Source organism: Phocoena sinus, chromosome X, assembly GCF_008692025.1.
Source record: "Phocoena sinus isolate mPhoSin1 chromosome X, mPhoSin1.pri, whole genome shotgun sequence".
Taxonomy (NCBI): Eukaryota; Metazoa; Chordata; class Mammalia; order Artiodactyla; family Phocoenidae; genus Phocoena; species Phocoena sinus.
Window position 1 is genome coordinate 90,711,143 of NC_045784.1, and position 72,089 is coordinate 90,783,231.

At 44.5% G+C, this 72,089-nt stretch overlaps 1 protein-coding gene across 3 annotated transcripts; it reads right to left on the minus strand.

Moving 5' to 3' along the window:
• Window positions 1-8,204: 8,204 nt before the first annotated feature.
• On the minus strand, window positions 8,205-47,036 carry LOC116747315. Of its 3 annotated transcripts, XR_004347986.1 has the most exons (9): window positions 46,632-47,036; window positions 41,646-41,732; window positions 30,714-41,264; window positions 28,990-29,216; window positions 21,790-21,904; window positions 17,334-17,387; window positions 17,124-17,243; window positions 9,717-9,933; window positions 8,205-8,419 (listed from the first exon to the last, which is right to left on the minus strand). XR_004347986.1 is itself a non-coding variant. In XM_032619165.1 (6 exons), the coding sequence occupies exons 1-6, from the start codon at window positions 46,913-46,915 to the stop codon at window positions 8,705-8,707; spliced, it is 855 nt and encodes a 284-aa protein (XP_032475056.1). In that variant the 5' UTR covers window positions 46,916-47,028; the 3' UTR covers window positions 8,205-8,704. The 3 variants fall into 3 exon arrangements, 1 of the variants encoding a protein (XP_032475056.1); XR_004347985.1 differs by having other exon boundaries at window positions 17,124-17,387; XM_032619165.1 differs by lacking the exons at window positions 17,334-17,387; window positions 21,790-21,904; window positions 28,990-29,216; window positions 30,714-41,264 and adding an exon at window positions 46,328-46,434 and having other exon boundaries at window positions 8,205-8,744; window positions 46,632-47,028.
• Window positions 47,037-72,089: the final 25,053 nt, after the last annotated feature.

The window sequence follows — 72,089 nt, forward strand, 5'->3', positions numbered from 1 at the left end:
CATCTATACAAAGTTGATGTCCCATGCCTTGCCTTTTGATACCCACAAAACTAGGAACTGTACCCTGGGACCTCTACTGTTACTGCGGCAGGAGATGCGAAAGTTTCTGAGCCCATGCTCACTAAGAGAAACCGGAAACCACAGAAGCAGCAGCATAGACTCCACCTGCCTGCTCCTACCAACTCTCATGGGGGTTTATTATCTGCTTGGCAGAGGCTAAGTTATGTGTGCAATCCAGACCTTAAGGGCGGGAGTTCAGGAAATGCAGACTTGGCTTGCAACGTCGATCAAGCCTTACCTGCTGTGATTGGGATTGTAACGGAGTCAAGTGAGCTAATCTACGATATTTGCCACAGGATATAAAACTGGAAGTGGGGAAGCCAATTAGGAGGCTATTGGAGTGGTCCACCTGAGAGACGATGGGGACTTGGACCAGAGTGACAAAAGCAAGGGTGTTAGAAAGTGGTTGGATTTATATTTTACTCAGAAAATAGGACTTGTCTATAAATTATGGCAGGGTTGAGGGAAAGACATAAAAGTGTGAAGATTAATACTTCCTTTCACTCCTGGCCCAGACATCCAGTCTTCTTTGCAAACCCTCAAGCCTGGTTCAGGAGCCCCTCTTATGTATATCACTGCACCATGTGTTTTGGAATTCCTTGGCTCATCATCTATATTTCTACTAAAGAGTCATTTCCCTAGGGGCAGACCGTGTGTGTGGCTCTGCATGGCACAGTACCTGGCATATGGTGCTTTCTCAATAAATACTGTTATCATGAGGAATGGAGGAATACCGCATCACCTTGAGTTCACCAGCTCAGTGACCAGGGGAATTTTTCTGTATTAAGGGGCCCTATGACTCGTTGCTTATTTCCAGTGTTGCCAGATGGGGCTACATCTTCCAGTGTGCATTGTGAACACATTTGGGTAGTCAGAAACTGGAATGCAACCCCAAGGGAGGGGCAGGGGACTGAGGCTTACTCAAGTCAACACACATTATGTTCCGCTAAATTTCCCCTTTGCTCTCCATGGGAGTGATTGCCCTAAGCACACTTATCCCTCATTACAGTAAATCAGAAACACAAAAACATTCTGCATTTTGCCCTGTGCTCCATTGTGAACAAGGCTGTATCCACATGAATATCTGAGACAAAGCTGCTGACAGAAAGGTATAAATGCTGAAGCTGCTCTAGGAGGTACTTGAGAGTTTTAACTGAAAAGTAAAGGGGAAACATTAGTTAGTTTGAAATGGACTAAGAGCTTTGAACAAAGTTATAGTTGAAACCACTTACATTCTGTGATGACAACGGAACACAAAGTCCAGCCATTAGAAGTGATAAGGTAAGGGGATAAGGTGGTTCCATGTCACTCGGGTTTGACACCCCTACTGGGTGAGCCAGAAACTGCTTCAGGTCTCCCAAAGAAAAACTATGATGAACAATCAGTTGCTTCATACCTTGCCACTTGTAAATTAAGAGGGTAAAGTAGTACTTCTAAAGTGAATTTATTGTGATTCATTGAGCTTAGTAATTTGTATATTCCTTGGGGTTCTAACGGCTTCCTGGAGCCTGTGTGGGAAAGGGCCTTTTCTCATCTCCAGGACTCCAGGAGCTTCTAGCTGGGGCAGACACATTTGGGACATATCTTAGGCACTGGCTCCCCCTGGAGTGCAAGGCTTGGAGAACCATTGTAGACACCTCCCTCTGCCCCTGGTCAGGGTCACACAGCTCATCTCAGCAGCTATGGATAATAAGGTCAGGCTTCTGCCATGACCCATGTTTCTTCTTCTAGTCAGGTTCAGTGATCCATATTTTTCCTTCTCGTTCGTCGTCTTAAGTGGCCAGAAAATAAATGGCCACGTAACTCTAGAAGAAGAAGAGTTTCCATGTTTTGAGCACTGATTGTATGATTGGCCATAATAATTTAGGTGCTGTCCATGAATTAACTCATTGTAGCCTCTAAAGAAGTCCTATTATTATCTTACTCTAGAGAAGAAGAAAGTGAGGCATAGAGAAGCTATGTAAGTTGCTTAAGATTCCACGGCTAGTGAGTGACACAGGTGAAATTCAAGCCCAGGCAGTCTGGCTTCAGAGTCTAAGCTCTGACTTCTACGATATCATCTCCCCTCCTGGCTGGAAAATGGGAAGAATAATACCTACCTTACAGAGCTGAAGTGAGGATTAAATTATTATTATTAGTCCTCTGGAGGAGGTTGGCCATTTTCTGATCAGTGAGATGGGTTAGAGAGTACATTTTGTCAATTAAGATCCACACATAATCCTCAAGGTGAAATAAGCATTTCCATTTATTTTTAATAAATTCAAAGTGAAGTTGTGTATAAGCAAGGTGCCATAACAATGCATTTCAGTGGAAGGAAGCTCTCTTCATATGTTTGCATTAACTGGAACACAAGAAGGGTCACTCTGACTTCATTTCCATAGCTGACTCCTAAATAGGATCTGCAGGTCCACAGAGAAGCTTTTCCAGACCTAATAGCTCCTGGAATAGGTTCATGCACTTGAAATTCTTCCTTAGCCCAGTCAAGGTGACACATAAGGTTAACCTTCATAATTCCTATGGAGAATACTCACCCCTGTCATAGCCCATGAGATGACATACTTATAGGGTGACGACCTTCCATGTATGACTAAGACAATTTGAACAGCTCCTAGGTGTCAGGGTGCTCTAAGAAATAGATTTGGTAGCAAATGTATTTTATTAATGAAGGATGAAATGGATAACGTTTATAAAATAGTCTTTCATGGTAAGTCTGAGAAAAAGGTATTCTAAAGACCAGCGTCCGGAGGCCCATCCCCTTGTCTTTATTTCTTCTGCTCCTGCCCAAGGTCAAGATTCATTATCTCTAACTTGGATCCTTAACATAGCCTTCATTCTTTCTGATGTCCTGCACTCTCATTATGATGCATCTAGGAGTGAATTTCTGTTTTCTATCCTGATGAGAATTCAATGAGCTTCTAGTATCTGTGGATTGGTGCATTTCATCTGCTCGGGAAAATGTTTGGCCATCATCTTCTTTCCCATTTCTCACTCCTGTCCTTCTAGGATTTAAATTAAATGTATATTAGACTTCTTCACTCTATTCATTGTGTCTCTTATCCTACATTTCTCTTCATAAAACTCACTTCTCCAGGCAGAATTCTGCATGATTTCTTTTGATCTATCTTCTAATTCAATAATTCTCTCTTAGGTTTATTTCTCTTCATCGCATCTATCATCATCTAATGATTATGTTTAGCGTTGTGTTGAACGCATCCATTGAACCCTCAATCGGTATATTTTTTTAGTCCTAGATGTCCTATTTGATTCTTTTTCAAATTGGCTATGCCACATTTTAGGATTCTCTGTTCCCTGAGAATATTTTAAAGCTTATTTCTTAATTTTTTGAACTATACTAGGCCATAGTGATTATAGTCTGTGTCTCATAATTCTGATATCTGAAATATTTGTGAACTTGTTTTCATTGTCTATTTTTTGGGGGGCTGTCACCTACAATGTATTTTTTTTGCTCATGTGTCCACTTATCTTTGACTGTGTGCCAATATATTGTTGAAAAATTATATATCAGACTGATTTCAGGCATGGGAAGACAGAACCTTCCTGCAGAGAGCATTTTCACCTGCTTCTGCTAAATGCCTGGGGTCACTACCTGTCCAAGACCAGTTTAATCCAAGTTCAGGGCTTGAAGTTCCTCAGATCACTCTGGTGATGGATACCTAGACTGCAAGTCCATGCCAGGGCTTGTTGCTTCTGGTTCACCATTATCCCAAAGGGGTAGCCACTGCTTTTCAGCTTAGAGTGGCTGGAGGGCTTATCAGATCTACTCAATGGGGGTGAGGACTTCAACTTTTGGTCTCTTTTCCCATCAGGCCGCCCAAACCACAGCTCAGTGTCACAATTCTTTCTTCTGGATCCAGCTAATGCCCTCAGGCAAAAGTGGCTTTGAGTGCTGGGCTTTCCTATTTGGTTTCTGCTTTCTTCTAGATTTTAGCCTCAGAGTTTCTTAGCGCTTAATGAAGATAATTTCTTTTCACATTTCACCCAGTATTTTTTAGTGGTCCTCATTGCGATGGTGAGTGCAAATGACTTAGCCTGCCATTACTCGGAGCAGAAGTGCGCACCACCCTCCTAACTTCTCTCCTTGTCCCCAGTCTCTCTTTCTTCCAGTTCCTCCTCCAGAAAGTAACTGAAAGTTTCTTCCTGATGGTGTCATTTTCCTGCACAAAGCCTCCAAAAGCTTCCTGTTGAATGTAAGATAGAAATCAAATTCCTTAGTTTGGACAATCAGATCTAAAACTCTCTTTCTGAGAAACAACTGTATAGCACAGGGAACTCTACTCAGTACTCTGTGGTGACCTAAATGCAAAGGAAATCTAAAAAAGATGGGATATGTGTATACATATAACCGATTCATGTTGCCGTAAAGCAGAAACTAAGACAACATTGTAAAGCAACTATACTTCAATAAAAATTAACTTAAAAAAACGAAGAGATGGAAATGAAAAATGGAGTATGTGGAATAGGTTATGGAGAGAAAGGTTGTAGATGAAAAGTTCTCTGCCAGTCAATCAGAAGACTTTGAACTTTTTAAAGTAAGAAAATGATGTGATTTTATTTGGGTTTACACATGGCACTTTGTGGGCAGTATGGAAATTGGGTAGGTGTCCTAAAGAGAATGTTTGCATTCCCCCCAAATTTATGTGTTGAAATCCTAATCCCCAAGATAACGGTATTAGAAGGTGGGGTCTCTGGGAGGTGCCAAGGTCAAAAGGGTGGAACCCTCATGAATGAGATTAGTGCCTTATTTAAGAGGGTCCAGAGAGATACTTTGCCCCTTCCACCATGTGAGGACATCATGAAAAGTTGCCATCTAAGATCCAGGAAGTGGCCTTCACCAGACACCAAATCTGCTGGTGCCTTGATCTTGGACTAACCAGCGTCTAGGACTGTGAAAAATAAATGTTTGCTGTTTATAAGTAAAAAAAAAAAAAATACAGTAAAACTCTCCCTCTTAGCTTCCGTTATTCACCGAGGAGGTATTTTCTGTGCACTGAATGCGTGGCCCTCATTAGGCCAGGTGCCACCTATTCTTTTGCTTCTTATCTATTTGGCCTCTTGCCTTACCTCCCAATCCACCTCATACTCTAGACAAACGGGAATATTCGCAGTCATGTGTCAGAGCTGGGTCAGAACACAGATGGGCTAACTCCTAGGTCAGTGACCTGTCCTCTACACCCTGATCCCATATTCATGTTTAATTCCATTCAATGTGGATATTTATGTACATTCTAATAAATGAACTAGACAAAAACTCAACAACTACAAATTGTACTAGCTTTTTCATATTCCTTGCTGCCTTTGGGGCTCTTTGTCATGTGAGTGTGTGACGTAAGCTTTGGAAATAAATTCATTTTTGCCATCAAGGTTTTGGCCATCTCCATAGTCACAAGGACGCCTAGGAAATAAAAAAAAAACTTCAGGCTTGCTTTTCCTCTCAGTTGAGACACTGATTGCAGAATTTGATTCCAGGCATAGGAATAACCTGCTTCCAAACAAAACAATTCCCACATGCCAGTGGCTGAGATAACAGTCAAAGCTGACTTTCACTGGAAAAACACACTTTTCTGGAAGTGGGACAACCTGGAGATAGGGTTCTAGTTTTGCATTTTGCCACTGTGTAACCTTGGGCCCATCCACCCTCCTCTAGGCTTCAGTCCCCACCCCTCCCCGCCCATATACAATTCAGATGCTTGGACAAACGGATCTGAAATGGCCTTTTCATTTTTGACAAGCAAGTATTGTCTCTACGAGGATGCCTTAGTGACCAGAGACAAGGGGTGCAGGATTAAGAGCAGTAGGGCTGGCTCACCTGACCCACTGCTGTTGTGATAGTTAGTTATAGAGAGATCCCCCACATAAGTAAGTGGGTTAGTTCCATGCGGATCCGGCACATAAGTGAGAAGAAAGCACTTACTGCAATAGAAGGAAAAAGAGGGGGAAAGGAGAGGGGAAACGAAGGTGTGAAGATGCTCTGCTGGTGAAGAGAAGGAAGGAAAATGAGAGACATTTTAAAAATGTGTGATTCTAAAATGTAAAAAAAAAAAAAACCAAAGAAAAAGAAAGGGGGTGCTGGAGAAGGGGTCAAGGTGGGGTAAAGAGTTAAATTTTTAGCTGTACAAAACACTCAGCCACCCCAGGAAGTTCCATGCAACTAATGCTTTGCAACATGCTGGGCACAAGCAGTCCCAACTCTTTTCACCAAATACTGAAGGAAAGGCGAAGGGGGAGAATGTTTGTTTGAATATTCTAGTTGACCAAGAGTGAACCTGAAATCCATTTTGATTTCAACACTTTTACATGGCATGCCTCACGAGGTCCAGCGCTGGTGAATATGACTGAGGTTTATCTGCTCATTGCCCATCTGGCTTATGTGCTCTGAAGAAGCCTCTTTCTGACCTTGCTTCATCAAGTTACCTGAGATGGGAAGGACGAAGGGTAGTGAATGAGTGGAAGCATTTCCTCTTTCTCTGAGATATTTCTATTCTACGTGGCAATGTTCAGGGTAGCGGAAAGAATAGAAAACCTCTAGCAAAAATGTAAGGCTATTTTCCCCCACATGCTGGGGCAGAATGCTGGAGTGTTAGAGTGGCCTGCTCTCCAGGGACTCACTGCCTTGAAGATCCGATACACTGACCATTGCCTTCTTTTCCCCTTCAATGCTGTCAGCCAAGAACCCTCACTTCAACTGTGCATCCCTTAGCTATGGGAGGGGCGCTCCTGGAGCCCAATTTCTGTCCTGATGATGGGCCAGAGCCGTGTCACAAAACGCACTGGTTGCACCTCCTCTATGCCTTCCAGAGGACAGGCACTCTGGTTCACTGGAGGCCCGAGGGTCTGGGAATGACCACCAGTCAACTATGTCCTGATTCCTCAAAGGTGTCCAGTACTTTCAAACTGCAGATTGAGCCTGGGTGGTCAAATTACTTCTTTCACCACAAAAAGCAAACTGTTGGGCATACGCTGTTTCAAGTGAATAGCACATTTTGCGTTTTTGCAGAGGGGAGGCACAGGGCGGGGTGCCCCACGCCGCCGACCCCCGGCCCAGCTCTCCAGCTGCCAGGGAGCTGCAGCTGCGGCTGACCCAGGGATGACTGCAGACGCCAGAAGGAGCAGAGGGCTGGGCGGCACACAGGCTGTGCTAGGAGGCGGGAACGCGCATCTCTTTCAAAGGCTCCGGGCGCCTGCCGGATTGGCTAAGCTCGCTTGCCGTAGGGTGGACGGAGCCAGTTGTGCGATGGGCCTCGGCCCGCCAAGCGGCAGCAGGAAGTGCTTCAGACCGCGCGCTGTCGGCAGCGGATGGGTGAGTGGTCGGGTTGGTACGTGGAGTGAAGCTGCTGGGCTGCTGCTCTTCTTGCCGCTGCCAGGCTCAGGGCCGCTGGTCGACCCCCACCCTCCGCGCTCCCCTTGGCCTCGACGTTCTCACCTTGACCTCAGACTTCTGGCCTCCAGAACGGTGAGAGAATAAATTTCGTTTGTTTTCAGCCACCTGCTTTGTGGTAATTTGTTACGGTAACCCTAGGAAACTAACACATCCCTCCCAGAGGTCTTTGTGTCTCAGGGCCCTGAGAATTCTAGTGTCTTCCTCAGTCCAGATCTTACCATCCTGTTCAGTTTACCTGCAATAGTACCAAGTCAGTGAATTAAGGCTGGTCCTACTGTGGGTGTAGTTAAACGTTTTCCCCATTGCTCTAAAGCAGCGGTTCTGAAACTTTAGTGTTCTTCAGTAGCACTTGGAGGACTTCTAAAAACTTGATGGCTAGCAGCCTACCTTCAGAATATCCAATTCAGTAGGTCTGGAGCAGGGTCTGAGAATTTGCATTTCAAACACGTTCCCAGCTGATGCTGCTGCTGCTCCATGGCAGGCCACTAGCACCATCTGGTCTCCAGGCAAGCTAGGTCATCCATCAGTTTCTTTCAGTAACATATACCAGAGGCTGGGCCACAATCTCTATTGCCACACAAGTTGTTTATAATCTTTTAATTTATTTTAGGCTCCTATAAAGGGATGTTAAACAGGCTTACCAAATAGTTGAAAGAAAGCCCTTTCAATGACAGTAAGGTGGGCCGAAATAAATAGAACCAAGATACACTGGAGTCAGTGTTATTTATGACAAAAAACTCAACTCTGCAGCTTATTCATGTGAAGCTTTTATTTTCAATGTGAACAATACAGTCAAATTTATCTGTCAAAGGTAAGAATAACGTCAGATGTCAGTTAATATCATTTTGGGATGTTGAACTTTGAAACAACATTTGTATTGTGGGCTAATGAAAACTAGAATATCCGTGAAGAACAAATTCTTCTTTTCTTTCGCTGTCCACTTCTTTTTATGCCTTCCAACTGTAGGGTGGGATAAGAGTCAATTATCAATTGTACACCAATAACATGAACCAGGGACTTCCTGAATAGGAGTCAATACTATGAACATCTGTTGGCTCTCCAAGGAGAAAACAAAACGTTTTCTTCTTGTAACGCAGACCCTTGGTTGTCGGGGTTCACATCATTTCATCACAGCAACCTCATCTCTCTCTTGCCCACCACTATAAATGCTAGTTTTTGTTCTTGAAAGGCCACTCTGTGATTTAAATGTCTTTCCACCTTAAGAGCCTATGCTCCTTACACAAATCATAAATCCCTTATATTCCCAGACCTCCGGTTTCCGTATCTGTAAAATGAGAAATAGGCTGTTATCAAACATCCGCAGGTGTAAAAATTAAGAAACGGAGAAAGAAAGAGTGTGATACTGCGAGAGAGAGAGAGAGAGAGATGAGATAGAGAAAGAAAGATGAATGGGTAGAGGAAAGAGAAACTAAGAATGAATTACCAACTCAGTGATAGCCAATAATCTTACTATGGCTAATTTTCTTTACTTTTGAATAAAAAATCTAAATTGAAGTAATATTTGTGAATTACTCATGAAATGCAGTCTTATTTGAAATCCTTAACTTTTTACTACTTTGTAAGCAGTCATCTTCTCAAAGGCATTGTTATTCCAAGAGACTCCATTTCTGTGGCCAGGTGATGAAGGTACAGCTATTGCACAGCTTGGTTGCTTTAGCTGCTTCTCCTCATGGCCACTCTCTAAAAATATAGGTCTCTATATTTTAGACCTCTAAAAAAATATAGGTCTCTATTTCCAGGTGTGATAAATTTCCCATCTGTAGTACACTTAAAGCTACAGGACAAAGGACTTGTGGCTGTAAATGAAATACATTCCAAAACACACTTCCTTCTATACCATCTGGAATACAAGTACATTATTAACATTGTTTGCCCAAAAGTAAATTTCAACAATTTTTTCTTATTTACTTTACACAAAAAATTAAAAACATGATAGCTAGCTAGTGGGAAGCAGCTGCATAGTACAGGGAGATCAGCTCGGACCTCTGTGACCACCTAGAGTGGTGGGATAGGGAGGGTGGGAGCGAGATGCAAGAGGGAAGAGAAATGGGGATATAGGTATACTAGAGCTGATTCACTTTGTTATAAAGCAGAAACTAACACACCACTGTAAGGCAATTATACTCCAATAAAGATGTTAAAAAGATAAAAAGTAGATTAAGGATGTAAACAAAACAAAGCATAAAGCTGTTAGTAACAGGTATATGTCAGGAATGCTTGCACTATACAATAATACCTGCATTCTCCAGAGCTGCCCTCTGCTGAGACCATATCCAGCTTAGGTTCTTCTTCTGGTTCCTCATTTCCATCCTCTTTCTCTTCATCAGCGTTTTCATACAGATGTTCACTCTCTTTAGTGTCGAATGATACGGACTTTGGCATCACAAGGTGGTGGACAACATTTCCCGATTTAAAATCAGCAGCAGAATCTAGTTCTCTGCCCTCGAGAGGATCTGGAGAAGAGAAATATGTCAGAAAATAAATAAAGAAATAAAAAGAATAGCTGGCCATGCTCGTACTGGTTGATACAACACTTCCATGGCCCTCGCACTTCTGTTGCTTGACAGTTTTCACAACATGTTCCCCCTCTTTCCAGCAGATCTCACACACTGCAACTGATTATTTCTGGCCCTTTGGAGAAGGGATCGAAATCGTCTGATCCTGAGAGCATGTTTGTATGTTTCTGCCAGAACGTCACTGGAAAATGTTCACCCCATTTAAAGACAAATTCTACCGCGAAGCTCATTGATTCCTCAACCACTGAAAAGTGCCCCTGTGCCGTTTCATCATTTTCTCAGGTCGTCCTACTGAGAATCTTTGCATTTTTAGAAGCCCGTCAGCCAAAAGTGAGGTATGCCATTTGTTTGCCCCTCGGGTGGTAGAAGGCAGCATACTTTTTCTCAAGATCCTAAAGGTCTTTAGAGAACTGGGCTTCAACTTGTGCATATCGTGCCTGACGGTTTTTGAGAGCTTTGACCCACTGCCTAACTGCCAGAGGCCAGCACTGAGCGCGGCCTGCCTTTGAGGCTGATGCCACCCTCAGCCTGATACTTGCTCCGCCATACTTCCTCACCTGCCTCTCCCAGGTCTTCTTGCCCCTGAAGAGGTGCGGCATCCTCTAAAGGATCCAAGGGCCGTCCGCAGTGGCACCTCTTCATCACACGGCCGGCGCGGGGCCCGACCAGGAAACGGTGGTTGTAGTGCCTGGGCTGCAGAAGGCAATTGACCACATCCCGGAGCAGGGACTTAAACTGCGCCGCGGGGGCCCCGTGGCCCGCGACCACTCCCGCGCCCTCCTGCCCATTCTCGTCCTCCTCTTCTGTCTCTTCGTCCTCCTCAACCTCCTCCACAGCTTCGTCCCCCTCTTCTGACTGGTACTCATCCTCCTCCTGGTCTTCGATGTCTAATTCAAACTCTCCCTCGTCCTCGTCCTCCTCCTCCACCATCTCTACATCCCAGTCTTCTTCCACTGTGGCCTGGGTGGCCTTCTGCCCACCATCCTTCTCGTCAAAGGCTCTGTAGAGCCTCAGGGAGGCCAGCAGGGCCGCGGCCCGCTCGACTCCATCCATCCCTCCCGAAGGGGATGCACAGACCCCGAGGGGACTGGGGTCGCCACCCACCCCGCCACCAGCTCCGTCCTGGCCACCTGGGATTAGCCCGTGCTCCTCTGTGGCAGACATGGCAGGAGGGACGCGCCAGACACGGATTGGGCTGCAGTGACGACCGCGGGGAAGATGGCGACCGCCGGGATGAGTGTCGCTGAGGGAGGGGACGCTGTGGGCAGCGGGGCCTCCGGGACGGGGTGGGGGCTGCAGAGAAGCCGGCTGCACAGGAGACAGGATTCGGCGAAGATACCTCTGGCAGCCCCGCTACGGGAAGGGTAGACGGCCTGCCCGCGGTGCGCCCCAGCGAGACTGGGACGAAGACGGTGCGCCCAGGGCCACAGGGCGGGAAAGAGCCTGACTGGCTGGCAACGGGAGGCGGACTTTAGAAGGGTCAACGAAGGGCCACTTCCTCCAGCGCGGGCTCAAGCTCATTTGCCAGCAGCCAAGGATTGACAGCACCACCGTCCAATGAGTGATCAAGGTCGTCAGCTTCCCTGGAGGCCTTAAAGGCCCAGCTCACCCTGAGCCTCTGTGAGCGCACAGGAATCCCTTCCTTTTCATTCCACCACTGCAAGTGCAAAACCACAATGTTCCTAAAGGGCGGCGCTCTGGGGTATGGGAACCTGCATGTGTTCCCCAACTGCCAACCTGGGGCAGCTCACGCTAATAGAGACACACTTAGTTCAAAAACGAGAGAGAGAGAAGGTGTATAGATCAAATCTCAGCAACGCTTAAAACCTCCCACAAGGGAGAGCAAGAGAATTTGGAGGTTTTAATGCTGTTAAGGCTACTTAGAAAAGGACATACAAATTCGATATGATTGCAGTGAGAATGGAGAGTGGAAGAAGCAGTAAAGACAGGAGCTGGACAGTGTTTCATCAGGGCTCCCCAATTCACTTGCAGCCTCCAAGAAATGAAGACAGAGAGAGAGGGAAGAGAGAGAGACAAACACAGAGAGAGAGACACACACAGAGAGAGGGATACTTGTTTTAAAGACTGGGCTGAGCACCTGCTCTGCACTGGATTGTGTACAACCCCTGCCTCCCAAATTCATACGATGAAGCCCATCCCCCACCCGCCCCCGCCCCCAGGAGTTGGTATTTGGAGACTGGGTCTTTGGTAGGTCATTCAGTTTTGGTAAGGTCAGGAGGCTGGGGTCCACACATTGGGATTACTGCCCTTACAGGAAGAGACCATAGATGGTGCTCTCCGCCCACCACCCCAACGTGAAGCCACAGGAAGAAGGCGGCTATTTTCAAGCCAAAAGGAGGGCCCTCACCAAGAACTCCACCATGCTGGCACCCTGACCTTGGGCTTCCTAGCCTCCAGAACTGTAGGAAATAAATAAATGTCTTGTTTAAGCCGCCCAGCCTATGGCATTTTATTAGGGCAGCCTGAGCAGACTAATACAGCATGGCAGACATTAACAGGACAGGCTTCCTAGAATCATTTCTCGCTCAACAGTCCGAGACTTTTTGTTGTACTCAGCCCCACTTAGCCAAGTGGTCAAGGGTAACGAATGCTGGAAACGAGGAAGTAATCGACAACTATTTTATGCTAATCCCATTTACTACTGTCGCTGGGCACAGAAGCAAGACTGGATGTTAGCTGTAACTTCACGTTCAGGAGAACATAAGCTATGTCCCTTACTTCCAGTAAGCACACCGCCTTGGGATCCAGGACACCTAATTTGACAGACCCTAACGTATCACAGATGGGAAGCACACATTCTGCAGAGCGCTCCCGGGAAGGTTGGCGAGAAGAGCTGTTGTTGCCACCCTGAGTCAGTATGGACTCCTACCCCAAGTTGGGTTCAAAGGTCAATCAAGACTGGTGACAACACCCCCACACACACTACCGAGACGCGATGCAAAGTGTATTCCTTACATGAGGAGGCTTCTGGGGGGAGAGCAGGGCAGCCTTTTCAAGCTGCTCCAAAAAAGACTTCAGAGAGTCAGGAAAGGAAGAAATTGCTTTGGGAGTTCTACTGTGATTAGTGGATGGGGCCAGCATGACAGTGCCCTTGTGCTGGCAGTAGCTAGTGTAGTTTGACGCCCACTCCTCCTGCCCTCCACCCTACAACCGTGCCAAAGGAGAGAGTGGAGTGTAGGGCGTTGGGGAAGAGGGAGGGTTGACGTTTAAAAGCCCTCAGCAGTCAAACATCACAGGATGCAGTCAGACCCTATACTACAATTCACCTCTGGTGTGTGACTGGCGACTGAAATGTGCCATTTTCGTGTAATGGAATTTGAACTTGTAGAAGTAAGCCACTCTGGAACTCTTAGTCCTGCAGCCTCAGGCCGGGTAGGGAGGCATAAGGTCTACTGAAGGCCGTTCAGGAGCCCAGCGTGGTGTACCCTGAGAAGTAAAATGCATGCCTCGGTCACCATCAATAAGGCCCGGAACTCCAAAGCCGGTAAGGAGGGTCTTGGCAAAGCCCTGCATAGTGGCTTTAGTATATGTAGAGACACGTGTGACCTGGATTTATAATTCGGGAGTCTGTGGGCCAAGAGATTCCCAGGGCTCTTTACCCCAAAGGGGACAGTTTTACACAAGGAAACGTCGTTGCTGCCATGGGCCAGACCAGACAGCCAGACCGACGACAATGGCCTGATTGTCTATGAAAATGTGCAGATGGTGCTAACTGTTGGCCAGAGTATCCAGCGCTAAGGTGACTGCCTGAAGTTCACTCACTGGTGCTGTCTTTTCGTTGAACAGTTTTATCTATGGTTATTGTATTGACTACTGACAAGGAAAGACTTTTCCTGACATTTTCCTATTTATTTTCTGCATGTCAGTCTTTTTTTGTTCCTTCACTCCTCAATTACTGTATTTTCTGTTATTAATTTCATTTTTATAGTGTACAAAGTGATCCTTAACACTCCTTTTTCTTTACTTTTTTAGTTTTTTTTTTTAGTGCTGAGCTTTTTGTGGGGGCAGTGTTGGTGGTTACACTGGGAGTTACAATTAGTATCTTAGCTTTACAATAATCAAGTTTGTATTAATATGGAGATAGTTCCAATAGTATTCAAAAACTCTGCTTTTCCCTAGCTCTGCCACATTTCTTTATTTAATTATGGTGACACATGGCATGTTTGTATATTTGGTGCTCATTAACAGAGATTTATAGTTAATGCTTTATACATTTGTATTTTAAATCATATATGAGAACAAAAAGAGGAGATACAAACCAAAAGTGCAGCAATACTGGCTTTTGCGTTTACCTGTGTAGTTACCTTGGCCTTTGTGGTTTATTTCTTCGTATTGCTTCAAATACGTGCCCAGCATTGTTTCAATTCAGCCTGAAGGACTCCTTTTAGTACTTTCTATAGGGCAAGCTTACTAGCTATGTACTCTCTCAGTTTTTATTTGTCTTGGAATGTCTTTAACTACCCTTCATTTCCCCCACATATAGAACTCTTGGTTGAAAGGGTATTTTTGTTTATTTGTTCTACGCTTCTAATATGTCATTCCAATGCCAACTGTCCTCTATGGTTTCTGTAGAGAAATGGGCACAAATATTACTGAGGATTACTTGTATATGGGGAGTGGTTTCTATTGCTGTTTTCAAGGTTCACTCTTTGTCTTTGACTTTTGATAATTTGATCATGATGTGCCTAGGTGGGGATCTCTGATTTTATCCTGCTTGGAGTTTGTAGAACTTATTGGGTGTGTAGATTCATGTCTTTCCTCCGATTTTGGAGGTTTTCTGGCATCATTTCTTCAAAGATTTCCTGCCCCTTTCTCTCTCTCCTCCGCCTCTGCAACTGTCATTATGTGTACATTGATAAGCTTGCTGATGCACGTGAGTCTCATAGGCTTTGCTCATTATTCTTCATTCTTTGTTTTTCCTGCTCCTCTTTTCCTTTTCAGAGACTGGATATTTCAACTAACCTTTTAAATTCACTGATTCTTTTTCTCCTGGTCAAATTTGCTGTTGGACATCTTTTATTAATTTCTCATTTCACTTACTGTGCTTTTCAGCTGAAGAACTTTTACTTTGTCCCTATTTATAATTTCTATCTCTTTGGGATACATCTTTCTCATTGTTTGCTAGTTCTTTGATCATTGTTTCCTTTCGCTAATTGAGTTTATTGAAGACAACGGACTAAGAATATTTTTTCTAGTAACCCAAATCCTATGCTTTACCTCTGACAGTTTATAGTAATTAATTTTTTCCATGTGAACAGGACACACATTCCTCCCATCCCCTCCAACTTTATGGAAGTATAATTTACAAATAAAATTTGTATATTCAAGGTGAACAGTGTGATGCCTGATGTATGTATACATTGTTAAATGATTATCCCTGTCAAACTGATTAATACATCTATCACCTCACATAGCTAAAGGTTTCTTGGGGGTGGTGTGTGGAATAAAACTAAGATCTACTCTCTCAGCAAGTCTCCATCATACCATACAATATCTTAAATTAAAAGAGCATGCTGTGCATTAGATCCATAGAATGTATTCATCTTATAACTGATCATTTGTACCCTTTGATGAACCACCCCACAAACAACAAACCTGGAGGCATCACGGTTCCTGATTTCATTATATTACAAAGGTATAGTAATCAAAACAGTATGGTACTGGCATAAGAAAAGATATATACATAGACCAATGCATCAAAATATAGAGCCCAGAAATAAACCCACACATACATGCTCAACTATTTGACAAGAACTCCAAGAACACACCATGAGGACAGGATAGTCTCTTCAATAAATGGTGCTGGGAAAACTGGATATCCACGGGCAAAGATACTATGTTGGACCCTTATCTTACACCATACCCCAAAATGAACTCAAAATGGATTGAAGACTTAAACGTAAGGCCTGAATCTGTAAATCTCCTAGAGGAAAACACAGGGGTAAGCTCCTTGACATAGGTTATGGCAATGATTTTTTTTTGAAATGACACCAAAACAAAGGCAACAAAAACAAAAATAAACAAGTGGACTATATCAAACTAAAAAGCTTCTGCACAGCAAAGGAAACAATCAACACAATGAAAAGGCAACTGACCTGTGAAGCAGAAGAAAATATTTGCAAATCATTTTATCTGTTGTGGGGATAATATGCAAAATATATAAGGAATTCAATCACCTCAACAGCAAACAAACAAAAAAAAATCCAAAACCAACAAATAATTAATAAAAGGACACACGGTCCGAATATACGTTTTTCCAAAGAAGACATACAACTGGTGAATAGGTATATGAAAAGGTGTTCAACATCACTAACCATCAGGGAAATGCAAATCAAAGCTGCAATTAAGACATCACACCTATTAGGATGGCTATTATCAAAAGGACAAGAGATAGCAAGTGTTGGCAAGAGTGTGGTAAAAAGGGAACCCTCGTACCCTGTTGGTGGGAAAGTAAAAGGGTGCACCCACTATGGACAACTGTATGGAGGTTCCTCAAAAGATTGAAAGTAGAGCTATCAGATCAGCCAGCAATCCTACTCCTGAAAACAGATCCAAAGGAGGTGATTTCTGCTCTGCTCTCTTATGCTCATTGCAGCATTATTCACAATAGCCAAAGAATGGAGACAACCTAAGTGTTTTGAGCAGATGAAAGGATAAAGAACATATCATATACATATAAAAGACATATAAAAGAATTCTTCTTAAAAATTCATCTGAGGGCTTCCCTGATGGCGCAGTGGTTAAGAATCCACCTGCCAACGCAGGGGACGTGGGTTCGAGCCCTGGCTCGGGAAGATCCCACACACTGCGGAGCAACTAAGCCCGTGAGCCACAACTACTGAGCCTGCGCTCTAGAGCCTGTGAGCTGCAACTACTGAGCCCGCGTGCTACAGCTACTGAAGCCCGCACGTCTAGAGGCTGTGCTGCACAACAAGAGAAGCCACCGCAATGAGAAGCCCGCGCACCTCAACGAAGAGTAGTCCCCGCTTGCCGCAACTACAGGAAGTCCATGCACAGCAACGGAGACCCAACGCAGCCAAAAATAATAAATAAATAAAAGCAAAATAAATAAATAAATAAAAAATTATTTGAAAGACTATTCTTACCTTTAGGGGGGTGATCCAGAGAGGAACAGGAACAGAGACAAGACATAGTAGATTCTCCTTCCTTCAGACTTCTTGTCTCTCTCAGGAAATCTCTACAGGCACAGCTTAACAGTGAGCCAGCTGGAAAGGCAAAATAGGGATGGCAGAGACCCAGAAACTTAGAACAGGTTATAGAATTTTGAGCTCAGATATTAAACAACTTTTACTTACCTCGCATCTACTTCCTCTTATATATCCTGACAAAGAATGCAAACAGTATGCCTTCTGAGACAAAATAAACACAGAAGTGACTATAACATCAGCAACACCCCCTTCCAAAAACACAAGAACAAAATTTAAGACCTTTGTTAGGAAGTGTACTTATGTTTATATAGTAAATAGGGAACCATTGACAGATTTTAATGAAATTTACATATGTCATTAATTTTGATGTAGAAAAAAAGTTCATGTGCATAATGACTTCTCTTCTTTCTCCCACGGCCACCTAGGAAACTCAGAGATTAGGAAAAAAGCTTCCTTCCCCATATGTTTGTTTAATATTCCAGCCTCAGGTACACTCAACACCTCTGCCTGAGCCCCTGATGGAACACCACTCCCAGGTGAGGCAGTTTTTCTACCTGAAGGATTTCAAAATACCCTTAAGATTTTGGAAGAATTGGGAGATCTAAAGGTAAAATCTGTGCAAACACTACGTAGAGGCAAAAACCTTCTATGACTCAGAAACGTATCTGGAGGGCTGAGCGGGTGTGTGTGAGTGTATGGGTAAAGATTATTTCGGTTGAACTTTAGGCAAACTGTAAACATAAACTCTACACAGAAACACTTTCCAATCCCCTGTGTCTTTAAACTCATGAGATGAGCTGCCCTGCAGAGGCAGGACCTGGTATCTTTGGGCAGCTGTGGCAGTTAAAGAGTGTGAGCTCTCAAACCAGACTGCCTGGATAAAAGTTCCAGTGCACTTACAGGCTGTGAGATCTTGGGCTCAGGACTTAATATCTCAAATCCTGTCTTATATTATAATTCTCAATTTCTCCATCAGTAAACGAGGTGAAAAATAGTCCCAACCTCATCGGATTGCTGTACAGATTTAATGAGCTAATACTTTACAAGGGCCTATTTGATGTAGAGCTTGGCACAGAGTAAGTGCAAATTAATGTCTGGGCACATCACAAAATGAACACATTCCATGCTCACTGCTGTAGCTGCACAGATCATCTTTTAATCCTTCAAATATGCTATGTTCTCTTTCTTCTAATGGATCTTTGCCCATCTTCATTCCCCTAACTAGACCTTATGCATAGCTTTGGCCCCCACTGACTTTCTAAGCCCTGATCATCCTTTCTGTCCCAACTCAGCCTTTTTTTTTTTTTTTTTACAAGAAGCCTCTTCTCTGTTAAGGCTGGGATGCACGTTTCTTTCTTTGTTATTTTTTAACTAAAGTGAAAATAAAATAACATGAAATTAATGATTTTAGTCAATTTAAAATGGACAAATCAAATAAAACGTTTTAAAAATAAAATGTACAAATCAGTTCTTTTAGTACATTCACAATGCTGTGCAACTATCACCCCTATCTAGTTTCAGAGCATTTTCATCAACTCAAAAAGAAACACTGGGGTTTTGCTGGTGGCGCAGTGGTTGAGAGTCAGCCTGCCGATGCAGGGGACACGGGTTCATGCCCCGGTCCGGGAAGATCCCACATGCCGTGGAGCAGCTAGGTCCGTGAGCCATGGCCGCTGAGCCTGTGCTCCACAACGGGAGAGGCCACGGCAGAGAGAGGCCCACGTACCGCAAAAAAAAAAAAAAAAAAAAAAAAAAAAAGAAATCCTATACCCAGGAAGCAGTCATACCCCATTCCCTCCTATCCTCAAACACTGGCAACCACTAATCTCCTTTCTGCCACTATGGATTTGCCTAATCTGGACATTTCATAGAAATGGAATCATGCCATATGTGGCATTGTGTGTTTGTGTGTGTGATATCTTCTAATTTTTGTTCATGGTAGTTGTTATCTTTTTTCATTATGAACTTTCTTCTCATTCTAAAAAAAGATTCACTTCATGCAGGATTGTGTATAATGATAGAAGAGAGTCTTCCATGTTGTATGAGTTTCTTGCCTGACTGAACCTGTTTTGGACTCTCCCTGAAAAAGACCAAGACTCCTTGGGCATAATGCCTGTACCAGTCCAATAACATACACAAAGATTGTATGCCATGACCAAGGATTTTTATCCCAGGAATGTAATGTTGATTTAACATTAAGAAATCACAGGGTAGGGCCTCCCCTGGTGGAGCAGTGGTTAAGAATCCACCCGACAATGCAGGGGACACAGGTTCGAGCCCTGATCCGGGAAGATCCCACATGCCGCGGACCAACTAAGCCCATGGGCCACAAATACTGAGCCTGCGCTCTAGAGCCCATGTGCAACAATTACTGAAGCTCGCGCGCCTAGAGCCCGTGCTCCACAACAAGAGAGGCCACCGCAATGAGAAGCCCGCACACCACAACGAAGAGTAGCCCGCAGTCACCGCAACTAGAGAAAGCCCGCATGCAGCAACGAAGACCCAACAGCAGCCAAAAATAAATAAATCACAGTGTAGGGACTTCCCTGGTGGAGCAGTGGTTAAGAATCCACCCGCCAATGCAGGGGACACGGGTTCGACCATGGTCTGGGAAGATGCCACAGGCCGCCGAGCAACTAAGCCCGTGTGCCACAACTACTGAGCCTGTGTTCTAGAGCCCGTGAGCCACAACTACTGAGCCCACGTGCCACAACTACTGAAGCCGGCATGCCTAGAGCCTGTGCTCTGCAACAAGAGAAGCCACTGCAACGAGAAGCCCGCGAACTGCAACGAAGAGTAGCCCCCGCTCTCCGCAACTAGAGAAAGCCCGTGCGCAGCAACGAAGACCCAACGTAGACAAAATTAAAAATAAATAAATTTATATAAAAGAAAGAAATCACAGTGTAATACATCTAACAGAATACCAGACAAATCCTCATGATCATCTTAAGAGACATTTACAAAGCCTTTAGCATAACTCAATAACCTTCCATGATAAAAACTCTCAAAAAACTAGGATTAGAAGATATCTTCTTCAATGCTCAACATCGCTAATTATTAGAGAAATGCAAATCCAAACTACAATGAGTTATCACCTCACACCGGTTAGAATGGCCATCATCAAAAAGTTTACAAACAGGGACTTCCCTTGGTGGTCCAATGGTTAAGACTCCACACTCCCTATGCAGGGAGCCCGGGTTCAAACCCTCGTCGAGGAACTAGATCCCGTATGCCGCAAGTAAGAGCCCACGTGCCACAACTAAAAGACCCCGCATGCCACAAGAGCCCACATGCCACAAGTAAAAGACCCCACATGCTGCAATTAAGAGCCCACATGCCACAACTAAAAGATCCCACACGCCACAACTAAAAGATCCCACATGTCACAACCAAAGATCCCAGATGTCACGACTAAAGATCCTGCATTCAACACCTAAAAGATCCCACGGGCAATGAAGATCCGGCACGTGGCAACAAAGATCCCACGTGCCCCACATAAGAACCAGCATGGCCAAGTAAATAAAATACAATAAAATAAAAATTTAAAAAAAGTTTCCAAACACTAAATGCTGGTGAAAGTGTGGAGCAAAAGGAACCCTCCTACTCTGTTGGTGGGAAATTAAATTGGTGCAGCCACTATGGAAAACAGTGTGGAGGTTCCTTCAAAACCTAAAATTAGAGTTGCCATATGATCCGGCAATTCCACTCCTGGGCATATATCCAGAGAAAACTCTAATTCAAAAATATACATGCAAAAAAAAAATATATATATATACATGCACCCCAATGTTCACAGCAGCACTATTTACGATAGCCAAGACATGGAAGAAACCTAAATGTCTATCGACAGATGAATGGATAAAGAAAACGTGGTACATATATACAATGGAATACCACTCAGCCATAAAGAATAATGAAATAATGCCACTTGCAGCAACATGCATGGACCTAGAGATTATTATACTAAGTGAAGTACGTCAGACAGAGAAAGACAAGTATCATATGATATCACTTACATGTGGAATCTAATACAAAATGATACAAATGAACTTATTGATATTTACAAAACAGAAACAGACTCACAGACATAGAAAAGAAACTTATGGTTACCAAAGGGGAAAGGGGGTGGGGAAGGGATAAATTAGGAGTTTGGGATTAGCAGATATAAACTACTATATATAAAATAGGTAAACAGCAAGGTCCTACTGCATAGCACAGGAAGCTATATTCAATATCCTGTTGTTAACCATAATGGAAAAGAATATGAAAAAGAATGTGTGTGTGTGTGTATATATGTATGTATATATTTACATTTATATATATATATTTATATATATAAGTGAATCCCTTTGCTGTACACCAGAAGCTAACATAATGCTATAAATCAACTACACTTCAATAAAAATATATTAAAAAATGAAACACAGTTATGAAGCCATAAAAAAGGTACAAACTCTTAGTTATAAATTAAATAAGTCATGGGGATGTAATGTACACCATGATGACTATAGTTAATAATACTAGATTGTATATTTGAAAGCTGCTAAGACAAAACCCTCTTAGGCTTGCTCTTAATAAGAGATTATAATAGGTTTTTCCTTACCTCCTAAGTAATCTCCGTAGAAAGCAGAGATTCTGTGTCTTATCAGAATAATTTCCTGTGCTTCTTGTTGATTTATCATGTCCTTTATTTGTAAGATAAATGAGTCTTCTTACTTCTAAAAGACAGAAGGCTGTTTTTAATCACATTATTTCCAATATTTACTTTTGAAATCTTTTATTAGTACTCTGGTTAAATAGGTGGCCAAACAGTTTCTTAGTGACCCATGATTCTATTTAGCCAAGTGTACAAATCTTTTGCCATTTCTAACAACTTGTGATATTTGGTCTTTCCAAATTCAATTCCTAAATGAAATCTTCTTGATCTCATACTGATTTTTTTTTTTTTTGCAGTACGCGGGCTTCTCACTGTTGTGGCCTCTCCTGTTGTGGAGCACAGGCTCTGGACACACAGGCTCAGCGGCCATGGTTCACGGGCCCAGCCACTCCGCGGCACGTGGGATCTTCCCGGACCGGGGCACAAACCCATGTCCCCTGCATTGGCAGGCAGAATCTCAGCCACTGCGCCACCAGGGAAGCCCTATATTCGTGTCCTTGTGTGAGTGAATTTGTAGGAATGCTCAAGTGATTGAGTGAATGTTTGAGCAGGTTTGTATGGAGTGAATTGTTTACAGTGTGGGCGACTGGGTTATGTCTATGTATTTGAGCACATTTGTGAGCATGTTCACGTGAGGGTATGAGGTATGAGCACATTTGTAGTGAGTGAATGTGTGAGCATGTGGGTGGGAAAGTACATGAATGTGTCTATATGCGTGAATAATTTTTCAGCATGTTCATTTGTGTGAGCAAATAGGAAACATGTTAATATAAGTGAATGTGTGAGCATGTGCATATATGTAAGCATGGACATTTGTGAGAGTGAATTTGTGAACTTTTTCACGTCTTACAGTGTGTTATGTGAGAATATTTGAGTGTTGAATAAATGGGGGTGTTCAAGTGTGTGGAACTTGTGAGCATGTGCATATATATTTTCATGTTTGTGTGAGTGAATATGTATATTTGTTTTCATGAGCTTGTTAAGGTGAGAGTGTATTGTATGTTAAATCTGCGAGTGAATCTTTGTGTGTAAGTGAATGTTTGAGTTGATGCTGAGTGTGAGCATGTTTGTGTGAGAGTGAATAGGTAAGCATATTTCTGTTTGTGAGTGTGTTAATGTGCCTGTGTAAGTGAATGGCTTCAGTGTCAACACAGTCTATATGACTATGTCTCTGTAAGTATGAATTTGTGAGAATGCATGTTGTGCCAGTTAATGTGTGAGCATGGCCCTGTTTTTGAGTGTGCTAATGTGTGTAAATGAGGAAATGTGCTCATGTGAGATCTGTGAGTGTGTCTTCTTTGTGAATACATTTGTGAACATGTTCAGGTGAATGAGGGAATATGTGCACTGGTGGTAGCATATGTGAGTGTGTCTACGTGTGTGTGAGAACTGAGGACGTTTGTGTTAGTGAATACATGAATACGTCTGTATAAGAGCATGAATTTGTTTTAGTGAATTTGTATGGTCATGGGTGAGAACAGGTAGGTGTGTGTGAGTGAACACTGAGATGTTTGTGCATGTGAATGAGTAAATACGGGAGTAAGACTGGACACGTGACTTGTATAAATCATAATATCTAAGAGTATATATGCAAATGACTTTTTAACATGTGTGTGTGTGATTGAATGTGTTAGCATTTGAGCGTGTGATCATGTTAAGATGGGGATGCCCGTGTGTGACTGAATGTATGAGTATGTCCTTGTTTGTGTGTTTATATATATTAACAAGAGAAGGTGTGAGCGAGTGAACGTAAGCATGTATGAGTGTGTCTTGCGTGTGAATGAATTTGTGGGCATGTTCTCGTGAACAAATAAATGTGTGACCAAGTCTGTGGGATTGAATGTGTGACAATGTAGATGTAAGTGCGTCTATGTGTGTTAGTAATTTGTAAGCATGTTGTGAGTGAACAGGTGTTCACCTTGAAGCATGTTAATGTGTGGGGGTATTTGTGTGCGATTGTGTGAGCGTTTCTAAGTATGAGCATGTTCATGGACAAATGAAGACATGAGCATGTTCCTTTTGTGATCATGTTATTTTATGGAAGTTAAAGTGTATATACAGGGACTTCCCTGGCAGTCCAGTGGCTAAGACTTTGCCTTCCAATGCACGGGATGCAGGTTCAATCCCTGGTCGGGGAGCTGAGATACCACACGGCCAGAAAATCAAAACAGAAAACAGAAGCAATATTGTAACAAATTCAATAAAGACTATAAAAAGAAGGTCCACATCAAAAAAAATCTTTAGAAAACAGTGTATGTACATATAAGTGCAAATGAGTCTAGTGTGTGAATGATTTTGTGAGTGTGTTCACGTGAGTGAATACATGTATTATCATGCTCATGTGACTGAATGTTCACACATGTTTGTGCAAGTGACAGAATGTGTAAGACTGTTCGTGAGTACAGGAGTGTGACTGTGAGTTAATCTGTCACTGTGCCCTTTGGAGTGAATTGTGAGCATGTTTTCATAAGTAACAATGTGTATGTGTGCATGTATATTATCAATTTTTGTGTCTGAGTAAATTCACAAGTTTATTTGTGTGTTTGAACACACATATGAGTGAATGGTAATCAAGTTTTATACTTAATATGTTGATATGCATCTGTGACTGGGTGTGAGAATATGTGCAAGTGATTGTGAATCTCTACGTGTGCAAGCCAATTTTAAACCATATTTGTGTTTGTAAGTGAACATGTCAATGCGTGTGAGCCTAAATTAAAGTACACACATCAGTAAATATATGAGTGTTGATACATGAGTGAATGAATATATGGTTATATGAGCATATTTTCACGAGTGAGTGAAGGTGTGAGCATTTCATGTGTGTAGCCATGTTGGTTTGAGTAATAGTCGTTCGTCTGAGTGAGTGAATGAGCATGTATCTGTGAGTACATAAGTGTCTCCACCAGTATGAGTAAACGTCTGAGCGTGATCATGTCAGGGAATAAATGTGTGTGCATCTGTAAGATTGATGTGTGAGCCTATTCAAGCATAAGTGTGTTGGTGTGAGTATATTTGTGTATTTAACACATATTTGTACCTATTCACGTGTATGAGTAAATATGTGAATTTGTTCATGGAGGTTAGCTTGCTCATGTGTGCGAGTTAATCTGTAAGCATACTAGTTTGCATGGGGTTGCTAATGGATGAGTAAACTTATGAGTGAATATGTGAGCATCTACTTGTGAGTGTATATGTACATCGGGGTGTCTGAACATGTGAATTTCATGATGAGCGTGAAAATGTTTATTTACAATTGAATGGGTGTGTTCCTATTTGTGTTCATTTGCATGGGCAAAGGGTTTGAGAGTGTACATATGTGCAGGATCTGTGCACGTGAGCCTAAATTAGTATATCTTTAGGTTGGAATAAATTTGTGATCATGGTTGTATGAGGGAATGGACGTTTGGGCATTTTTGGGTGTGTGAGTGAATGTTGCAAGTGTGTTTATGTATGTGAGCTTCTTAATGGAAGAATATATTTCTGGGAGTGAAAGTGTGAGTGTGTGTTTGGAAGCATGTTCATTTGCAAGTGACTGTGTAAGCATGTCCCTGTTTGTGCTTACATGCACAACCTGTGAGAGAATGTGTATGTACATGTGACACATATGAATGTCTTGTGCATGAGTGATACTGTAACCATGTTCATTTAAGTGACTGGGTGAGCCAGTTTGAGTGAATAAATGTGTCAACATATTTTATGAATGTCACTGAGCATACATATAAGTGTGTGCATGCCAGTGAATGAATATATGAATGTTATTTGTCTGTCAGAGAGTTAACGTGAGGGTGTCTTTGACTACGTGAGTGAATTTGTATGCAAGTAAATGCGTGAGTGTGTAATATGTGGGATAATAATTTCTGTCGGGAATGTGGGAGCATGTTCATATGTGGAGCAGGCACTCCGGGGACTTAACATGTAAGTATATTTACATATTGAGTATGACTGCACGTGTGATCAAGTTCATACGTGTGACTGTTGATGAGCATCAGCACATGTTTGTGAGTATGCGTGAGTTTGTCTCTGTGCGAGAGTAACTTTGTTTGATGTTAACAGTGAATGAATATATACACATGCCCTTATTTGAGGGTGTTCACCTGTGGGTGACTGTGTGAGCATGTTCATGTGTGTGAGGGATTGAGTGTGTTTGTAGGTGAATAAACGTGTAAAGGCACTCACAGGTGAGTGACTGTGCAAGCAGCATGATAAAGTGAGAGTATATCTGTGTGTGACTGAATATGTGAGTATTTTAGTTTGTGAGCAGGCTAACGCATGTGCACAAGTGAATACGTGGCTGTGTCCATGTAAGCAAATACAAGTGTGCCCATGTATAAGTGAATTTGTGAGCAAACTCATGTGACTGAGTGAATGTGTGAACGTGTCCATATATGTGAGTCTGTTTGTATGAATTCTTGAGTATCTTATTGTGTGAGTAAATAGTGAGCATGTTTGTATATGTGAGCATATTAATGGGAGAGGGAGAATGGATATGTGTGAAAATGAATTTATGGGAGGGTCGCTATGTATGTGAATGAATTTGTGAGCATGTTTGTGTGCATGAGATTGTTGATTGTGTGAACCCATTAACACCAAGTATGCCACTGTGTGGGAGTGAACGTGTCAGTGTGTTGATGTGTGTGAAGGAACATGAGTGATCTTGCGTATGCAATCATATTCATGTGTGCAATGAATTCGTAAGCACTGTCATGTATGTGAACATGGTATTTCAAATATATCTGGGTGCCTGAATATGTAGATACATGTTCCTAAACCAGGGTATCTACAAGGGCTAGTAAACCTGTGAGTGAGTGTGTGAACATGTGCATGTGAATCTTTAAGCGTGTTTGATCGTGTAAGCTTGTTAATGTTTGATTACATTTGAATGAGTGAACATGTGAGTGTGTATGAATTTATCTGAGTGTATCCATATGCATGAGTGAAGGTGTGAACTTCATGGTGTGTGAGCATGTTTGTGGGTAAGTGAATATGTGAGCATGCCTGTTTGTGACTGTGTTAATGTGTGCATGTGAGTGAATGTGTGAGTTTTACATGTGAGCATACTTGAGTGTGTGTGTGTTTGTGTGTGTGAGTGAATCCGTGGGCATCTTCATTTTATTGAGTGAATGTGTGACCAAGTTTGTGTGAATAAATGACTGTGTAAGCAGAATGTGCTTAAATTTGCCATCTTATACATTGCTGTGACTAAGGCAACATGCAGGTTTGTTTTGGTGGGCAATTGTATGTATGTTCTTTCTTGCTCAGAGTGGTGTGATCGTTGCTTGAGTTTCCTGCCAACTACCAGTAACAAACAGCTGGGTGGGCCAAGTGATTTCAAAAACAGATTGTACAATTGTCCCATTTCTGTCCCTGTTTATCACAAGGCTGCTGAATTTCAGTGCAGGGCTACCTGCTCCACTGCTTCCATTCTAAGGGAAATTTTTCTTGGGCAGCTGTTTGTATAGCTTTAACAGCCTCAGACGTGGCCTCTTGGGAGGTGGTCATGTAACGCTACCAATAGATTTCCTCCCAGATTACCTTTGCCACTGGGCTTCTCATTTTTGTTCTGTAAGATGGGATGTATATGTTTTAAGATCCCCCAGAAGAGTAACATTGGGCTGCAATTTCCCTCAAGTCTTTCCCAAGGGCTTATTAACGATGGCCTTGGTAAGCCTGACAAATTTTGTAAACGTTGTAACCAAGTAGCTGTCAATTTGGATGGAAAAACTCCCACGTAGGGCTTCCCTGTGGGCACAGTGGTTGAGAGTCCGCCTGCCAATGCAGGGGACACGGGTTCGTGCCCCGGTCTGGGAAGATCTCACATGCCATGGAGCGGCTGGGCCCGTGAGCCATGGCCGCTGATCCTTAGTCCGGAGCCTGTGCTCCACAACGGGAGAGGCCACAACAGTGAGAGGCCAGCGTACCTCAAAACAACAACAACAACAAAATACTCCCACGCAGAGACTGGTTAGATTTCTCCATGGGATCAAATATGTTTTCATGAGAACTGTCTTTGCTGTCACACCCAAAAGCTGTGATTGTTTACTGTGGGCAGTAAGTGCTGCAGCTGTTGAAGAACCCAGTCCCACTGAGTGTGATGTAAATCTTGAAGGTGGTATTGTAAGAACGTTAGGTTAGGAAAGAGTTCCCAAACTGGATGAAGCTCCTGACATTTTAGACATGCCTTGTCCTGGGTATTATGTTGTATACATTCCTTTCCTTGTGTGTGTGTGTGTGTGTGTGTGTGTGTGAGTGTGTGTGTGTGTGTGTGTATTTACATATAAAATATGACCTACCAACCCGGGGAAAATTCATGATAAGTTGCCCTTGGCCAATTAGTGTAATTTTTTTTAGTGCAAGCTTCAGTAAATGGGACTTGTGCTAGAGAGAGAGAAATCATTATAACTACTAAGAAAAGAGACCAATAGTTGTTAAGGTATACGTTTTTGGCAGCATTTACATTCATCATTATGCCAGGGATTAGTAAGAGCTATAATTTTATCTAATTGTAACCCCATAGAATTTGTCAGTATGGCTCTTCATTACAGCATTTTTAATATGACTACACTGATCACAAGCATGCTGGCTGTACTACCGGGTGCATACTCTCCCTGGGCATGCCTTAAATAAGACTCAAGAGATAGTGGCTCTATTTGCTTAATGGCACTACTTCATAACACTGGGTCTCATCTGATTTGAGGTGAAAGTTGGCCCTGAGGGTTTAGAAGGTATCTATGAGTCATTAAGTGTTATCCGAAGAGTCTGGCTTAGCCAGAATGGGTGTTGCTAGTAGTAGAAGAGACAGGAGAAGGTCGCTAGCCTCAGTGTTGGTATCTGTGGTCATGTCGGTAGGATTGACCAACCTGAATAGCCAACAGCATGGCTCCCATTGTCCCCAATCTGACCTATGTTGTAAGAGTCCCTGTTGTGTGCATGTGGTATACTGTTTCCAACACACCCTGTCAACAGAAGTGTGTGGATTACTAGGGCTGGGTGAACCGCAAATAGACAGATAGTCAACAATGGCAAGGGCAGTAACTCCTCAGGTAAGAAGGGGCATACTAACAGGGTAGGGATTAAGGTTGGAGGTCACCTGTAGCCATCAGTAGGGGACCTGATTGTCCCTGGATATTGTTCACATGGGGTTACCTGGTCTGGGAGAGGTTTCGTTCCACCCCCTGGGTTCCACAGTGCCTTTAGTGGAGCAAAGTACATGGATGGCAGATAAGGACACCTCTTTCTCCAGAAAGTGGTGGGTAGTTTGCTTGGCTTATACTGGATGACGAACGAACACAGGCTAAGGATGCTTTCAGAATCACTGGTCCACGTCAGGTTCTCATCAGGATCATGAAGGAAGTGGCTAAGCTCCGGGTTTTCTATGAGGGAGAAAGGAAAGATGAAAGTACCTGGTGAAAGTTTCTTTTCTGTGCATGGCAATGCCTGGGATCCCATGTCTGTGAAAACTGACAACCGGGTCGTGTCTGCTGTGGATGTGTACACCAGCAGAGAGAGAAACGTCTCTGTTGGGGGTCTCGTCATTTGTTGTGAATTTAAATATGGTGTAGTTATGCCACAGGGGCATGAACTTAATATAATCTGGACCGTGGGCAGTATTTTTGACCACTTGAAGGGCTACTGCCCTCCAAGTTCTCTCAACAGCCCTTGAGTTAAAAGTCCATTATGTCGGGGCTTCCCTGGTGGCGCAGTGGTTGAGAGTCCGCCTGCCGATGCAGGGGACACGGGTTCGTGCCCCGGTCCGGGAAAATCCCACATGCCGTGGAGCGGCTGGGCCCGTGAGCCATGGCCACTAAGCCTGCGCGTCCAGAGCCTGTGCTCCGCAACGGGAGAGGCCACAACAGTGAGAGGCCCGCGTACAACAAAAAAAGAAAAAAAAAGTCCATTATGTCTTTCCATGATCCCTGCTACTGGAAGATGATAGGATAGGTGACAACCCCAAGCAGTGTTTTCTTGTAATGCCCATTGCTGGTTTGCTTTACAGGGATGTGGGAACTTTGGTCTGACGGGATAACTTGTGCGGCAGCCCCAAGGGCTGTAAAAGCTATTTTGTCAGGCCCTCGATAATATGAGGAGAGGCCTGTGCCTTGCATGGATACACTAATGGAAGGCCTGTATAGAAGGCCAGGAGGTTATGGTAAATTAACTGCAGTGGCAGGGTATGTGGTGATTTTCTCATGGAGTTGCAGCACTCTAGTAGGGCCAGCTTTAGCTCAATCCAGTAGATCCCATTATCATTTGAGCAGAGGCCTTTGTTGCTCTACGGGGAGCTTCTGCCACTACCCAGGACATAACAGGAATCTCAAACCACAGGACAACTGGCTCTGCTCCAGTAAAGCCTTCAGTTTCAATAAGGGCTCAGTGCACCTCCAGAAGCTGCCTCTCCACTGGCCAATACCTTTGGACTGAGTCTGGGAGTCACTTATGCCAAAGGCCCATGGACATTTGGTCCAGCGGCTCCCATAAGTGAACGTTAGGGTGGCCAAAACTTCCAATTGTAAGTCCTGCCCTCAGAGCACTAGTGGGAGAGCTGAAATGATAGCCTTCTTTAGTTTTATCTAGTGCCTTTTGTGGCTCAGGTCCCCACGGAAAAGTGGAGGGCCAATGGGTGACTCCGTAGATGGGAGCCAGCAAATATTTGAGGTTGGCACCAGAATGCAAACATGCCTACCAAATGTTGGGCCTTCTTTACCAATCTGGGAGGTTGGCTGGAGCACTAGGAGCTTTTCTTTCACCCAATTGCGACTAGTTTACCCTTCTGAGTTTCAAACATAGCCCGGAAATTTAACAACCTAGGAGGTGCCTTGTACCTTATGGCGGGCAATTGCCCATCCCCTCTCAGGGAGGTGTTCACTCACAGCTGTGATGGTGTGTGACACAGAGTCTTGGCCAGGTCCAGTGACCAGGATATCGTCGATACAATGCCAGAGCTGAGTCTCTGCAGGAGGTGGCTGGTGCCGAGTAAGCATCTAGGTCCCGAATGCAAATCCCACGGGCAATCACGGGGGCATTCATGTACCCCACAGGTCACTGGGAAAAAGGTGTACTGTTGATCCTCCAAGGGGAAGGCAAAGTGTGATATTTAACAAAGAGAACATGTTAGCCCAGTCTATGACTCTGAACCATTTACCAGTGTTATTCTGAATGTCATTCATTAAGGGAACAATTCATGGTAGAGGGGCTCTAATACAGGGAGCAGCCTTGTTTAACTCTCTCTAGTCTACAGACAGCCTGTACTCATTAGAAGTGGCTTTAAGCACAGGCCATACCAGAGAACTGAAAGGTGGGAATCCATTCCTTTCTTTAACTAAGTCAGCTAGGACAGGCCATAATCCTTCAGTGCTTTCCTTTTACTCAGTACCTCTTACACGGGTAGAGCAAGGTGAACTGGTTCCCACTGGCCAGCGCCCACCAGTGGCATCAAAACCTTAGGCCTTGTTTCATGAGGTTACCTACTGACTGAGGAAGTCCATTCCAGTAATGGGAAAAGAGTCTCAGAGAACAACCAGCGCAGAAGCATCTTTTAGCAAAACTAAGCCCATATTAAAAGCTAAGCAGATGGGACTTCCCTGGCGGTCCAGCGGTCGACTCCGCACGTCCACTGCAGGGGGCGTGGGTTCGATCACTGGTTGGAGAACTAAAATCCCGCACGCCACACAGAAAGTTAAAAAAAAAAAAAGCTAAGCAGATAATGACCCCTTCAATTAATTCTCCTCCAAAGCCCGGCATCTCCTGGCAGGGGGAGGGGGGCGGCGCTTTAAAGTATGAGTGCTTCCTGGGATTAGGGAGCTTTGGACACCTGTGTCCACCAGAGCCAGCCAGTGTTGTTAATAGTTTACAGTTCACGTGGTAAAAGGGCTACTGTCGGCCAGAAGAGGCCTGCTTTGAGACCAATGGGTCCTGATGTGGGAGCAGGTCCTTGCCACTGGCAGAGGTCAGGGGCAGACATGGAAGGTAAGGTTGTCTCTGAAGGAAAAGCCTGGCCAGGTTGGAGTCTGACTTTAGTAAATATTTTAATTGCTCCACAGATTTACCAGAGATCATCTAATATCTCTGGGCTCCTTGTCCCTTAGGGTCCAATACAAGCAACGTCTCTAGTTCATTTCAGGGTTCACGCTTAAGAGGGGGCCTGGTTTTAAGTGGTTTATTTGGCCGAGGAAGGGGGCAATCGCTCTATGGAGAGTAATTTTGATTTAGGCCAGGTGGGGTATTGTTAACAGGCAGCACTTGACTTTGAATTTGTCTTTCGTGAGTTTCTGTTAAATCCAGGGCAGCTATGTCCTCTTGAACTGTCTCAGGATGAGCCATCACTGTCAGGAAAGAGGACTTACATTTTTCAGGAGCGCCCCCTGAGAAACAACTTGGTGGACTCAGGACAAAATTCAGCCTCCTCGAGACTTGGCAAATCACCAGGCTGCATGCCATCTGTTGCCTGATAAGCCCATCCCAACATCCCCAGCTGTTGGAGGCTAATGTTTTCCTTTAAGAGTTTGCCCAGGATCACTATGAGGCCTAACGTAGGGTGGGCAGCCTTCTAAGAAATAAAAATCCACATCAACAACGTATCTACCTACTTATCTATCTATCTATCTATCTATCTATCTGTCTGTCTGTCTATCTATCTATCTATCTCCAAGGCCTCCTCTGGGACCATTCCTAGCTTCTGCACTTACTGCGTGAGATACTTCAGTAGGGACACCATTTTCCCATCCCACAGTATGGCAGTCAATTGATTAATTACATTCCCTGCTAGGTGGAGCTCACTGTCCCCCAGATTCTATACAGCCAGAGAGCCCTTTTTTCATTTGGCTCTTCGGCTACGTCCCTAAGGAGAGACTGGGTCTCACGGATGGGTGAGAGAAAGGATATGTTTCCTCCTCCACCTGAGAGCACACCTCACCTCCTTAGCCCTCCTACTTTGTCTTTTCTGTCTTTATTACTTTGTGAGTGGTTACCAGCAAAACAGAGGATAAATAACTGTCAGGATGGTATTGCACTGCCTTTTCTTCTAGAGGGCACCAGACCTCTTTTCCCAGGGTTCTCCAATTTGTCTCGACTTCCAAAGGAGTTAAGGCTCCAAGCAAAAACAACAGTGAACAGAGCCCGACACGTCTTGTGGTTTGAAGCATGTGTTCATTAAGACAGCCACCTCCAGGACTTCCCTGGCGGTCCAGTGGTTAAGACTCTGCGCTTCCATTGCAGTGGGCACGGCTTCGATCCCTGGTCAGGGAACTGATATCCCACGTGCCGTGCAGCCAAAAAGAATAAAAAACAAAAAAGACAGCCACCTCCTTCAAGTCCTGGGAGCAGCAGGAATATTCACTTCCGTGCGTTCAGTCATTCTAAGTAATGCTTTTTTAAGCCCACATCCTTTGGGGGAGGGAGTAGAAAGATGCCATCTGCAACAGCAGGTCGGAGTGAGACAGCAGCAGAGACAGGCTAGCTGTTTACAAAGATGTCCTAAGAGACCAGCCTCGGCCTGACACCTCTGCCTTATTGACTCATTTACCTGCCATAGCCACGCCCTGGCCATGAGGATGTCCTCTCACCTCAGAGCACCCCAGATCACCAGCCCAGCTACAGGGAGCCTGTTAGGGGATCAGAGGTAGCCCACTCTTGGTCCAGAGGCCCGCACTCCTCCCCTTTTCCTATTTGGGCCCACAGGTCTTACAACGTCTAGTACCTGCCTAGTGAGGGACCCAGGTGGCTGGGCGGATCTTTCTTGGGGAGCCCAGTGCCTCTGATCCCCAAAACTCAGTTACAATGGCATGGGTTGGCTCAAATACTGCTGCTGCTGCTTGACCAGGCTAATGACACACAGGGAGACACCATAAATACAGATAAAGTGTAATACAGCACAGAGCAATGCCATGCCAAACTGACATGGGGGAGTTCCACATTTTGAGTCCCAACCACTTAAGACTGTCCAGGATTGTTTTGCCAATGGATACTCCTCCTGACTGGGTGGACCCTATATTGATTTCTTGATTATCACCCAAATCCTCCACTTTCCTCATCAACACGAGTAATGAGTGCGAGGGATTTAGGGGCTGATCAAAGACTAAAGTATCACCAGAAAGTGGCAGTAGCACAAGATGACCTTTATCTGGGGGAAGCTTTCACAGCTTTGCATGCACGGGAAGTGTCTTAATAACAGGAGAACTTCCAGAGGCTACTGTGTGGGAGCACCACTCAGGAAAGAAAAGCAAGGGAAATGCCAGGGAAGAGCAGGTTCAGAGAGAGGACTAGTGTGTTTAGGTGACACCACTCAGTAGCATGATGGGAAGCCTCTGGGTCGGAGAGTACCAGAGGGCAGCAGTGCTGTGGGGTCTTTTATAACTACAGGCTTTATCTTATCTATAGCTAACAGGTGTTGGCTGCAGTTTTGCACGGCATACAAAGCACGCAAGCTCTGAATGGATTAAAATCTACTTACTTGGAATATATTCAAAGCAAATGAATGTGTAAAAATTGAGTTTGGTGTGGCCGGGCTTTTGAGCTAATGGGTTCCAGCCTGCTGTGCAGAAGGAAAGAGAGGCCAACTTTGGCTCCTTGACACAACAATGTCCGTGTTGGAGAATGAATGGGTGAGCCTTTTCAAGCACAGTGTGAGTGTGTTCATAGGAATTTATTTGTGTGATTAAGTAAATGTTTGTGCGTCTTCATATGCATGAGAGAACAGGTGACCATGTGCATGGATATGAGCATGTTTGTGGGTGTGAGTGAAAATGTAAGCATGTTTATTTGCCTGATATTCTTTTGGGGGGGGCCATGCTGCACGGCTTGCAGGATGTCAGTTCCCCGTCCAAGGACTGACCCCAGACCACGGCAGTGAAAGTGCTGAGTCCTAACCACTACACCGCCAGGGAATTCCCGTTTGACATTTTAGAAACACATCTGACCCTTAAACAACAGGGGATTGAATAGCGCAGATCCACGTATATGCAGATGTTTTCAATAGCAAATACTACCGTACTACACGATATGCGATTAGTTGAATCGGCAGATGCAGAACCCTGGATTCGGAGGAACCTCATGTACACAGGGCGGACTATACGTTATACGTATTCAACTGAACGTGGAGGGTCAGCACCCCTAACCCCTGTGTCGTTCAAGGGTCAACTACATTAGTGTATTTGAATGAATGAATGTGTGAGTGTATGTGAGTGAATGTGTGAGGCTCTTGGTGAGGGTGAGCACATTCCTAGTTGGGAGCATGTAGCTCTGTATGTGAGGGAATGAGTGTAAGTATGTAAGTGTAAGTGACTGTGACTCAATGTGTCAGCACATTCTAGTGAAATGTGAGCAGTTATTGTAAGCAAAGGAGTGTGTGAGCATGTGTGCAAGTGAATGGGACCTTGCGCATGTATATAAGCACAGGTGTGAGAGTGAACGTGGGAGCCTTTTAAAATATGAGTTTGTGTGTTGAAGTAAATGGGACTTTTCATATGTTTGAGTGAATTCGTGAGCATGTGCATGGATGTTAGCATACTCGTGCGTGTGTCTCTGTGTGTTTGTGAGCATGTGAAAGTGGAGATTTCTGTGAGTTAATGTGCAGGTGTGTGCGGGGGGTATACCTGAGCATCCCTATGTGTGTGAGTAAAATGTGTGAACTTCATGGTAAGTGTGAGCATATGCACTTGTCAGAGTATGAGTATGATGCTGTTTGTAAATGTGCTGTTTGTGGGGAAATGTGAGTATGCAACTGTGAGCATATGAGTGTGTGTGAGTGAGTGTGGGAGCAAGTTTGAGGGAATGCATGTGTAAGCACGTTTTCATGAGTGAGTGAACGTGTAACTGTTCATTTGTGTAAGCTTGTTAATGTGTGAGTGCATTTTCGTGAATATATGAGAATATGCTTGTGAGTTTGAGTGTATCTCTGTGTGAAGGTGTGAGCTTTGTGATGACTGGAGAAAATCTGTGTTCAAGTTACTGCATCAAAGTGTTGCTGTTTGTGAGCATGTTCCTGTGCACGTATAAGTGAAACTGAGTGTACTGTTGTCAGCATGTATGAATGTCTGTATGTGAATGAATTTGTAAACATGTTCACAGGTTAGTGGACATGTGAGGATTTTGTGTGAGTGAATGTGGGTATGATCATATATGAGTGTGTCTATGCACATGAGTAAATTTGTGAGTATGCTCGTGAGTCAGTGAATATGCATGCTCCAATGTTAGAGAATTTTTGGCTGTGTGCAAGTATGTGAGCATTTCTTATATCTCAGTGAATTTGTGAATGTGTTCATGTGAAGAATATGCTGTGGATGTGAGTGAATAGTGATCACACTTGTATATGTGAGCATGTTCATGTGTGTGTGCAAATGATTATATGTAAGGATGTCTATGTGGGTGAAGGAATTTGCAACCATGTTTGTGTGTGCGACTGAGTGTTTGTGCATGTGAGGGTGTGAACATCTTAAGGATGAGTAGGCTGATGCACGTAAGTAAATGTATGAGTGACACAGTATACATGAGGCATATTCAGGTGGGTGAGTGAATGCATAACCACGTTAAATTGAGTATATTTGTATTGGAACGAATGTGTGCATGTGTCAGTCTGTCTATGAGTGGGAGTAAATCTGTGAGCATGTTCATATGAGTGAATGTGTAACTTGTGGATGTATGTGATCATGTCTGTAAGAGTGAATGGAGCCTGTTCACACGTCAGTGTGGTAATGTGTGTTTGTGTTTGTGTGTTCACGTGTATGAGCAAATTTGTAGGTATGTGCATGACGGTAGCATGTTCATCTGTGAGTGAATGTGTAACCGTATTCATTCTTGTGAGCTTGTTAATGTGTGCATCTATTTCTGAGTCAATGCCTGAGTGTATGTGTATGTGTAAATGTTGATCAGATGCATGTACATGACTGTGTTAATGAGGGTACCTGTGAGTTTATGAGCAGGTTCACTGTGTGCATATGTGAACATGTTCATGTTTGTGTGCAAATGACTGTGTAAGTGTATACATGTGATCGTGTTCCCGTGTTTGAATGAATGTGGAAGCATATCAGGTATGTTCATGAACGTGAGTGAATGCATGCTTTGTATTTGTCTTTTTGTACATTTGTGTCTGAGTAAATGTGCAAAAATGTTTGTCAGTAAATGCAGGAGCATATAAATATATATATATATACACACACACACACACACATATATACGGGTGAATATTATTAAAATGCAAGTGTAAGTGAATATAGGAACATGTGTGCATTAATGAATATGTAAACATACATTTCTGTAGGGGCATGTTCATGTGTGTGTTCTTTTCTGTGAGTCAATGCGATTATGTTTGTGATTAAAAGTGAGTTCATTTGTGTGGAAGTGATAATGTGAGCATGTCTATGTGCAACTGTGAGTGTGTGAGTGTATGTGAGTTTGCGTGTGAGAGATTGTGTGAGTGAATATGATCCTGTCTATATGTGAAAGTGTGATCGTGTCCATGACTGTGCATGAGTATTTTTGGGGTGTGCATGAATGCTGTTTTTTAAATAAACGTGAGAGCACGTGTGTTTATGAGCACGTAGGCTGTGTGAATGTGAACGTGTTCATGTGTGTGAACTTGTTCATGCATGAGTGATGTGTGTGTGTGCATGTTATTTTTAAAATAAAGGTGAAAGCATGTCCATGTGTGAATGTGTGTGAGTGGAGGTAGGGAGTGTGTGAGTGTGCAGTCATGTCCGTATGTAAGTCCATGAGAATGTGTGTGTGTGTTTATGTGCGAATGTGAGTGAAAGTGCGAGTGTCCACTTGTTAGTGAGATAATGTGAGCACGTTTGTGTGTCTGGGAATGTTAATGTTTAAGTATGTTCATGTGTGGGTGAATGTCTGAGTATACTTGTGTGTTTGAGCATGAGCATATGTAAATGAAAGTTTGAACACGTTTGTGTTTTGGGCATGTTAATGTGCAAGTGTGAAAGTTGTTGTGTGTGTTTAAATGAATTTGTGTGTTCATTCATATCTAGCTGTGTGAGCATGTGCATGTAAGGGAGCATGTTCACATGTACTAATTAATGTATGAACAAGCTGGTGTGTGAGAAGGTATTAATGTATAATTATTTTTCCTGTGTGCAACTGAATGTGTAAGCAAGTTTATGTATGTGAGCACGATGTATAATTTTAAGTGAAGTTGTAAGTGTATGTGGGGTGTGTCTGTACATGCGAATTAATCTGTGAGCAAGTTCATGTGAGTGAATATGTCAATATGTTTGTGTGATCATGTTAATGTCTTCTTGTGTTCATGAGTGAGCAGCTTTGTGTGTGTGATCGAATATAAGGATGTGCATTTATGTGAACATTTTCCTTTGTGTCAATAAGTGTGTAAGGTTTTTCTGTGTTTGAGTATGTTAAATTGTGAATATGTTCATTCAGTGAATGTGTGAATATGGGTATCTGTGTGAATGAACATGTCAGTATCTGTGTAATTGTACTGAAATGTGTGTTAATATGTGTACATTCATGAATGTGACTATGTGACTGTATTCATGAGAGGATTAACATATGAACATGTTCGTGTGTGAGTAAATGGAGGAGCAGTTTTGTATGTGAGAACACGTTCACGTTGGTGACAATGTTAACATCTTAGTTTGCATGACTGTGTGAGTGTCCTGTGATTGGACATGAGTGCATCTACATGTGAGTGAATGTGTGAGCATGTCTGCGCATATACGCATGTTAATCTGAGTGTGCTCATTCGTGTGAAGGAATGTGAGAATGTGCTCCTATGGGTGACTGAATGCGTGAGTGTGTTCGTGTGGGAATGACTGTGAGTTGATAGATGTATGTTCATGTGCAAGTGTGAATGAACGTATGATTTTATGTGTGTGAGACAGCATCAGTGGGTTCATGTGTGTGAGTGGATGTGTATGAGTGTATGTGAGCATGTCTGTGTGCGAGTGACTATGAGTTTGTGAGTGGATGATATTGTGTCTGCCAGGGTGTAAGCACGTTCTTGTGTGTGACTGAGTTAATATGCACGTACATGTGAGCACGTTCATTTGTGTGAACGTGTGAGCCTGTTCACGTGTCAGTGATCTATGAGTGTGTATGCGTTTGAGCACATTTGTTTCAGTAGACATGCAGGTACGTCCGTGTGCGAGCACGTTCATGTGTGAGTGAAGGCGAGTGTATGAGTCTACGTGTGAATGCACCAGCATGTTCCTGTGTGAAAAATGTGTGAGCATGTCCACGTGTGTGAACATGTTGATGGGAAAATGTTAAGAGCATGTGTAAATATATTTGTGCGTGAATGGGTCAGCATGTGAGTGTTTGTGTAAGTGAATGTGTGAGAATGCTTATATGCATTACAGATTTAATGTGTAAATGTGACTGAATGTGTGAGCATGCGTTTGAGTGTGTTTCTTGTTTTTCAGAACCCCAGGTCCATTGGTGAGCTGTAAGGCACTGTGCACAAAGAAGTTTTTATTTTCTATTGGCTCAAAGCTGTCTTTAACCAGCTCTACAGCTAGGCCATATTATTCTCTGTGTATTACATCACACTGCTGCTATAGAAACATGTGTGACTCTTGTGATTCAACCTGCTGGCTTCCCTGAAGGATAACTGCCCAGAAGAGTCTGAAAGACGGTGATGAGGTGCCTCAGAGATAATGCAGATTATCCACACCTGACGATCCCCAGAGCTTGGCCCTCGCCCCTGCTCCCTCCTTCTGGCCCTGGATGCCTGCTGAGATGCTATCTTGCTTAAAACAATGGGAGAATGTGCTTGGTGTTTTTAAATTGTGGTTGTTAAGTCTCTGCTGAGATATAGGAGAACATGGAAAAGAGGAAAGGAGGCAGCTACTCCCTGACACCGACCAGTGTTTGGGCCCATTGACCCAAACGATATCATACAGGGGGCAGGGGCTGTGCTCTAACACCTGAATTCCCCTATACCCAGCCCTCTAGCCCTCGCTCTCCTCCCTAAGGCCCCCACCTAGAGCCACTGCTGTCCTTCTAACGTAAGGCTACTGAAGGAGCTTGCTTTCTGCCTTCTCCACCCCAGCCTCCCAGCCCCTAGGTACACACAGACTCACCTTGGAACATGCGCGCTATACCTTATCCCCTCACTCGCTGGAGGGAACAATGCAGCAAAGGGAAAGCAACAGTCAGGGGACCCACCTCCAAAGCTTAGGGCCCAGGGCAATGGCCGTGGTTTTACAGGTAGCTCCCAGGGCAAATGGTGCCCTCACTGGTCTACCCCCAAGTGCCAAATCCTCACAGCCGTGTGCTCTTTAGGGTGGAGGCACCACATATTCAGAAGACTTGTATTCATTTCCACAAATATGAAATAGGAGCGTTCATTAGCTCCTAAGAGTTGGTATCTAGTTCAACCTCCCACAGAACCTCTAATTAATGTACCCTTCCTTTTCTCTGTCATTGGCTTAGGCTTCCTGGGTGTCCCCTGGGCCAACGAATACTACTCCTGTTCTGTGGGCTTAGGGTAGGTTTCCTGTCACTTCAAGCTGTGTGGCCCAGGCTAGCTGCCCTTTCTATGGGGAAGGCTAGGAGGGAATACAGAAAGAAACTGACTCATTGGCTTCGTGGTGGTTTCTATTTCTCTTTCTTTGCCAGTTCTCACCTCTGCTCTAGAAATCTGAATGCTAGGCTAAAGGGTTTGGGTTTTATTGGACAGCTGAAGTCATCAGATGTTGCTGACATAATCAGGCTTCATTTATAAACACCATGCTGACTGCAGTGTGCTGAATGGATTAGAGGGAGCAACACTAATATTAGGGCGACGAGAGGCTGGGAAGTGTTGCAGAAATTCAGTAGGAAGATGCCCAAGGCCTGATCTGGGGGTGGCACATAATCAACAGAGAGATAAGAAGAGATTTGGGATATTTTCTGGAGGTAGAACCAATACAACCTGGTGGGAGTTGAAGGCCTGGGGGACAGAGGGGCAAGCACCTGGGTCCCAGGTAGGTGACGTAGACTAGACAGAGATCATGTGCTCAGTTTTGAAGAAACTCTATATGGTGAGTACCCAGGGCACAGAAGGTGTGCTCAACTGCCCTCCCCATCGAGCCTGACAGATGGAGCAGAAAATTCTACCTTGAGCACCATAGCGCCCTCTGGCCTGCACGCCCATTTCTGGGGGTAGTGCTCCTCCACTCACACCAGGGGGTGTACTTCACGTGTGGAACCTACTCAAGGGAGTGTGGAGCGAGCAGAAGGCCTCGTGCATGTGAAGCCAGAGAAGTGGGAGAAATTCCAGGGTCAGAGCAAAAGGCCTGCAGGTAGGGAGCCCAGGAGTACCCCGACTGCAGGTCTCTGCAAGTCAGGAAGGTGGGATCTCGGGAGGCAAAGGTGAAGAGCCTGGGAGAGGGCCAATGATAAGCTTACGTGGTGGGATGCCTTCCTGTATTTCCTCTCTCCTCAACAGAAAAACCCCAGGTGTCTACACATGAATTTACCTGCAAAACAGGAACAGACTTACACACATAGAAAACAGACTTGGGGTTGCCAAGGCGGCGGGGGGCGTGGTGTAGGGGAGGGAAGGATTGGAAGTTGGGGACTAGCACATGCAAACTGTTATATATACAATGGATACACAGCAAGGTGTTACTGTATAGAACAGGGAACTATATTCAATATCCTGTGATAAACCATCATGGAAAACAATTTGAAAAAGGAGATATATACATACATGTGTGTGTATATATATATATATATATATATATATATATATAAAATCTGAATCACTTTGCTGTGTACCCGAAATTAACACAACATTGTAAATCAACTATACTTCACCAAAAAAAACAAAAAGCCCTCAACATCGATAAGCGGTTTACCTCCAATATGTGGAGTCAGGTGGATACCATATCCCATCAGCATCCTGTCCAAAACCTTCTGAACCACTTTCATTTGCATAGTTTTTGCTGAAACAGAGAAATCACTGGTCATCAGTAAAGGCCACATTGTTTCCCAGAGGACAAACAGCAGAGAATAGCGCAGCTGTCACCTTTCCAGGGCTTTCCCTTCTCCTGCACACATGCAGACATGTATAGTCATTTGGGTACATATTCTCTCCCCCACCCCCTTCTTCTCTCCCCATGGTGAGTCAGCCAGAAGCACGCAGTGAGGCAGACTCCTCCTCCCCCGCCCCAGCTTTTATCCAGAGGATGGGGCAGAAAGACTGCGTCCACGTAACCAAGCAGGATGAGGGGCTGCAGGAGCGGGGGCAGGCATTCTGGGAAGTGGAGAGGAGAGGAAGCAGGCAGGGCGCAGCCCTCAGAAAAACGCAATACCTCAACCCCCTAAAGAGCCCCAGTTTGTAATCAGCAATGGACACAGCTCTCCAGGTCGTGGCTGTCCTTCCAGGGGCAGCTGATTGCCCCAGGAAAAGTATTCTTCCACCCTCAGTGCCCTCCTGAGCTGAGCTAACAAGTCTACGGCCTCTTGCACAAAGTCACATTTCCCCACCTGGGCATTTTCTTGTCATACCCATGAAAACCTTGCTCTTGTACACCTCTGTTTTTAGGGCTGGGCATATGGCTTGACACAGAGAGAGAACCTTCTGGCCCTCGCCCAACAAAGTCATTTCACACTCTTAGGCCTTAAGGCTGTCTTCTCAAAGACATTCATTCTGGGAGCTGGCGTTTCTCTCACTAATCATGTTTTTCCAGCCTGGAGGTGTCTTGGCTGAGTATACCCAAGTAGCCAGCCAGAGCCCTGCAGACAGCTGGGCTTTCCAAAGCTCTCTGATGTGCTCACCCAACACACCTGAGACCTTCAGCAGGACTCTTTTTTCCCAGAGGGCATGGGAATGGGAACCAGGCCCTGAGCATCACTGTCATCCTAATGTACTCTCACACGTTGACCAAGGAACATCAGTTCCTGCAATGTGTGTGTGTGTTCACTATATGTCCTACAAAGTCACCACAAGCAATGAATCAGTGACTACTAAACCACTGCTCCTAGGGGAAATACAGGGTTAGGTTCCTGCAAGCCTCTGGTTACAACACTTTCATCAACCAATCAATATATAAACTTGTTTTATGTCTGTTTTTGTTTCAATTTATAATTTAATCCAATTAGAAAGCCAGAATTTACTAAAAAACTGTATATTAACAAAATGCTAAAAGTGTCTTCCAACAAAAAACTCTAGAATCTGTCCAAGTCTAAATCACTGGACACTCCCAGTAGTGTCTCCGGAGGTTCATTCATTGTTGAGACTTTAGTAACCTCTGTTCATGCCCCATGGCATCTCTGGACCACACATGATGGCTCTTAGTTGCCCACGGGATACTTAGGCAAGAAACTGCCCTTCTTGGCCTTGTATTATAAACCATTAGAGTGTCAACTGTCAGCCACATACCGGGCCATCCTCAAAATAGACGTTCTCACAGACCCTGGGCCTGTGACCCTCTGTACCCAGGTGCCCAGGATGCCTTAGATCATGGAACCAGCACCCCGAAACCTCAGCATGGTTACTGAGGCCTCCTTGATACCAGATAGCTTTCTGGCGTATCTTTCTTGCAAGAGGGCATGGCCTCAGCTGTCCTTAGTCCCTTGCCAGATGAGATAGTGGTAGAAGGAGACACCCCTCTCCCAGACTATTTGGCTACCTGTGGAGCCCCTTGGAATCAACTGAGTGGGCAATATTGGGCATTGTACACTACATATGGTATGGTCACCATCATCCATATTACTGCTTTCGATCCCTTAACCAAGAAGCCTATGATAAAGGACAGGACCAAAGAGTCAGCACAATTGACAAAATTTCAGTCATTTTAGTACTCGATGCCCCGGCTAACAAATGGGCACATCTTCACATTTTTATAAACTCCTGGGTCATTGCCTAAATGATGTCCCCTTGGAGGTAAAGAACTCTGGGAAACACTTGCCTCACAGATACCCAAAGTATAGATCACGATGTTAGGGACTGACAGAATGTCCATCATCAAAAAGTCTACAAACAATAAATGCTGGAGAGGGTGTGGAGAAAAGGGAAGCCTCCTGCACTGTTGGTGGGAATGTAAATTGATACAGCGACTATGGAGAACAGTATGGAGGTTCCTTAAGGAGCTAAAAATAGAACTACCAAACGACCCAGCAATCCCACTACTGGGCATATACCCTAAGAAACCCATAACTCAAAAAGAGTCATGTACCACAATGTTCACTGCAGCTCTATTTACAATAGCCAGGACATGGAGGAAACCTAAGCGTCCATCGACAGATGAATAGATAAAGAAGATGTGGCATATATATACAATGGAATATTACTCAGCCATAAAAAGAAACGAAATTGACTTATTTCTAGTCAGCTGGGTGGACCTAGAGTCTGTCACAGAGAGTGAAGTAAGTCAGAAAGAGAAAAACAGATACCGTAATGCTAACACATATATATGGGATGTCAAAAACAAAAGAAACCCAAAATGGTCATAAAGAACCTAGTGGCAGGACGGGAATAAAGACGCACACCTAACAGAGAATGGACTTGAGGACACGGGGAGGGGGAAGGGTAAGCTGGGACAAAATGAGACAGTGGCATGGACTTATATACACTACCAAATGTAAAACCGAAAGCTACTGGGAAGGAGCCGCAGAGCACAGGGAGATCAGCTTGGTGCTTTGTGACCTCCTGGAGGGGTGGGATAGGGAGGGTGGGAGGGAGGGAGACACAAGAGGGAAGAGATATGGGGATATATGTATATGTATAGCTGATTCACTTTGTTATAAAGCAGAAAGTAACACACCAGTGTAAAGCAATTAAAGTCCCATAAACATGTTATTAAAAAAAGAAAAAAAACGTTATGGAATGGGGCTTCCCTGGTGGTGCAGTGGTTAAAAACCTGTCTGCCAATGCAGGGGACACGGGTTCGAGCCCTGGTCCAGGTAGATGCCACATGCCGTGGAGCAACAAAGCCTGTGTACCACAACTACTGAGCCTGAGTTCTAGCGCCCACGAACCACAACTACTGAGCCCGTGGGCCAGTACTACTGAAGCCCGCGCACCTAGAGCCCGTGCCCCACAACAAGAGAAGCCACCGCGGTGAGAAGCCCGTGTACCTCAACGAAGAGGAGCCCCCATTCACTGCAACTAGAGAAAACCCACACGCAGCAACGAACACCCAACACAGCCAAAAGGAAAAAAAAAAGATGTTATGCACTGATTTCTGTTCCCCTGAAATTGGTATGTTGAAGCCCTAACCCCCAATGTGACTATATTTGGAGGTATGACCTTCAAGGTTAAACAAGGTCATAAGCTTGGAGCTCTAATCCAATAGGGGGTTATCCTTATAAGAAGAGGAACAGAAGCCACAGAGCTCTCTCTCTCCCCACACTGAACAAAGAAAAAGCCATACGAAGACACAGTGAGAAGACAGCTGTCTGCCAAGGACAAAGGTCTCACCAGGCTATAAATTCTTTTAGCAAATTCTACCTTTCCAACTGGATTAAATTGTGGACCTTTGTATCAATTTAAATTGTTTCCTCCCTCTGTATTCAAGTTTTCTGATGTCTTTCTCTCTGATTCTTTTAGCTTGTTTGTTTGTCACTGGATATACTTTGTGTGTGTGAGTGTGTGTGTGTGTGTGTGTGTGTGTGTGTGTGTGGGCAGTGTCCTCTCTAATCTGCTCATATTTATAGATTTCCTCCTTCAGAGAGCATCAGATCAGTTTCATTAGGGTTAGGGGCTTCCCCTATGGCAATGGTTGCTTAATAAGTTTTAAGGACTCTGGCTTAAGTTGCGTTTAATTTCATCACTGCGTCACAAAAGTGCCATGGCTGCTTTTCCCTATCATTAGGATGATCAGGATTTCTACTGCAACAGAGGCATACGCAATAGAGTGGCACAGCAGAAGATTGCTGGGCCCCCAAGCCAGAGGTGGGTGGACTGAAGCCATCTTCTGCTATGGTGCTGCCACTTGCGCTGCATGGAATTATTATTATCATTATTTTGTCTTTTCTCTCTGTACAAATTCCGTCAGAATATTTTGGATTTCTAGCAGTGCAAATTTACAGCTGTGGGTTTTATCTCCATCTAATCATGAGTGGTCCAGACCTTCTGGGTGGTTATGGGGACAGGTTCGGAGACCCACTGACCCACCTCCTGGGGAGCCCAGGAGAGGAGGACATCGCAGGCCATGCAGGACATGGGGGGGTTGCATTCTGGAACAGCGTGAACCAGAAGGGTCTGTGGGAAGCGGGCTTTGCAGTACTAAGAGGGTGAGGTACCCCCTGGTGCCTAAGCAAGGATGTGATTGGCTTGTTTGAATCGTTCTGCTGGCTGACAAGGAAACACTATTCAGGGATAATAAGCAGGAATGCATCCGGTGCATTTAATAACAAGGGCTGTTGCTAGAGGACCCTATCTGGCAGAGCAGAGTGGGCAGCGGAATCTGGGATTAGGCCGCTCGAGGCCCTCCCAGTTTCAACAGCCGTCAAGTCAGCAAGGCGGAATAGTAACTTTGGCCCTCACCGCACCATCACCCCCGCCCCGCGCACTCACACACAGGGGTCAGTATACCTGGCTGAGGAGAACTCAGTCCCTGGAGATGGAGGGGTGGACCCTGGCGCGGTAGCTCCCCGACCCCCGCCATTTCAGCGCTATTAGGTACCGCGGCAACACAGGGCCTGAAACAAGGGGGCTCCATCGCAGCTGGACGTGCCCAGCCCCACCACCAACTCCTCTAGGGACTGGCCAGCAGGCAGCGCGCGTGGGCAGCCGTTCAAAAGCCCAGGCCCACGTCTGCTCCAGCCGCCTCCTTCTAAGAGGTCGCACACTCACCCACCGCCCTCCCAGCTCATGGCAGCCTGGCGACCCCGCTTACCAATCAAAGAAGTCCAGAACGACGTCAGGAACATCAGGCGAGGAGAGGCTGGAAGCCAAAGTGGAATTTCCAGCTGGGATGGGGGTCGTCGCCCTCCAAGGGCCAGGTCCTGATGAGCAGTAGGCAAACAGCGGCCCGCCGCATGTCGGGACGCCATAGCTCCGACCGTCCAAGAATCCTGGAGACCGCTGCGGACCGGGAGAAAGACGAGGGGGGGGCGCGGGATAACCAAGAGGAGAGGGGCGAAGAGCTTCTGCAAAGAGCCGCCCGTAAGGTGAGAACATCGAGGCCAAGGGGAGCGCGGAGGGTGGGGGTCGACCAGCGGCCCTGAGCCTGGCAGCGGCAAGAAGAGCAGCAGCCCAGCAGCTTCACTCCACGTACAAACCGGACCACTCACCCGGCCGCTGCCAACAGCGCAGGGTCTGAAGCACTTCCGGCTGCCGCTGGGCGGGCCTGAGGCCCGGCGCACAACTGTCTCCGCCCACTCTGATGGCAAGCGAGCTTAGCCAATCCGGCATGCGCCCGGAGCTTTTCAAATACACGCGCGGTCCCGCCTCCTAGCACAGACTGTGTGCGGCCCAGCCCTCTGCTCCTTCTGGCGTCTGCAGTCATTCCTCGGTCAGGCGCAGCTCCAGCTCCTTCACAGCTGGAGAGCTGGGCCGGGGATCGGCGGCGTGGGGCACCCCGCCCTGCGCCTCCCCTCTGCATATACGCAAAATATGCTTTTCACTTGAAACAGCGTATGACCACGAGTTTGCTTTTTGTGGTGAAAGAAGTAATTTGACCACCCAGGCTCTATCTGCAGTTTGAAAGTACTGAACACCTTTGAGGAATCAGGACATAGTTGACTGGTGGTCATTCCCAGACCCTCGGGCCTCCAGTGAATCAGAGTGCCTGTCCTCTGGAAGGCATAGAGGAGATGCAACCAGTGCGTTTTGTGACACGGCCCTGGCCCATCATCAGGACAGAAATTGGGCTCCAGGAGCGCCCCTCCCATAGCTAAGGGATGCACAGTTGAAGTGAGGGTTCTTGGCTGACAGCATTGAAGGGGAAAAGAAGGCAACGGTCAGTGTATCGGATCTTCAAGGCAGTGAGTCCCTGGAGAGCAGGCCACTCTAACGCTCCAGCATTCTGCCCCAGCATGGAGGTGAAAAAAGTCTTAAATTTTTTCTACAGGTTTTCTATTCTTTCCGCTACCCTGAACATTGCCACGTAGAATAGAAATATCTCAGAGAAAGAGGAAATGCTTCCACTCATTCACTACCCTCCGTCCTTCCCATCTCAGGTAACTTGATGAAGCAAGGTCAGAAAGAGGCTTCTTCAGAGCACATAAGCCAGATGGGCAATGAGCAGATAAACCTCAGTCATATTCACCAGCGCTGGACCTCGTGAGGCATGCCATGTAAAAGTGTTGAAATCAAAATGGATTTCAGGTTCACTCTTGGTCAACTAGAATATTCAAACAAACATTCTCCCCCTTCGCCTTTCCTTCAGTATTTGGTGAAAAGAGTTGGGACTGCTTGTGCCCAGCATGTTGCAAAGCATTAGTTGCATGGAACTTCCTGGGGTGGCTGAGTGTTTTGTACAGCTAAAAATTTAACTCTTTACCCCACCTTGACCCCTTCTCCAGCACCCCCTTTCTTTTTCTTTGGTTTTTTTTTTTTACATTTTAGAATCACACATTTTTAAAATGTCTCTCATTTTCCTTCCTTCTCTTCACCAGCAGAGCATCTTCACACCTTCGTTTCCCCTCTCCTTTCCCCCTCTTTTTCCTTCTATTGCAGTAAGTGCTTTCTTCTCACTTGTGTGCCGGATCCGCATGGAACTAACCCACTTACTTATGTGGGGGATCTCTCTATAACTAACTATCACAACAGCAGTGGGTCAGGTGAGCCAGCCCTACTGCTCTTAATCCTGCACCCCTTGTCTCTGGTCACTAAGGCATCCTCGTAGAGACAATACTTGCTTGTCAAAAATGAAAAGGCCATTTCAGATCCGTTTGTCCAAGCATCTGAATTGTATATGGGCGGGGAGGGGTGGGGACTGAAGCCTAGAGGAGGGTGGATGGGCCCAAGGTTACACAGTGGCAAAATGCAAAACTAGAACCCTATCTCCAGGTTGTCCAACTTCCAGAAAAGTGTGTTTTTCCAGTGAAAGTCAGCTTTGACTGTTATCTCAGGCAGCCACTGGCATGTGGGAATTGTTTTGTTTGGAAGCAGGTTATTCCTATTCCTGGAATCAAATTCTGCAATCAGTGTCTCAACTGAGAGGAAAAGCAAGCCTCAAGTTTTTTTTTTTTCCCTAGGCATCCTTGTGACTATGGAGATGGCCAAAAACTTGATGGCAAAAATGAATTTATTTCCAAAGCTTACGTCACACACTCACATGACAAAGAGCCCCAAAGGCAGCAAGGAATATGAAAAAGCTAGTACAATTTGTAGTTGTTGAGTTTTTGTCAGGTTTATTTTTAGAATTTACATAAATATCCACATTGAATGGAATTAAACATGAATATGGGATCAGGGTGTAGAGGACAGGTCACTGACCTAGGAGTTAGCCCATCTGTGTTCTGACCCAGCTCTGACACATGACTGTGAATATTCCAGTTTGCCTAGAGTATGAGGTGGATTGGGAGGTAAGGCAAGAGGCCAAATAGGTAAGAAGCAAAAGAATAGGTGGCACCTGGCCTAATGAGGGCCACGCATTCAGTGCACAGAAAATACCTCCTTGGTGAATAACGGAAGCTAAGAGGGAGAGTTTTACTGTATTTTTTTTTTTTTACTTCAAACATTTATTTTTCACAGTCTGAGACGCTGGTTAGTCCAAGATCAAGGCACCAGCAGATTTGGTGTCTGGTGAAGGCCACTTCCTGGATCACAGATGGCAACTTTCACGATCTCCTCATACGGTGGAAGGGGCAAAGTATCTCTCTGGACCCTCTTAAATAAAGCACTAATCTCATTCAGGAGGGTTCCACCCTTTTGAACTTGGCACCTCCCAGAGACCCCACCTTCTAATACCGTTATCTTGGGGATTAGGATTTCAACAAATAGATTTGGGGGGAATGCAAACATTCTCTTTAGGACACCTACCCAATTTCCATACTGCCCACAAAGTGCCATGTGTAAACCCAAAAAAGATCACATCATTTTCTTACTTTAAAAAGTTCAAAGTCTTCTGATTGACTGGCAGAGAACTTTTCATCTACAACCTTTCTCTCCATAACCTATTCCACATACTCCATTTTTCATTTCCATATCTTCTTTTTTTAAGTTAATTTTTATTGAAGTATAGTTGCTTTACAATGTTGTCTTAGTTTCTGCTTTACAGCAACATGAATCGGTTATATGTATGCACATATCACATCCTTTTTAGATTTCCTTTGAATTTAGGTCACCACAGAGTACTGAGTAGACTTCCCTGTGCTATACAGTAGTTTCTCAGAAAGAGAGTTTTAGATCTGATTGTCTAAACTAAGGAATTTGATTTCTCTCTTACATTCAACAGTAAGCTTTTGGAGGCTTTGTGCAGGAAAATTACACCATCAGGAAGAAACTTTCAGTTACTTTCTGGAGGAGGAACTGGAAGAAAGAGAGACTGGGGACAAGGAGAGAAGTTAGGAGGGTGGTGCGCACTTCTGCTCCGAGTAATGGCAGGCTAAGTCATTTGCACTCACCATCGCAATGAGGACAACTAACAAATACTGGGTGAAATGTGAAAAGAAATTATCTTCATTAAGCGCTAAGAAACTCTGAGGCCAAAATCTAGAAGAAAGCAGAAACCAAATAGGAAAGCCCAGCACTCAAAGCCACTTTTGCCTGAGGGCATTAGCTGGATCCAGAAGAAAGAATTGTGACACTGAGCTGTGGTTTGGGCGGCCTGATGGGAAAAGAGACCAAAAGTTGAAGTCCTCACCCCCATTGAGTAGATCTGATAAGGCCTTCAGCCACTCTAAGCTGAAAAGAAGTGGCTACCCCTTTGGGATAATGGTGAACCAGAAGGAACAAGCCCTGGCATGGACTTGCAGTCTAGGTATCCATCACCAGAGTGATCTGAGGAACTTCAAGCCCTGAACTTGGATTAAAGTGGTCTTGGACAGGTAGTGACCCCAGGCATTTAGCAGAAGCAGGTGAAAATGCTCTCTGCAGGAAGGTTGTCTTCCCATGCCTGAAATCAGTCTGATAAATAATTTTTCAATAATATATTGGCACATAGTCAAGGAGAAGTGGACACATAAGCAAAAAAAATACATTGTAACTGACCTCCCAAAGAAAAACTAGACAATGAAAACAAATTCACAAATATTTCAGATATCAGAATTATGAGACACAGACTATAATCACTATGGCCTAGTATAGTTCAAAAAATTAAGAAATAAGCTTTAAAATATTCTCAGGGAACAGAAAACCCTAAAATGTGGCATAGCCAATATGAAAAAGTATCAAATAGGACATCTAGGACTAAAAATATATAACGATTGAGGGTACAATGGATGCGTTCAACACAATGCTAAACATAATCATTAGATGATGATAGATGCAATGAAGAGAAATAAACCTAAGAGAGAATTATTGAATTAGAAGATAGATCAAAAGAAATCATGCAGAATTCTGCCTGGAGAAGTGAATTTTATGAAGAGAAATGTAGGATAAGAGACACAATGAATAGAGTGAAGAAGTCTAATATACATTTAATTTAAATCCTAGAAGGACAGGAGTGAGAAATGGGAAAGAAGATGATGGCCAAACATTTTCCCGAGCAGATGAAATGCACCAATCCACAGATACTAGAAGCTCATTGAATTCTCATCAGGATAGAAAACAGAAATTCACTGCTAGACGCATCATAATGAGGGTACAGAACATCAGAAAGAATGAAGGCTATGTTAAGGATCCAAGTTAGAGATAATGAATCTTGACCTTGGGCAGGAGCAGAAGAAATAAAGACAAGGGGATGGGCCTCTGGACGCTGGTCTTTAGAATACCTTTTTCTCAGACTTACCATGAAAGACTATTTTATAAGCGTTATCCATTTCATCCTTCATTAATAAAATACATTTGCTACCAAATCTATTTCTTAGAGCACCCTGACACCTAGGAGCTGTTCAAATTGTCTTAGTCATACATGGAAGGTCGTCACCCTATAAGTATGTCATCTCATGGGCTATGACAGGGGTGAGTATTCTCCATAGGAATTATGAAGGTTAACCTTATGTGTCACCTTGACTGGGCTAAGGAAGAATTTCAAGTGCATAAACCTATTCCAGGAGCTATTAGGTCTGGAAAAGCTTCTCTGTGGACCTGCAGATCCTATTTAGGAGTCAGCTATGGAAATGAAGTCAGAGTGACCCTTCTTGTGTTCCATTTAATGCAAACATATGAAGAGAGCTTCTTTCCACTGAAATGCATTGTTATGGCACCTTGCTTATACACAACTTCACTTTGAATTTATTAAAAATAAATGGAAATGCTTATTTCACCTTGAGGATTATGTGTGGATCTTAATTGACAAAATGTACTCTCTACCCCATCCCACTGATCAGAAAATGGCCAACCTCCTCCAGAGGACTAATAATAATAATTCAATCCTCACTTCAGCTCTGTAAGGTAGGTATTATTCTTCCCATTTTCCAGCCAGGAGGGGAGATGATATCATAGAAGTCAGAGCTTAGACTCTGAAGCCAGACTGCCTGGGCTTGAATTTCACCTGTGTCACTCACTAGCCGTGGAATCTTAAGCAACTTACATAGCTTCTCTATGCCTCACTTTCTTCTTCTCTAGAGTAAGATAATAATAGGACTTCTTTAGAGGCTACAATGAGTTAATTCATGGACAGCACCTAAATTATTATGGCCAATCATACAATCAGTGTTCAAAACATGGAAACTCTTCTTCTTCTAGAGTTACGTGGCCATTTATTTTCTGGCCACTTAAGACGACGAACGAGAAGGAAAAATATGGATCACTGAAGCTGACTAGAAGAAGAAACATGGGTCATGGCAGCAGCCTGGCCTTATTATCCATAGCTCCTGAGATGAGCTGTGTGACCCTGACTAGGGGCAGGGGGAGGTGTCTACAAGGGTTCTCCAAGCCTTGCACTCCAGGGGGAGCCAGTGCCTAAGATATGTCCCAAATGTGTCTGCCCCAGCTAGAAGCTCCTGGAGTCCTGGAGATGAGAAAAGGCCCTTTCCCACACAGGCTCAAGGAAGCCTTTAGAACCCCAAGGAATATACAAATTACTAAGCTCAATGAATCACAATAAATTCACTTTAGAAGTACTACTTTACCCTCTTAATTTACAAGTGGCAAGGTATGAAGCAACTGATTGTTCATCATAGATTTTCTTTGGGAGACCTGAAGCAGATTATGGCTCGCCCAGTAGGAGTGTCAAACCCCTGAGTGACATGGAACCACCTTATCCCCTTACCTTATCACTTCTAATGGCTGGACTTTGTGTTCCGTTGTCATCACAGAATGTAAGTGGTTTCAACTATAACTTTGTTCAAAGCTCTTAGTCCATTTCAAACTAACTAATGTTTCCCCTTTACTTTTCAGTTAAAACTCTCAAGTACCTCCTAGAGCAGCTTCAGCATTTATACCTTTCTGTCAGCAGCTTTGTCTCAGATATTCATGTGGATACAGCCTTGTTCACAATGGAGCACAGGGCAAAATGCAGAATGTTTTTGTGTTTCTGATTTACTATAATGAGGGATAAGTGTGCTTAGGGCAATCACTCCCATGGAGAGCAAAGGGGAAATTTAGCGGAACATAATGTGTGTTGACTTGAGTAAGCCTCAGTCCCCTGCCCCTCCCTTGGGGTTGCATTCCAGTTTCTGACTACCCAAATGTGTTCACCATGCACACTGGAAGATGTAGCCCCATCTGGCAACAGTGGAAACAAGCAAGGAGTCATAGGGCCCTTTAATACAGAAAAATTCCCCTGGTCACTGAGCTGGTGAACTCAAGGTGATGCGGTATTCCTCCATTCCTCATGATAACAGTATTTATTGAGAAAGCACCATATGCCAGGTCCTGTGCCATGCAGGGCCACACACACGGTCTGCCCCTAGGGAAACGACTCTTTAGTAGAAATATAGATGATGAGCCAAGGAATTCCAAAACACATGGTGCAGTGATATACATAAGAGGGGCTCCTGAACCAGGCTTGAGGGTTTGCAAAGAAAACTGGATGTCTGGGCCAGGAGTGAAAGGAAGTATTAATCTTCACACTTTTATGTCTTTCCCTCAACCCTGCCATAATTTATAGACAAGTCCTATATTCTGAGTAAAATATAAATCCAACCACTTTCTAACACCCTTGCTTCTGTCACTCTGGTCCAAGTCCCCATCGTCTCTCAGGTGGACCACTCCAATAGCCTCCTAATTGGCTTCCCCACTTCCAGTTTTATATCCTGTGGCAAATATCGTAGATTAGCTCACTTGACTCCGTTACAATCCCAATCACAGCAGGTAAGGCTTGATCGACGTTGCAAGCCAAGTCTGCATTTCCTGAACTCCCGCCCTTAAGGTCTGGATTGCACACATAACTTAGCCTCTGCCAAGCAGATAATAAACCCCCATGAGAGTTGGTAGAAGCAGGCAGGTGGAGTCTATGCTGCTTCTTCTGTGGTTTCTGGTTTCTCTTAGTGAGCATGGGCTCAGAAACTTTCGCATCTCCTGCCGCAGTAACAGTAGAGGTCCCAGGGTACAGTTCCTAGTTTTGTGGGTATCAAAAGGCAAGGCATGGGACATCAATTTTGTATAGATGGAGGAAGGAGGCAATGTGGCCTCAAAGCCAAAATTTGTGATGCTCTCAGCAGAAACAGAGTGGCCCAATGGCTTCCTCACGTTCCACCCTCCTGATTGTACCAGTTCTGTGGTATTATTCAAGAAAACACTTTTGGAAATTATAACTACTACTGGAGTTAAACCAAACATGATCACCCCCCACCGTGCAAAAGTCTCTCGTGCTTTTCCCTCATGCACCCAGGTACTTTGTAGGCTCTCGTAATTTATTTATGCATGCCTGTTTCTGTGCTTTGTAAAAATGGCCTCCTATAGAATATATTCTTGTGTGTGTCTGTTCTTTTCTATTTTTTTTTGGCTTGCTATCTTGATTCATAAGATTCATCCAACTTGGATGTAGCCAAGTTTGTTCATTTCCTTTGCTGTATGACATTCCACTGATGGACATATCACTTCATATACCTACCCAACTAGTTTCTGAACTTGGGTTGTGTCCACTTTTGGACTATCACAAACAATGCAGCCCTGGGCATCCTTGGCCTTGTCATCTGGTTTGCATGGGCATGGGGTTCTCTAGGCGAAGCGCCTAGTGGTAGTATTACTGGGTCTAGGGTAAATATATCTTAAACTTTGAGGGATACTGAATATTCCCGTTATTCAGTTCTAAATATTTCTTGATTTCCTTCAATCCAAGGATTAGTTAGTAGTATGCTATTTTGTTTCCAAACATTTGGGTGTTTTAAAGCTATCTCTGTGTTATTAACCTCTGCGTTAAGCATTATGATCAGAGAGCCTAGATTTCACACTAGTGATCCTTTGCAGTTTATTGAGGCTTCCTTTTTCTTCTTAAGGTCTATTTCTGTAAACGGTCAATATGCTCAAAAGAATTTATGTTCTCTGTTTGTTGGGTATAAAGTTTTATATTATGTAATAGCTCAAATTTATTATTGTGTTTAGGCCTTTGATATCACTGCTTATTTCTGTTTGCTTGGATTTCACGTTCTGAGAGTGGTGGGTTAAAATCTCCAGCTCTCATTGTTAACGTATCTATCAGTCCCTACAGTCATAACATTTATCCTTGAGGTTTAAGCTATCCTGCTACGCCACCTTCTGTAACTCCCTCACGCTATCATCCACTGACCCTAGCCATCCACCGCTCTCTGCCCCAAACTACCACCGTCCAGATGACTCCAACTTCCACATCAATCACTCAATAATTGGACGTTCTCAATTCCAGTGAACATCTGTACAACATACTAGCCAAACTCTCTCACAGACACACTCTGGTTTATTCTTCACCCTAAACTCCTCTACCTCTCACATCTAAAATGAAAATATCCCAGTGTTAGACCGCAAGCCCCAAGACATGCTGCTCTCTCATTCTTCTACTGTCTCTACAGGTGCTCTTTTATCTCACTGAGCCCTCCGATTCCTTGGCCTCTCTATTTTCTGCACATCTGCACTCTCCCTCTTCTGTCTCTCCCTCCTGTCACCATTGATTTGGTATGGGGTTTCTCCCTATTATTTTTTTTTTAATGGCCGTGCCGCACAGCTTGCTGGGATCTTAGTTTCCTGACCCGGGATGGAACACGGGCCCCCGGCCACTGCCGAGTCCTAACCACTGGACCGCCAGGGAATTCTCTGGGGTTTCTCCTCTTCTCCTACTCACACTCAGGCATACTAAGTGGTCAGTATATCTACCACCGCTTATTCTTCTACGCTTATAACACCTTCGGTATCTCCACATCCAGTTATCACCCATAGCCAATCAACTGTTGACTTTCAGTTCTATACATTTCTTCATGTGTTTCCAGTACCCCTACCTTAGTCTAGGACTTCAGCTTCTCTCACATAAATCACTGCTATAATGAGCACTCCATTCTTGCTCCTCTCTGATCCTTTCTTCACATTGCTTTCAGAGTGACATGTCGAAAACACAAATTACTTCCCAAATAGAGCCCCTTGATGGCTTCCTGTAGCCTTAAGATTGAAATCTCCACTGCAGTCTCTGGGGAAATGCAAATGGCCAACAGACACATGCAAACATGTTCAACATCACTAATCATCAGGGAAATGCAAATCAAAATCACAATGAGACATCACCTCACAAAAGGACACACGTAACAAATTTTGGCGAGGATGTGTAGAAAATGGAACCATCCCACACAGTTTCACAGGAGTGTAAAGAGTTGCAGCCACTGTGGAAAACAGTATGGATATTTCTCAGGAAACTAAAAATAGTTTTAGTTTGTAGTTGTTAGAACTACCATACGACCCAACAATTCCACTCCTGGGCATCTATCTGTAGAAAACAAAAACACGAATTCAAAAAGTTGCATGCACCCCAATGTTCATAGCTGTGTCATTTACAGTTGCCAGTGTATGGAAGCAATCTCTGTCCATCAACAGATGAATGGAGAAAGAAGATGTGATGTATATATAGAATACTAATGAGCCATAAAAAAGAATTTTGCCACTGGCAGCAACATGGATGGACTTGGAGGGTATTATGTTAAGGGAACTAAGTGAGACAGAGAGAGACAAATACTCAGTACATTAAAAATAATTAATAACTGGCTGAATTAATGGACATAGAAATGAATGTAGAAGAGACTGAAGAAAGGGTAAGTCTTCAACAACAGGCATCCTGCAGAGAGCAGAGAAAGGGCAGGGCTTATTTGAATATCACCTAATAAGTTGGTATTACTTGGTCTACAGAGCTAGTGGGCCCTTTTGTGTGCGTCTTAAATGCCAAGTTTATTGTGTATGTAGTACAGTCATCAAAATTTTCTTCCAGGAATCTGACATGGCCAGAGTTGGGTTTTAGGAAGGTTGACTTAGCAAGTACATGAAGCATGTATCTGTGGGGAAAATATGGAGGTAGGAGAAGGTTAGGAGACTAGGGCAAAGTTCAGGCAAGAAGTAATGAAGGTAATGATACTAAGAGTTGGCAAGAATGTGGAACAAATAGAAATCTCATCCTCTGCTGTTGGGAATATGAACTAGTACAACCGTTTTGAAAGATAATTGGTGTTACCTAGTAAGGTTGAACGTGGGCAGACCCTACGACCCAGGAATTTCACGTTTAGGCCTATACTGTAGATCAGGGTTTCTCAACTGTTGACATTGAAAAGATAATTCTGGGTTGTAGAGAACTGTCCTGTGCATTGTAGGATGTTTAGCAGTATCCTTGGCCTCCACCCACTATATGCCAGTAGCACACCCTCAGTTAAGACAACCAAAAGGTTTGAGACGCTATCAAATGTCTCCCTGGTTGCGGCGGACGGGTAGTGCATAAAATTGCCTTCAACTGAGATACTAGAAAAACTCTTTTATGTGGGCATAGCGGGATATGAATGAGAAAGTTCATTGCAAAATAATTTGCAAAAGCATAAAACTGGAAACAAGCCACATGTCCATCAACAGGAAAGAGACACACTGTGGAATTTTCATATGGTGGATAAGTATACAGCAATGAAAAGTGATTACTACAGTTGCACACATCAACATGGATAAAGATCACAAACACAAAATTGGGGGGATAGAGTAAGAGCAAGACAAGTAATACATCTAGTATAATTAGATCTACATGACGTCCAAAAGGGACAAGAAATAACGTTATTTAAAGGAACATTCCTCTGCAGTGAATGTATAAAAAAGTGAATTATTAACAAAGTTCAGGATCGTGGTTACCTCTGGGAAGGAATGAGGGGAGGAATCTGGAAGGGCACAGGTGGACTTCCAAGGCATTAGCCGTGTTCTAGTTCTCAAGCTTGGTGGTGAGTACACAGTTTTTTATATTATTAAGATACACCTTACATATATGCTGTATTATCTTTTGTATATAAGAAACAGTTCATAATTTGTCAGGAAGTGATGTGATCTAAAATAAGGCAGGAAAACGGAGAGGAAGGCAGCAGAGTAAATAACTGGATGAGAGACAGAGACAGACAGGGAGAGAGAGGGAACAGCCAACTTTCAGGTGCCTCTTAGAATTGTTTTAAACTCATTTTCTTCATAGATTTGGGGATGAAATCAATTCCTTATCTATAAACACACATAATTCATTGCTCAGACTTCTAAGAAATGTACATTTTATGCCTCCGAACCGATCCTACTATATGATGTGATTCACAGGACTGGATAATACCACATTTCACAAAACACCATTGTCTGAGAATCCTGCCCTGTTAGACTTGTAAACGTGTACTCATTTGTATTCCTTGGAGTTATAAGCATCTGAAACTAGGCGGCTTAGAGTAAAAGTGATTCTTCATCACTAACTTTAGTGTCATTAGCATAACCCTAACTGGGACAGAACACTGTTTCCAACTCCGGCACCCACCCTACCCCTCTGTTTTTCTCCCAATGGTCACCTCTCAGGAAGTGGAATAAAAGGAGAGTTTTTGGATCAAATCCTTTCAGAAGATGGGGCCATAACCAAGGAAAATATCAGAATACCCTAACCTTTCCTGGACGAGGCAGAGAGGGACAAGACAGGTCTTTTCCTAGAAGAAGCACAAAGTTTTCAAGGCTGAAGGACTCACTGAAAATATATTTTATTCATGTGGATACAGAAACACCCACAAACACCCAGAGAATCAGGAAAGGCAGGATTTGTCCCTGACCTGATTTAGGGACCGTCTCTCAGAGACACAGAGAAGCCTGATATGTTAGAGCTACAGCAAACCCTCAGAGCAGCAAGCCTGAGCTTCCTCCCTCAACATGAGAGGCTTCAGGTGAATCCGTGTGGACAACGTAGCCCACTTGTCCTGTTACCTGGATACGCAGCCTTCACCTCCTAGATACCTCCCAGCCCTGAGAGTATAACACTGACACTGCCCCTCAGCTCTCAGAAGCACAGACGCAGTGAAGAGGAACACACATGTCTCTTGGGGCTTGGGACATGGGGCCACCAGGGGAGTAAATTCAGGGCCCTAGGTAACTGGAGCTCGGTAAGGGCCAGGGACATGGACTCCGAGCATGCACCAAAAGAGGCTTATCTCAAAAAGAGGTGTGCATGCGTTTGTCTAAAGTGAACCTCCCGGGACTTCCCTGGCAGTCCAGTGGTTAACACTCTGCTCCCAATGCAGGGGGCACGGGTTCCAACCCTGTTCGGGGATCTAATATCCTGCATGCCACACGACGTGATCAAAAAAAAAAAAATAATAGGGCTTCCCTGGTGGCGCAGTGGTTGAGAGTCCACCTGCCGATGCTAGGGGACACGGGTTCGTGCCCCGGTCCGGGAAGATCCCACATGCCGCGGAGCGGCTGGGCCCGTGAGCCATGGCCGCTGAGCCTTGCGCGTCCGGAACCTGTGCTCCGCAACGGGAGAGGCCACAACAGTAAGAGGCCCGGGTACCGCCAAAAAAAAAAATAAATAAATAAAAAAAATAAAAAAAATAATAAATAAATAAAGTGAGCCTCCGAAAATTCTGCAGCCCAGGGAAAGGCCTTTAATATTAACTATTAACTATAGTTAATACGCTAACTATATTAACACAGAAATACACACACACGCTCCCTGCTGGCATGGCATGAACCATACGGAACCAAACCAATTTGAGGAGTTTCCAGGGACCCTACATGGATAAATTTCTACTTGGACTGTTCTTTCATTAAACAATGGTGACAAAAGGCCTTGTGCCTTTTGTTGTTGTTGTTCTAGCCATGAGGAATACTCTGTGTTACTACATGATAAAGCATTTTTAAATGTCAACACCAGTGACGGGGAAAGGGTTGTGGACACCTTACACTCACTTCACTTTAACAGACATTTATCAAGCATCTATGGAGAAGAAAACACAGTGCTTTAGGAGAGAGAAATCAATAAAAGCCTTTACGTTCTGAACAAGTCAGAAGCTCACACTTTAGGGAGATGGGAAGATACATACATAAATAAATAATGTTAATCTACACTGCATACGTGAGGAACTACCATAGAAAATAGAAAACGGTATTGATACAAGCAGCCTTAACTAAATATAGAAATAAGGCCTTCTACCCTCAAACCCCTGGTCCTCCCCTTCTCTGATCCTCTGCTCTGCTCAAGTACCACTTCACATTTTTCCCTTAAAGAGGTTCCAGATACTAGGCCAATTTCCTCTTTTAATTTTCTTTAAATTAGGACATATTTCAGACCTCGACAAAGGCACAGAAAATGCTACACCCATGCAACCATCAGCCGTCTTAAGAAACATAAGCTTACAAATAAAATTGAAACCCAGTGTACCTCTCCCGAACTGAATTCTCCATCTTTTTCCATAGATTTAACCAGTCTTAAATAAGTTTACTGTTCTCATACACACCTTTCTGCATACTTCACATGTATGCATTACTCCTATGTATGCCTTTTACTACAAATAGATGTATCTATAATCAACCTAGTAATTTTGCATGTCTTTAAACTTCATATGTGCATGGTATCATAATGCTTTTATTGTGTTGGAACTAGGTTTCTCCTTTATCTATTCGTCCCTTCCACTACTGAATCTTTGCGCCTTGTTATAAGCTGAATTGTGTCCCCGCAAAAGACATGTTGAGGTCTTGACCCCCGGAACCTGTAAATGTGACCTTATTTGGAAAGAGGGTATTTGCAGGTGTAATAAAGATCAGATGAGGTCATACTGGATTAGGGTGGGCCCTTGATCCAATATGACTGGTGTCCTTATAAGAAGGGAAAGAACACAGAAACAGAGACACAGGGGAAAACACTATGCAAAGATGAAGAAAGAGATTGGAATCGTGCATATACAAGCCGAATGATGCCAAGGACTGACAACCACCACCAGCAACTAGGAGAGAGGCATGGAACAGATCCTTCCTCCGAGCCTCCAGAAGGAACCAACCCTGGCAACACCTTGACCTCAGACTTCTGGCCTCCAGAACGGTGAGAGAATAAATTTCGGTTGTTTTCAGCCACCTGCTTTGTGGTAATTTGTCACGGTAAGCCTAGGAAACTAACATAGCCCTCCCGGAGGTCTTTGTGTCTCAGGCCCCTGAGAATTCTAGTGTCTTCCTCAGTCCAGATCTTACCATCCTGTTCAAGTTTACCTGCAATAGTACCAAGTCAGTGAATTAAGGCTGGTCCTACTGTGGGTGTAGTTAAATGTTTCCCGCATTGCTCTAAGGCAGTGGTTCTGAAACTTTAGTGTGCTTCAGTAGCACTTGGAGGACTTGTAAAACCCTGATGGCTAGCAGCCTACCTTCAGAATATCCAATTCAGTAGGTCTGGAGCAGGGTCTGAGAATTTGCATTTCAAACACGTTCCCAGCTGATGCTGCTGCTGCTGCTCCATGGTAGGCCACTAGCACCATCTGGTCTCCAGGCAAGCTAGGTCATCCATCAGTTTCTTTCAGTAACATATACCAGAGGCTGGGCCACCATCTCTATTGCCACACAAGTTGTTTATAATCTAATATTTTAATTTATTTGAGGCTGCTATAAAGGGATGTCAAACAGGCTTACCAAATAGTTGAAAGAAATCCCTTTCAATGACAGTAAGGTGGGCCGAAATAAATAGAACCAAGATACATTGGAGTCTGTGTTATTTATGTAAAAAAAAAAAAACTCTGCAGCTTATTCATGTCAAACAAGCTTTTATTTTCAATGTGAGCAATATTGTCAAATTTATCTGTCAAAGGTAAGAATAACGTCAGATGTCAGTTAATATCATTTTGGGATGTTGAACTTTGAAACAACATTTGTATTGTGGGCTAATGAAAACTAGAATATCCGTGAAGAACAAATTCTTCTTTTCTTTCGCTGTCCACTTCTTTTTATGCCTTCCAACTGTAGGGTGGGATAACAGTCAATTAACAATTGTACACCAATAACATGCACCAGGGACTATCTAAATAGGAGTCAATACTATGAACGTATGTTGGCTCTCCAAGGAGGAAACAAAACGTTTTTGTCTTGTAGCACAGACCCTTGGTTGTCGGGGTTCACATCATTTCATCACACCAACCTCATCTCTCTCTTGCCCACCACTATAAATGCTAGCTTTTTTTCTTGAAAGGCCACTCTGTGATTTAAATGTCTTTCCACCTTAAGAGCCTATGCTCCTTACACAAATCATAAATCCCTTATATCCCCAGACCTCCGGTTCCCGTATCTGTAAAAAGAGAAATAGGCTGTTATCAAACATCCGCAGGTGTAAAAATTAAGAAAGGGAGAAAGAAACAGTGTGATACTGCGAGAGAGAGAGATGAGAAAGAGAAAGGAAAAGATGAATGGGTAGAGGAAAGAGAAACTAAGATTGAATTACCAACTCAGTCATAGCCAATAATCTTACTATGGCTAATTTTCGTTTCTTTTGAATAAAAAATCTAAATTGAAGTAATATTTGTGAATTACTCATGAAATGCAGTCTTATTTGAAATCCTTGACTTTTTACTACTTTGTAAGGAGTCACCTTCTCAAAGGATTTGTTGTTCCAAGAGACTCCATTTCTGTGGCCAGGTGATGAAGGTAAAACTAGAGCACAGCTTGGTCGCTTTAGCTGCTTCTCCTCGTGGCCACTCTCTAAAAATATAGGTCTCTATATTTTAGACCTCTAAAAAAATATAGGTCTCTATTTCCAGGTCTGATAAATTTCCCATCTGTAGTAGTCTTAAAGCTACAGGACAGAGGACTTGCGGCTGTAAATGAAATACATTTCAGAACACACTTCCTTCTATACCATCTAGAAGACAAGTACATTATTAACATTAAACTGTTTTTCCAAAACTAAATTTCATCAATTTTTTCTTATTTACTTTACAAAAATTATTAAAAACATGATAGCTAGCTAGTGGGAAGCAGCTGCATAGTACAGGGAGATCAGCTCGGACCTCTGTGACCACCTAGAGTGGTGGGATAGGGAGGGTGGGAGGGAGATGCAAGAGGGAAGAGAAATGGGGATATAGGTATACCAGAGCTGATTCACTTTGTTATAAAGCAGAAACTAACACACCACTGTAAGGCAATTATACTCCAATAAAGATGTTAAAAAGATAAAAAGTAGATTAAGGATGTAAACAAAACAAAACATAAAGCTGTTAGTAACAGGTATATGTCAGGAATGCTTGCACTATATACCTGTATTCTCCAGAGATGCCCTCTGCTGAGACCATATCCAGTTTGGGTCCTTCTTCTGGTTCCTCATTTCCATCCTCCTTCTCTTCATCAGCGTTTTCATACAGATGTTGACTCTCTTCTTTAGTGTCGAATGATACGGACTTTGGCATCACAAGGTGGTGGACAACATTTCCCGATTTAAAATCAGCAGCAGAATCTAGTTCTCTGCCCTCGGGAGGATCTGGAGAAGAGAAAATATGTCAGAAAATAAATAAATAAGTAAAAAGAATAGTTGGCCATGCTCCTACTGGTTGATACAACACTTCCACGGCCCTCGCACTTCTGCTGCTTGATAGTTTTCACACATGTTCCCCCTCTTTCCAGTAGATCTCACACACACTGCTGCTGATTATTTCTGGCCCTTTGGAGAAGGGATCGAAATCGTCTGATCCTGAGAGCATGTTTGTATGTTTCTGCCAGAACGTCAATGGAAAATGTTCACCCCATTTAAAGACAAATTCTACCGTGAAGCTCATTGATTCCTCAACCACTGAAAAGTGCCCCTGTGCCGTTTCATAATTTTCTCAGGTCGTCCTACTGAGAATCTTTACATTTTTGGAAGCCCGTCCGCCAAAAGTGAGGTATGCCATTTGTTTGCCCCTCGGGTGGTAGAAGGCAGCATCCTTTTTCTCAAGATCCTAAAGGTCTGTAAAGAATTGGGCTTCTACTTGTGCATATCGTGCCTGACGGGTTTTGAGAGCTTTGACCCACTGCCTAACCGCCAGAGGCCAGCGCTGAGTGCGGCCTGCCTTTGAGGCCGATGCCCCAGCAGGGGCTGCAAGGGCCTGAGGACTGGGCCGCCCCTCGCCAGCTTCGGCCCCGTCATCGGGTCCACACGCCCCTGCCTCCCAGGACTCGGAGGCATCAGCCAGGACCTCGCCCGCCCAGAACTCGGCCTCCGCTGCCGCAGCCGCCGGTTCCTCTGCCTTCTGGTATGCCGCCCCTCTGCAGGTTCCCGCGACTTCCAGGGCGGGGCGCCCTCTGCCTGGTGCTCGCCTTCCAGCATCTGGTCCCCTCTCTCTCCTGGCTCCCTGGGCTCCCAAGAGCAGCGCCTGACCACCGCGTGGCCGGCGTGGGGCCAGACCAGGACACGGTCGTTATAATGAATACGGGGTCCAGAAGGGAAGGGACCGAACCCGCGCAGTGCGGAACTCACAGATACCCGCGACCACTTCTGCGCCCTCCTCACCGTCCTCCTCCTCCTCTTTGTCCACATAATTCTCGTCCTCTTCCTTGTCTCTGTCTCCCTCCTCCGCCTCTTCGTTCTTCTCCTCGTCCTCTTTAGCCTCCTCCACTTCCACCTCTTCAGCCTCGACCGCCTCGTCCACTTCCACCTCTTCAGCCTCCTCCGCCTCGTCCACTTCCTCCTCTTCAGCCTCCTCCGCCTCGTCCACTTCCTCCTCTTCAGCCTCCTCCGCCTCGTCCACTTCCACCTCTTCAGCCTCCTCCAACTTCCTCCTCTTCAGCCTCCTCCGCCTCGTCCACTTCCTCCTCTTCAGCCTCCTCCGCCTCCTCCACTTCCTCCTCTTTAGCCTCCTCTGCCTCCTCCACTTCCTCCTCCTCTTCCTCCCCTTCTACGAGCTGTACATCCCAGTACTCCTCGACTATGGGCTGGGCGACCTCCTGCCCACGCTGCTCTTCCCAAAGGGCTCGCACTACCGCCTGTAAATCCCTATGGGCGGCGACCCCACGGCCCCTGACGTGCCGTTCTGCAAGCACAACTCGTCCTGGGACTGATACAGGGATGTTGCCCATCCCACTGCCTGCTCTGTTCTGACCACCTGTGGCTGAGCCCCGCTTTTCTGTGGCAGAGATGGCAGGAAAGATGCACCAGTCAGTGCCTCAACCAGAGAAGTGATCCAGCTGCTAGACCTAGTTGGCAGAAATGGCTGCTGACGAGCTAAGTGTCACTGCCAGCAGCAGAGCCTGTTGGGAGGGGGCGGGGGAGAGGGACGGGGGTGGTGGAAAGCAGACAAGATGGCGGCAAACAATGGAACAGTCTGTGATGGTGGCCTGTGGAGGCCTCGTGACAGGACGGGTGGGGGGTAGGGGCCCGAAGAGCAGCCAACCATAACTGTGCCTGGGAGGCCGTTGGACAAGGCGGGAAAGAATCTGATAGGCAGTTGACGGGAGCCAGAACTTCGAAGGATCAACAGAGAACTGCTTCCCCCAGAAGCCCCCCCATCTCCCCACCCCCCACCCCATCCCCCCTCGCCGTAGGGAGCTCTAAACTCATTGGCTGAAAGGCGAGGATTGACATGCCTGCGATTCAATGAAGTTTCAAGACCCAGCTTCTAGAGTTTGAGACCTTCCTCCCTTTCCTTCCAGGACTTTGGAGTCCCCAGTTACCCTTTAAGCCCATGCATATCTGGTCCTTTTAATTTTACCAGTGCCAGCAAAACTGAAGTGTCCCCATATAGAGGCACTCTGCTGCACAGGGTGAACTGTTCCCTGATTTCCACCTGGAGATGGCTGGTGCCAATAGGGGCGGAGTCATTAACAACTGTATAGTTAATATGTCAGCAATAGTAAAAATCCTACCAGAGGAGAAAGAAAAAAGAATTTGGACATTTTAACATTATTAAAGCTACTTAGAAAAAAGGCAAAGTTGAAATGGATGCAGACAGAACAGAAAGTTGCAGAAGTGTTAACAACAGGAGCTGTAAAGTATTTAATGAACAGCTGCCAAATTTCAAAGGAACAGGACCCTGTGGTTACAGACACCCTACCAACCCCCACGCCACCTCTTGTTTGTAGAAAAGCTGTAGCCGCCTAAGCCTTCTCTGAGTTCCAAAGAGCAAATTTAATCAGAGAATTGAGAAAATGCAGAAAAAAAGGAAAACAGTCAAGCAAGACAAAATAATAATAGTTTGGCCATACGACAAAGTCATGGACCCATAGTTCCTTCTCAAGGGCTATAGATAATAATCTGAGCCATATCCTTGAATTGTTTTGCAGATACTAAACCCTCCACCAGGTGGAAGAAGTTAACTGTGTGCTGAGCACAAGCGAGTAGATCCCAGACAGGTTGAAATCAGAATATTGATGACGTTAATTCCCAAAATACCACCCTGTTACCTCATCACAAACTAATGACAAGGATATCGTGTACACCACTACCCTCTCCCTCACCCTGCCTTTAAAAATCCTTCCCTGAAAGCCATTTGGGAGTTTGGGTCTTTTGAGCATAAGTTGCCCACACTCCTTGCTTGGCACCTTGCGGAAAATGCTGTACATTCCTTGACCAAAGCCGGCTGTCAAGAGATTAGCTTTGCTGCACGTTGGGTGAGCAGACCCAAGTTTGGTTCAGTAACATGCTCACTTCAACGCTCCAAAGAATGAATAAAGAAAGAGAGAGGCTTCTTTTAAAGGACCAAGATAAGCATGATAGCCGTGAAAAGGCAGGCTTCCTAGAATGATTTCTGAGTCAACAGTCCAAGACCTTTTGTTGCATTCAGACCCACTTAGCCAAGATCTCAAGCGTAAACCATTCTTAAGATTATGAAGGAATCATTAGCTCTTTTATACTGCTTCCATTTCCTGTTGTTACTGGGCAAGCACCAAAACAATTCCTGATGAATCCTCTCGGTTCAGACATACTCCTCCCTGTCCCCATTATGTAGGAACAACTCATATCTCTTCATGGTAATCAGGGTCAACTTGCCACCCCCAATATAGAAATCTGCTTTATTTGCCTGCTGATCCACTGCCATGAGGAGACTGAAGTGACCAGATGGTCGCTGTAGCTTCAAGTTCAGTAGAATCCAACCTGTATGCCTTACCAGAAACATTCTCTCTTGAGATCCAGAACATTGAATACGGCAGACCCTGAAGTTTCAGGGATGGGAAGCACACATTCTGCAAGTGTGCTACAGGGAATGATGGTGAGAAGAACTCTTGTAGACACTCCAGAAAGAAAGGATGGACCCCATCCTCCCAGCTAAAATTTGCTTCAGATGTCAAGAGTGCTGACACCAAACATAACACATACTAAGACAGTAGGACAAGGTTTATTCTTTACATAATAAGGCTTTCAGGGAAGAGCAGGGAAGCCTTCCCAGACTGCTCTGAAAACTGCTTGAAAGAGTGGGAAAGGAGACTGATTTCAGGTTTTTCTTTCGGTTAGGGGTGGGGCCAGGCTGAGTGTTCTGGTGCAGAGGTAGGGGCTTGCATGGCTTGAACCTCCTGCTGGCTTCCAAGAAGAGATTACCTGGGATTTCGTGTCAGCTTACCCAGCTGTGGGGTGGAGGGGAAGAGGGAAGGCTGAGTCCTGAAAGTCCTCAGCACTCAAACATCATAAAGGAATCAGACTCAGTTTTACGTGAGCCAATCTGATTTCCACTCCTTGGTTCCCAGATTCATATACAGTAGATGTGGCGACATAGCGTGAAATATCAGTTTTTGATTCAGTGCATATACCAGATCCTGGAGGAATGTGTCCCAACTATGCAGAGTGTCGTACCTGCACTGCTGCAATAGCTGAGCTGCTCCACCTGGTGGAATTAAGCCAACCAGAAAGGAGATGTTGTTGATCGGATATACTCCTCCCCCTTGAGCCTGAATGTACCCTAAGGCCAGTCTGTCATCCATTACAAGAGTACAAGAAAGTTTAGACTGATTCTCTATCTTCCAGACCTTGTGCCACCTCATTGGCTATGAGAGCTAAAGTTACAGATATGTTTCTGCCATTGTCTGCAGGGCCTGGGCACTGATGCCAGGGCTATGGAACCAGGCATCTCCCCAGGTAGAACAGCCCTCTTTGCCTGGTGTCTCTAAAGGTGATCCAAAGGGTTTCGTCACTTCCAATAACTACAGGGGACAGTGCAGGATTTAAACCATTATCCCTCCTCCCAATGGAAAGACGTTCTGTGGCCCACTCTCCAACACAGACAGGCATATAACCTAAAGGGGCTTCTTACACTTGATTTGGATCACCTTTTTATTGGTTTGGTAAAGCCACATGGGCAGTGTTGCTGAATAAATGCAGCTTCAATATCCATACATGCCTTTGGTGCCATGGATGCATCAGGAGAACCATGTGGACTTGTATCAGTAATAATGAAACAAGGTTGTCCTGGTCAGAGTGTTTCTATGAGGGGGTTCGAATTTAATAGCCATGGCCATGGAAGATTTTCTGTTCCCGTCTATGTGGATGGAAGGACAAACCTCAGACAATTCAGTCAGCTGCTACCGCCACTTGACTCAAGTGGGCCGTGGGGATATTTGCCAAGCCGTGGTGCTGGATTTAGGGGACACAAACCCGATCCCCATCTCTGCACCTGCCAGCTTACAAGGAGTTCCACTCCAGATACTGAGATTGTTGTTTTCCTTCCATGGCCCCATAGTCTACTTCTCCTAATTCAGTAGTCAGTACTTCTCCCGTTGACCCAGCCATTTCCCACGTGCATCCAGACCTATCTGGATGTTCCAGGAGTGACACAGGCTCTGGCACAATGACAGAACTTTCAATGGTCTATTGACCATCACCTACTGCTGCCTGAGGGAGCCACCACAAGGGTAATCTAGGTTTCACAGATTCCACCAGTGGATCATTATCCCTGTGATCTGTGATCCACAATGTCCAATGACTGGAGCCAGGTAATAGTAGAAGCAATAAGCTGGAGTCACTTTCACCTCGTTCTCTGACTAAGGTCAGTGAAGGAAGAAAAAAGAAAGAAAGAGGAATGGTTGGGGATTGTCAGTGTGGAATCACTGATAGAGTGAAGTGATCTCCCTGTCCTGACATCCCCCAAGCAACCATTCCCTTTAGAAAGGGAAAATTCCTGGGGAATTCCCTGGCAGTCCAGTGGTTAGGACTCAGCGCTTTCACTGCCCAGGCCTGGGTTCCATCCCTGGTTGGGGAACTAAGATCGCACAAGCGTCAAGGCACGGCCAAAATACAAAAAGAAAGGAAGAAAGAACGAACAAAAGGGAATATTCCCTTGCTGGGAACAGCCTCATATAGTGACCCTATAGTCTGACCGTGATGTCTAGTCTGGCAGTGATTCTGGCAGCATGGCCTGTCCAGCAATCTTTTATAGTCAAAGCTTTGAAAATCCACTCTACTTCTTGATCATGCCAGCCACCAGAGCATGAAAAGGGGCGTGGAATACCTATGAAGTGTCATGCCCATCTCTGCCTGTTTTGTTAGTCCTTGAAATTTCAGCCGTTATTATTTGATTTATCCTAGAGGTTTTGCTTCCATCCAATATGCTCTTGAGAATGTTGACCAAGGCTGTAAATCGTGAACAGCTCTTGTCTCTCTAACTGTGCTCATCCAGTTCTGTCTGGCTGCTGGTTGTCTCCATGGAATCAGCTTCTCTCAAGTCATTACGGAGAATAACGAGTTGGTCAAAAAGAGCTGTACTCTGTTTGGAGTGAGAACCAGAAAGGTATTCTTCATTGGCACACACCACGGCACTTCCGGGGTGCTCTGGCGGTCTTGCTTGAGTCTCCTTCATCATGAATGGCTCGCACTGAAAGATTACAAGTGGCCAAAAGCGTGGCGGAACTTAGATTCAAGCGTTACCCTGGTGCTGCCAGAATCTGCGGCTCACACAGGAATGGCAACTTCGTAGCCAGAATAGGTTTCAAAGGTTATTTGACACCAGAAGTAGCCACCGGATGGCAGCAGAGGGTGGAAGTAGTCTCTGCCAGGCGTGGGCAGAGCTCAAAGTCCCGTCACCTGCTGGCAGGTAACCCAAATGGAGGCCTTTTGAGCTCATTCGATTCTGGTAGCAGGGCCACTTGCCCAGTCTGACAATCAATCATCCCCCATGAACTCCAAGAGACAACTAGGCTGTTAGCTAGAGCCCAAGAGCCAGTGAAAATACAGCATGCCTGCCCCTTAGGAGCATTGTCTAGGGCAAGGAGGGCAGCTTTTAATTTAGCCCATGGTGCTGACTGGTCCTCACTGCAGGGGGTCCTTTATGATTGTCATTGAGGCTAAAGGAGTGCTGAAGCCCGGGGACACTATAAGCTTTTATTGTGGCCAAGACACCAGTAAGCCAACACCAAGCATCCTTGGGGACTTCTTGGAAGTGTGGTCACCAGGTAGCGAAAGACTTCCCTGGTAGTTGAGCAAACAGAGGTGAAATGGCCCCTAAATAGGTAGCCACAGCCTTTTCAAATAAGCAAGACACAGCTATAGGACCAGACCTGCCCCTCTCTCAAATACAACATTTCATTTAATAAGAAAAGATTGTTGTACCTTTCCAACCTTGTTGTGAGGATCTGAGTGGAACAAACTCAAGATAGGGATGTCTGGACGGGCTGTTCCCTGGCAGTCCTGACTAAGGCTCTCATTCTCCACAAATGTCCAGTAGCAGGTTAGCAGCTGTTGCTCAAAAAGGGTGCAGTGGATGGCCCTCTCAGGGAGGCATCAAGTTCAGGACTCCAAGAGGCACTGCCAGGTGGAGGTGGTCTCCCTTGCTAGAAGCTCAAAATAGCCTAGTTATCAGTAGCAGACACCTACAATTCCAGGGGACCCTTGGGGTTTTACAGGCATCAAACGTAGGGTTGCTGAGATAGCCTGTTGCACTATCCCAGCTGCCTGCTACTCCTGTACCAAGCTACATTTGCTGGATTTTCTCTTCAACATAGACGTAGGGTACAACAAACTGTCTAGGTGAGACATATTGTCTCTTAATAGTCAAACACTCAAATTAAGCACTGGACTTCTTTTTAGGGAGTAGTGAGCCACAGAGTGAATGACTCTTCCTTGCCTATCTTGGAGATGGGTCAGCCCACGTGGATCTCAAGAATTTGACTTGAGTGGCTGGTCTCTATATCTTATCAGGATTAAGGAGCCACCCCTTGGCTTTCATGCAAGTGGGCAAACAGCCATTGCCAACTCTTCTTTATTGGGGCCTCCCATTATGATAGGATCAACGGAGTGACTTGTTCCATATGTCAGCCTACCCACTGGTGGCAAGGAGCAGGAAAATCTGAGTCCCCCAGGTGCAACGTGGTAATTGTGCATTTAAGCCCATATGACTTGTTCCATATGTCAGCCTACCCACTGGTGGCAAGTAGCAGGAAAATCTGAGTCCCCCAGGTGCAACGTGGTAATTGTGCATTTAAGCCCAAGGTCTGGAATAGCCAGAGCTACAGTGTCGACAGCTAAATTCAGCTGGCAATAATAATTACACCGTAAGTCTCCAGATCTCATTAGCCTTTTCCCCTGGATACTCAATACTGTAGTCTTGAGATACAGATGCTCTCAGACCCCTACTACCCTTAAGTCCCTCATCAAGGTTTTGATTACTTTTCCCCCTGGAATTATATATTGCTTCTGCAGTATAATATGGGGAAAAACTGGAAGTCTGTGTGTGGGTGGTTTTGGTGTCATCTTCCTACTGTTACAACTCTACGAAGGGCTCTTCACAATTGGGAGAGTCTCTTCTGAGTCTTATGAGCACTCACAACGTGAACACACCCATATAACAGCCCTCAGACTAGGAAGCAGCGCATTGCCACATCCTCAAATCCCCTCGTATCTGCTTCAAGTCACTACATGTCCCGAGAGTGAACACTTATCTGACTTCTATCCTCACAGATTAATTTTCCCTGTTTTTGAGCTTTACACAAAAGG

Coding starts and splice junctions, on each gene's coding strand:
- LOC116747315 (XM_032619165.1), bottom strand. CDS start 46,915: ATGTTCTCACCTTACGGGCGGCTCTTTGCAGAAGCTCTTCGCCCCTCT. Junction 9,934..17,123: donor TCTGGATCACCCCCCTAAAG/GTAAGAATAGTC, acceptor TCTCTTCTCCAG/ATCCTCTCGAGGGCAGAGAA. Junction 8,745..9,716: donor GGCAGCTCTGGAGAATGCAG/GTATTATTGTAT, acceptor CTCATTTTACAG/ATACGGAAACCGGAGGTCTG.